The following is a 72,089-nucleotide window of genomic DNA, read 5'->3' as shown; positions in this document are numbered from 1 at the left end:
TGAACTTGGATGGAATTAGAGGATAGAGGACAGGTGGCTCAAAGGGACACAGTTGAGACATCAGGTAAAGGAAATATAGAATGTAAGCTTTGTATCGTTGTACTTCTTAGCTGCGCTTAATGGGATTGCATAAAAGAATGTTCTTGTTCATGGGAAGTGTACACATGAATTATAGTGTATGTTCAAGGATGCGTGCAGCTAGCTCTCATATGTTCAGAAGACAGAGCAATAGATGATGGATGATACATAGGGAGGGAGGGAGGGAGGGAAAGAAATAGCGATGTGACAGCATGTTAAGGTTGGTGGATTGAGCTATCGGGGGAGGGGGGACAGGGTATGATGGAATTCTTTGTATGGGGTTAGTATTGTTTTTGCAACTGTTCCTATAGCTTTGAATTTATTTCAAAATAAAAGATGATATACGTGGGCCCCAATTCCTGTATTCCTTGCTCCCACTCTTCCTTCCGGGAATATTATAACTGAACGTGTGTAGGAACCATAGGCTATAATGTAATTTTGTTTATCTGGAAGAAGCCTTTGAAAAAGAAAAGCCAGAATTTGGAGGTGAAGTTGCTAGCCCCTGCCAAGGTGCCAGTTATATCAGATCCTGAACAAAATCGCTTATTGCCCATATTTGTGTCTATGGTATATTATTACACTTGGAACTGGGGTTTGGGCTAACTGGAAGGAGAGTCTCAGAGTTAATACTTAAATGTGGGACTTGATGAGAGTGATAGAGCTGGCACGGAAGTGGTAGTGGTGGGTAGGGGAATGCAGAGTTAATACTTTTCTTGGAGTTCTACTTCACAATCGTCTAAATATCTGCTGTGTTGGCAATATTGTCACCTCTGAGAGAAGTGAGAACTTTCTGAGAAATTTCAGACCCATGTTTGGTGGACATAAAGGCAGTTTTTGTGTGTTTTTTTTTTTTGGTTTGTTTCTTTTTTAACATTAGATATAACTCAAAAGCTCTAAAGTTATGAGATTTATTTCCTTCTGTATTTTATACCTGGCTCAGTTCTCAAAGTAAATTTCCCAAATTCCTTTTATGAATTTTGATGATCAGATTACAGAATAGAGTACATACATGCATAAAGTGGGATCTCATTTGTGTGTGAAAGGATAAAGTTTTGAAAGAGAGATCCAAACTTTTAACACTGATTATTTCTGGCGGTGGGATGCTTGGGGAACTCAGGAAGAAAAACTGTAACAAGGAAAAGAATTTTTACTTTCTATCTTATGTATATTTATATATGTATAATAAAATAAAAGGTAATAATAATGGCAGCTAACATTTATTGAGCAGATACGTTCCTGAAATTTTGCTAAATACGTTGTTTATGATTTTTAATTATAAATAATTTATGAGTTTTAATCATAAATGTAACCAATTATTTATAATTTTGCTAAATCCACTGTGTTCCAGAAATTTTGCTAAATACACTATTTCATTGAGTCCTCATAATAACCTTGTAGAAATGTACTATTCCTCAATTTTACAATCAAGGAACCTGAGCTTTTGGATAGATGAATGTGTGTAGGAACCATATGCTATAATGTAATTTTGTTTATCCGAAAGAAGCCTTTGAAAAAGAAAAGCTGGAATTTGGTGGTGAAGTTGCTAAGTGCCAGAGCTGTAATGCAAACATTAAGTCCAGATTCTATGCTATTGGACACCATACTAAACTTCCTTAAATGAACAAATATGTAAAAGTAAAAATTTTTTTTTGGAAAACAGAGTCAGTCTCACTACCTCATAGTCATACCTCCTAAACATCTCAGTGCTTATACTGGAAGATAAACCTGTTCATTTAAACAGTCAGTCATGTGTATATAACTGTAATATGTAACCCCTCCGGCACCTGCACTGTCAGGATGAGAAAACTTCATCCACATTGGTGGGGGCAAGGGAGGAGAAGAAAGGAAGAGAGGCCGGAAAAGACATCAGAAGCGGGGAGCTGGTCTTCCTTAATGTGAAAAGCAAAAGGCAGGATATGCAAACTCTTGGTATTATTGTTTCAATCAATTTTTTTTTCTAAATAAAAATGGTATTTAAAATATAAATTAAAACAAAAATGGCAGAGCTGGAGATGGGCTGGAATGAAACAGATTTAGGAACCCGTGTCCTGTACATTTAGCCATGTTGTAAGCAGGAGTTACAATAACATTACTTTGATATATTTTAAAAGTCTACTATATTAGAAAATGAATAATTCTAAATTGCTTTTGGTTTGTATTTGTACAGTAGTATTCTTTTGAAAAGCCTTCTTTTGTTTGGGCTATTTTCCTTTGATTTGTCAAAGATCATTGAAATTTTCTATAGGCTCATGAACAAGAAAAAAAAAAACAATACACAAATAATGGGTCCCTCTCCTTCACAGCCCCCTATAGTCCTTTCTTGCATGTTTAAATGGGATATTAGCTAAGCCCTTGGATAAAATGCTCCAATATGAAAGTTTTGCTTGATTAAATCCATGAGACACTGATCCTCACACTCTTGAAAATTTGGGTTTATTTTCCCTGGAAAAACAGGAAAAAAGAAGAAAAATTTTGAAAACATACAGCACTCCAGGAACTGAATAGGCTACTTTTCCTACTTCCCCATTTAAGCCTCCCAACGATTCTGCAAAGTAACTCTCCTCTTTCCCAGTTTACAAATAAAGAGAAGAAGCCTGTTCAAGATGGTCAGTAATAGAACTGAGATTTGAACCCTTGTCTATCTTCCCTGAAGAGTGTATCTTTCCTCTAAGCACATGGCTTTGCAGCAGTAACAATATCATAGAGAATTCATGCTTTATTGACATTAACATTATTAATATTAACAACAGCCATCATTTATTGGATGCTTACCAAATGCCAGGCAGTATGCCAAGAGTTTCAGGCTCTGGCATATACTCACAACAATAACTTCACAAGGAGTTATTATCCTCTGCTTATGGATGAAGTAACCAAGGTTAGGTAATGTAATCAAGTTCATACATTTATTAAGTGTTGGAGCCAGGTCTCACACCTGCTGTTTTCTTAACAGCAGTTATATCACACTGCCTGGAATACTGCCATCCAGCATTAAACACTTCTCTGCTCACACCGTTACCAACACTTTCTTGATTGCAGAGGCTTGGACAAGTGTTGGCAATGGAAAATGAGACTGAAAAAAGTCCTTGCTTCCCACCCCCTGCCCTCCTGCAAAGGCAGGGGTGAGGGTATAGGGGGGTTGGGGGGAGGGTTGGTGGTGGTTCAGTACCCTGGGGATCCAAGTCTCCAATCCTCAGTCTCTGGGTTCTCTAAATCACTGGTTCCCAAACTTGAGCAAGCATCACGATCCCCTGAAAAACTTGCTTAAAACACAGATCACTGGGCCCCACTCTCAAAGTTTCTGATTCAGTAGGTGTGGTGGCTTGAAGCTATATGTAGCCCAGAAAAACACATTCTTAAATTTATTCTATTCCTGTGGGCGTGAACTTCTGATGAGGTTACTTCAGTTAAGGTGTGTCCCAGCTCAATCAAGATGAGTCTTAACCCCATCACTGGAGTCCTTTATAAGGGAATGAAATACAGTCAGGGAGAGAGAAAGTCACAGGAAGCAAGAAGCTGAAACAGAACCCTGAAAAGAAAGGAGAAGACCTGGAGATGCCACCCTGTGCACTGCCGCATGACACGCTAAAGGCCCCAGGATCACCAGCAGTCAGCCCCAGAACGCCACAGTCTTCTGAGAGAAACCATCTCTCTGATGATGCCTTGATTTGGACTTTCTTTTAGCATCAACATAATAAATAAATCCCCATTGTTTAAGTCGACCCATTTTATGGTATTTGCTTGAGCAGCCTAGGAAATTAAAACAGTAGGTCTGGGGAGGGACCAGAAATTTTGCCTTTGCAACAAATTCCCTAGAGATGCTGATGCTGCTGGTTGGGACCACATTTTGGGAGCCAGTGCTCTAGTCTCAGAGAAAGCAGGACATGAGTGAGTCACATTGTTTCAGATTTTAATATGTTTGAACTGTCAGCCTAAAGTCCATAGTGATCCCATAAGTGTGATTTCTTATTTACTCTTTTTTAAAATGTAGGGGGAGAGGAAATGATGTTTCTATAATCAGGTGAGATAGAGGACAGGTAGGGCTGGCTCCTCCCCACCCACTACCAGACACACTGCAGAAAGCCAAGTCACATTATCACCAGCACCAGGTGAATCTTTCATGTGGCAAAGAGTTTTTCTTGGCAGTGTCCCTCTGCCTGTTGTCGTGGAATTCACAGCTGCTCTGCTCATGCCTTGCTGAGGGTCATGGCTGAGAACGAATCAGGAAACCTTATCCACAAAACCAGTGTGTTCCTTGGCAGCACATCACACTGAGGCAGTCCTCTGCTCTGGTTTCAAGTGTCAGGTCAGAATTCCAAAAGGGTGTTGCCTCCCATTTGGTTGGCATAACTGTAGCTGTTGGCAGTGATTTATCTGTAATTTCTACCCAGTAAGATAATGTCTTGCCAAACCCATTTGGGCTGGTACCCTTTGGTGATAAATTTCTCTTCTCCCAGGGTGTTACCTATGAAGAGACACAGAATCATAGATTCCAGCTGGAAGGGGCTTTTTAGGTTATCTAATGAATGCAGTAGATCTGCCATTTTACAGATGGGGAAACAAACACAGAGAGATGACAGAGGCAAGCCGGAGCCCAGATCTTCCCAAGGACTCCCTGTTTCCGAGAGAAACTTCCATGTTACTCCTATGGAAACCAATCGAGGATATGTAAATAGGCACCATTGGTTAGAATCAATGTAGACAATGTAAAATGTAAACAGTCATGGGGGAGTTAGTGATAAGAAATAGGAGATTCTCCCCTTCTCTTCTCCTTTCTGTTCTTTTCTCTAGTTTTAGCCCCTTCCCCCCAGGCTTTCAGGGGGACCTGGAGTAAAGTATCTGACAAAATTAATTCACGGTATGCTGTTAGGAATGATACCATATATATATATATTTTTTTTTTAATTGAGATTGTTCGGATACCATATAACTATCCAAATATCCAAAGGGTACTATCAGTTGCTCATGGCACCACCATACAGCTGTGCATCCATCAGCACAATTAATTTTTTTTCAATTTTTAGAACATTTTCACTACTCCAGAAAAGAAATAAAGACAAAAAAAAGGAAACTCAGATCCTCCCATACCTCTAACCATGCCCCCTTCCATTATTGATTCATAGTTTTAGTATAGTACATTTGTTACTGCTGATAAAAGAATGTTAAAATACTACTAACTGTAGTATATAGTTTGCAATAAGTATATATTTTTTCCCTGTATGCCTCTCTATTATTAACTTCTAGTTATATTACATACATTTGTTCTAGTTCATGAGAGAGATTTCTAATATTTGTGTAGTTAATCATGGACATTGTCCACCACAAGATTCACTGTTTTATACATTCCCATCGTTTAACCTCCAACTTTCCTTCTGGTGACATGCGTGACTCTGAGCTTACCCTTTCCACCACCTTAACACACCTTTCAGCACTATTAGTTATTCTCACAACATGCTATCATCACCCCCTGTCCGTTTCCAAACATTTAAGTTCACCCTAATTGAACATTCTGCTCATAATAAGCAACCACGCTCCATTCTTTAGCCTCATTTCTATATCCTGGTAACTTATATTTCATGTCTATGAGTTTACATATTATAATTAGTTCATATCAGTGAGACCCTGAAATATTTGCCTTTATGTGTCTGTCTCATTTCACTCAATATAGTGCACTCAATATTTCTTCATCAACCCATTTCTTTTAAGATGGGTTTTTTCACACACCATACATTCCATCCTAAGTAAACAATCATTGGTTCCCCATACAGTCACGTATTTATGTATTCGCACCATTGCCACTCTCTAAAGGGCATCTCCATTTTTTCTGCAAAGATGGAGGGAGAGTCAAAGCAGCAGAGAAGCAAGGAAAAAAAAAGGAAAAGAAAAAAGAAAAAGAAAAGGGAAAGAGAGAAAAACAAACAAACAAACAAAAACCCAAAACTTGATAGCTAGAAAGCAACAAAAGGAAAGATAGCATTAACCTGAAGTAGAATAAAGAGTCAGACAACATCACCAATGCCAGGAGTCCCATACCCTTTCCCTATTCCCACCCACCCCCCATATGCATTTAGCTTTGGTATATTGCCTTTGTTATATTAAAGGAAGCATAATACAATGTTTCTGTCAATTACAGCCTCTAGTTTGCATTGATTGTATTTCCCCCCCAATCCCACCCTGTTTTTAACACCTTGCAATGTTGACATTCATTTGTTCTACCTCATATAAAAATATATTTGTACCTTTTATTACAATTGTTGAGCACCCTAGGTTTCCCTGAGTTACACAGGCCCAGTCTTTATCATTCGTCTTTTGTTCTGGTGTCCCACATGGTCCCAGCCTTTCTCTTTCAACCATATTCACAGTCATCTTTGTTCAGTGTACTTACATTTCTGTGCTACTATTTCCCAAAATTGTTTTCCAGACCTCTCACTCCTGTCTTTTCCTTTCTGTCTGCAGTGCTTCCTTTAGTGTTTCCTGTAGAGCAGGTATCTTGTTAACAAATTCTTTCATTGTCTGTCAGAGAATATTTTAAGCTCTCCCTTGTATCTGAAAGATAGTTTTGCCGGATATACGATTCTTGGTTGGTGTTTTTTCTTTTTCGGTATCTTAAATATATCACCCCACTTCCTTCTTGCCCCCATGGTTTCTATTGAGAAATCTGCACATAGTCTTATCAAGCTTCCTGCACATGTGATAGATCGTTTTTCTCTTGCTGCTTTCAGGATTCTCTCTTTATCTTTGATGTTTGATAATCTGATTATTAAGTGTCTTGGTGTAGGCCTATTTAGATCTATTCTGTTTGAGGTACGCTGTGTTTCTTGGATCATAATTTTATGTCTTTCATAGGAAATGGGAAATTTTCATTGATTATTTCCTCTATTATTGCTTCTGCCCCTTTTCCCTTCTCTTCTCCTTCTGGGACACCAATGACATGTAAATCCTTGCTTTTTGTTTTGTCCTTAAGTTCCCAGAGACATTGCTCATATTTTTCCATTTTTTTTTTCTCTATCTGTTCTTTTGTGCATAGGCTTTCAGTTGCCTTTTTCTCCTTTTTCTGCCTGAGTATTTTCTTCTGCCTCCTGAGATCTGCTGTAGTATGTTTCCATTGTGTCTTTCATCTCTTGTGTTGTGCCTTTCATGTCTATGGATTCTGCCAGTTTTCAAACTTTCAATTTCTACCTTATGTACATCCAGTGTTTTCATTATACGGTTCAGCTCTTTTGCCATATCTTCTCTAATTGACTTAGTATTAGTTGTTTCAACTCCTGTATCTCAGTTGAAGTGTAAGTTTGTTCCTTTGACTGGGCCATAACTTCATTTTTCTTAGTGTAGCTTATAGTTTTCTGTTGTCTGGGCATGGTTTCCTTGGTTACCCCAATTGGTTTTCCCAGTCCAGAATAGGCTCAGATCCCAGAAGGAAGAAAAATTCAGTATCCGGTTTCCCTGAGGGTGTGTCTCAGAAAATTGATACACCTTGTGATGCCTCAGGTCACTGTGCTTTTCTGCCCAGCAGGTGGCACCTGTCAGCCTGTTATTCTAGACTCATGTAAGGAGGTGTGGTCCGTGGCTGTTTCCCTCCAGGCTCTGGGGTCTGATTCTGAATGGAAGGAGGGTAGCAGAGCTGGGCCCCACCCCTTTCCTCTTAGAGAAGATAGAACCCCTAGAGGTAGGTCATTAGCATTTCAGTGGTCTCTCTCTGCCTGTGCTATCTCCACCCTTGTCTGGGTCAGACCACTGGGAACTGAAAATGGCTGAGGCTTTCTCCACTGAGCTGAAAAAGGAACAGAAAGTCCCCTACAGGGCTACTCCAAGGTGACCCTCCAGCTCTCCAAGGTCAGTTGTCACCCAAAGCCTCTGTCTGCTTGTTGAGGATTTGTAGCTCCTGGTGAGCAGTTCACACTTGCTAATTAAAACCCCAGTTGGAGCTCAGCTGAGCTACATTTGCTTGCTGGGAGAGAGCTTCTCTCTAGTACCACAAGGCTTTGCAACTCAGGCTGTGGGGAGAGGGCTCTCCTGGCTTGGATCTGCAGTTTTTACTTACAGATTTTATGCTGTGATCTTGGGTATTCCTCCCAATTCAGGTTGGTGTATGATGAGTGGACAGTCACGTTTGTGTCCCCGAAGTGATTCCAGATTATTTACTAGTTGCTTCTGGTTTTTTTTAGTTGTTCCAGGGGGACTACTTAGATTCCACTCCTTGCTATGCTGCCATCTTAGATCCTCAGGAATGATACCTTTCAAAACATAGCCTCAGGGTCCAATTTTCATCCCAAAGGAATAAATCTCTATTGGTAAAATATCACGAACTATTGCCGCCTACACAGGCAGGGTGGGGCAGAGGTTTTTTTTTTTTTAATTAGAGAAGTTGTGGGTTTACAGAAAAATCATGAATAAAACACACAGTTCCCATATACCACTCTATTATTAACACCTTGCATTAATGTGGTACATCTGTTATAATTCATGAAAAACATGTTTATAATTGTACCATTAACTATAGTCCATCATTCACAATAGGTTCACTGTTTGTGTTGTACAGTCCTGTGTTGATGTTTTTAAATTTTTATTCTAGTAACATATACATCACCTAAAATTTCCCTTTTTAACCACATTCAAATATATAATTCAGTGGTGTTAATTGTGTTGACAGTGTTGTCCTACCATCCCCACCCTCCATTACTGAAACTTTTCCATCACCCCAAATAGAAACTCTGTACAATTTAAGCTGCACATACATTTTTAAAAGAAAATATCCCAAGAAATATAGCCAAGTGAGTTCATCATTTACACTTGAATGTGAATGATTACTCAGGATCTTTCTGGGAAAGATGTTGGTGAAGAGGCAAAGCTGGGAGTTTAGAATAGCTGAAAGAAAAGAGAAAGTGCTGGATCCTCACCACCCGGCCTAAAGCCAAGTGTCTCCATTAGTGTCTCCGTGTTTGGTCTCCCGGGGCACAGAGCAGGGTTGACAAGTTTGGAGAATGGATCTGGAGTGGGGTGGGGAATGACGAATGGAGAATAAGCAGCTCTTGATTACTGTTCGGTAGAGAGCTTTAGAGTCCAGTAGACACCCAGCCAGAAGGTAGCTTCAACCTTTATTTGGAAAAGCTGCTTTTTTCCTCCATTGTATCCTACACTTTGGCTGGGGCTGCTCGGAGTGTACAAGACAGCATCTTCACTCCCAGAAGAAAAAGAATTGGCAACCACAAAATGCCATGGCCCTGATCCTACCCCGGGAGGGAATTCATTCTTTCAAACAGCATTGCAAACTCTGCAAGCAAGTCATTTGCAGAGGGCACACTCTTCCACCGTTTTACAGATACGCTCCAGTTCTCTGGGACAACCAGCCGAGCCCTAAGAATCAAGAGCTATGGGTGGTGGGGCTAATAATCTCCATTCCCTTTCCTACCCTTTCCTTCAAATCCCACCATCTACCAAGGCACACCCTGGCCACAGGGGTGAGGGCTGAGGTTGTTTTGTTGGAACCCAACAGTGGGTCACGAGGTTCTTACACAAGCTTCCGGGTTGCCCGGGGTGGAAGCTTTTTGAACAACGGAAGTGGAGTAGTAAGAATGGGCTTCAGAGCAGGTTCTCCCTCTGCACTCATTTCACCATAAGCAGGTCCCTGAACCACTGTGAGTCCCAGCTTCCTCATCTATAAAATAAGGATAATATGCAACTCACTCACGGTGTTGTTTTGAGGATCAAAGGAGATCATTTATGCTGTGTCTTGCACAAAATGCCTATTGAAATGCTCGATAATCTCCATTCCCTCTCCTACCCTTTCCTTCAAATCCCACCATCTACCAAGGCACACCCTGGCCACAGGGGTGAGGGCTGAGGGATAAACTGGAAAGCAATCCTGGCCTTCCAGACTAACCTGAGGACTTGCAATCACTGCTTCTTGTTTGTTTGCTTTATTTTGTTTTGGTACCTTTGCCCGTAAGACCTAAGGCACAAACATGGAAAATGTAAAGAGTTGCACACAAATGTGGCTCAAGCCCGAGGAAACTGTGTAAAGTTTCCCAAATTATTCCTTTCCAAAGTAACAGTGAATCCAAAAAGCAGAGGATATTCCCAATTTTGCATCACATACTTGAATTAACTCTATTTGCTCAAAGTGCTCTAGAAACTCCCACTAATGTAGCCCAGATTTAAATAAAGCTCTGGTTTTCTAGTAGGTGAAAATCCCATGCCAATTATGACTAATTCTGGCTTTGCTTAGAAGCAGCCTTCACTGTTTACCAGCACCCTTGGGCATAAACCCAGGAAACAGAGGTATTGTTTGTCATCAGGAAAGGGAGCTAGTAACACACTAATCTCTTTGATAATACAAAGCATGATAGCAACAATATAAATTGTTCCTAGTAAGAACAGTGGGATTTAAAAGATTTTCCTATCCCTCAAGTCCAGAGTGGATCACAGATGTATTTAAGCTTTGAGCAAGTTATCCAGGATTTATTTCCTGGTGAGAGTCTGCCCCCTGCAGTTTGATAAGGGAAAGTAAAGTACAGCCCTGTTGCCTTTTTACAAAAAAGCAACTGTCTTTCCTTGTAAGAATCACTTGGAAGGAAACAGATAAGAGGCTTTTGCCAAAATCTGCGTCAGTCTGCTAAACGTTCTGGGTGCTACAAAATGACCATCCCTTAGCCCTTTATTTACTCTGGAAATGTGAGAAAAATGGGGAGAAAATTAATCTTCCTAAAATAGCTGTTTACAGATCTGGAAGAGCTTATCAAATACATGCAAAGTCTAAACATGATTCCTTTCTATGTATATTCAGTGTGAAGCTTTCCAACAGTGGAATTTCTTACTTTGAGTACCTAGTAAAGTAATACATCAATGACCTTCACGTTTCAAAATTGAATGGTCAAGTTAGGGTGTTTATCTTCCCTGACTCTCAGCAGTAATTGACTGACATCCTGAATATCCTTGAAATTCTTGAAATGCCTCTCTTGGCTTCTGGGACACTACATTCTCCTGGTTTCCCTTCTCATTCCCCCATATTGGATCCTCCTCCTTTCCCTACATCTAGAGGTTGGGATGTCCCCAGGCTGAGTCTTTGCTGGCTGCACCCTTTAGATAATCTCATCTGGTCCTGTGGTTTTAAGCACCGTTTCTATGCTGATGACCCTTAAAGTGTGTCCCCAGCCCAGACCTTCCCTTGCAGATTAGTGTACTCAGTGGCCTACTTGAAGTTTCAAATTGTTTGTCTCATAGGCATTCCAAAGACCTGGAGCAGCTGATCCATGCCATCTAAGACAGCACTGTAGACTCTGAAGTTCAAAATAAAAGGAATTTTGACATGAGAAGACCCCCATAATCTCCCTTATACACACTCATACCAACGTGTATACCTTTAAATTGATTTATATTTATCTAAAGTTATGTGGACATGGTTTCCAAGGTCAAATAACTCTATAATTCCCTGATTCTCAGAAATAATAAGTTTTAACTGATATAGCTGATTTTTTTGATACGTATTCCTAAATCTATAAATAACATGACTATAATGCTGTTTGTTAGTTTTTTGGTTTTATTGATCTCCAAAACTGGACAATGAATTTAGATCTCTTTTGCCATCCCCTCCCCAAATACACTTTCTATTCTCCATATTCCCAATATAGTTGGACTACTATTATTTTGGTTAGAGCAATATAATTTCACAATATCAGAACTCTGTATAGTCTATTCATAGTGAAGCTGCATAGTATGTTTAATTAATTTTCCTTTTCTGCACAACTTTTTATTTCTGTTAGATGTAGTGTTGTTGTTGTTTTTTTTTTTTAATTCACTTGCTTGAGTTTCTATGTTCTCAACAAGAATTCATCCCCGATCATCCCCAGTTATGTAAATTTCTTCTAAATAACATCCAAACAAGTTAGATATCTCCCCTGAAGCATTTGACCAGCTCCAGTCTGGACTGGCTGCCCTCCAGAACCATCCCACAGTCATAGTCTGGGCAGCAATCTTTATCATGATCTTGTAGAAAAGCTCTTTCTGCTCTCTCTTCTGCTGGATTCCTTGTTTTGTGGGTTCCAGATCTTCCTCTGTCTCTGTTTACTTCCCCATTTGATGTGATACATTCTGCAACAGCTTTGGGGAAAGGAATCTTTGGAGGAAATGTTATTGAGAACCTCTATGTCTGAAAATATCTTTATCCTTCCCTCACATTTAATTTCTTCTAGGTTGGACTCATTTCTCCTCAACATTTTTCTTAACTTTATTTATCAAAAAATTAAAAAAACAAACAAAAAAACAAAATTTCAAACAAAACGAAACAAAACAAAGGAATAAGAAAAACAAATAACCTAAAATAATCACTAACCTAAAATAACTACTCCTCAACATTTTAAAGGCATTAGCCATGGTTTTCTAGTGTACAATGTTGCTCTGGAGGGTTCTGATAATATTCTGATTTTTAACCCTTTATTTAAAACCTGCTTTTTCTCTCTAAAATTTTTTGGATTTTCTTTTTGTCTTCTGTGATCCAAAATTTCACAATTATGTGTCTTAGGTTAAGGGCTTTTTTCATGTAGCATACTGGGCATTTGGTGGGTCCTTTCAATAGAGAAACTCATGTCCCTAGTGACCAAAATTTTTTCCCAATTTATTTCTTTAATAATGTCCTTCATTCTGCTTCTCTAGTTTTTCTTTCTGCAAATCTTACTATACAAATTTTGAAACTCTTAGTCTGGTCCTCTAATTTTCTTCTCTTTTCTCCTCTACTTTATATCTTCTTTTCTTTAAAATTTCTAGGTCATTTCCTCAACTTTATCTTTCAGTCCTTCCATTGAAGTACTTTATTTATGCTATTCTATTTTTAATTTCAAAGATGTCTTTTTGTTGTCTGAATATTCCTTTTTTTTTTTTTAATACACTCGTCTTCAAGAATCTACAATACTAGATTGCAGTTCAACAGTTTCAGATATTTCCTTCTAACTATTCTAATACATTAAAACTGAAGAGGGATATCTACATAATGCTTAAGAGTTACCTCCAGAATAATGACTTCTTAACTCCATTTGAAATCTCCCAGCCACTGAAACTTTATTTTGTTTCATTTCTCTTCCCCCCTTTTGGTCCAGAAGGCTTTCTCAATCACATGACGCAGGATCCTCTCTCATCCCCGCGAGTGACATCCCACATTGCCAGGGAGATTACACCCCTGGGAGTCATGTCCCACATAGCGGGGAGGGCAGTGAGTTTACCGGCTGAGTTGGTTTAGAAAAAGAGGCCACATCTGAGCAACAAAAAAGGTTCTCTGGGGGTGACTCTCAGGCACAATTATGAATAAGCTCAGCCTCTCCTTTGCAGAAACAAGCTTCATAAGGGCAAGCCCCAATATCAAGGTCTCGGCCTACTAAGCTGGTCGTCCCCAAAGCTTATGAGAATATCAAGAATTCCCCAGCTGGGGATGTTTAATATTTCCACATTTTTCCCCAGTCCCCCTTTTCATAGCATCCTTTTCATAAAGACAACATCCTGTTTAAGGATAAAACTGATTCCCCCCAACCATCCCACCTCCCAGTCTAGTTTTCTTCCCCAATTTGTCTTTCTCTTTTTGCTTCTTCATTCCCCTAGGTGAGCCTATAGGTCAGGACTCAAGGCCACAGCACAGCGGCTCTCTCTGACTGTGTTTTGTTTGTTTTGGCTTCTGCATTTCATACTGGAAGCTTTTCTAAAATGCCTAGTGATCCTTGGCTGTGTGCTTATATTTAAGAGTGGGACATTAAAAATCTGATTGGAATGTCTGTTTTCGAGGTGGGATATTTGACTCTTGGTTTCACCATAGCGTGATCTGGATGAGCATTTCATTGCCAAATAGTCAAAATCAGTATCTTTCAGTGTTTTCCTCTGATATGACCAGATTCTCCAGAGAGAACTGTTCCATTCAGTTGCCTGGAATACATAAGCCTTGCTGCCAGTGTTTTACATTGACTTTCACTGAATTCTTTGTTTTCAGGATGATAAATCCACCCTCAACTGCATCTGGTATCTCCCGGTTCAAATATCCCATTTTTCCCTCACATCTTCAGATAATATATTGCTATGGGGGAAGAAGGAACAGTTGCTTGGCTGCTTGGGGTTAGGGAGGGATCTGAAGGTGTGTCCACCTGTTCCCTAAATTGACTTTGAATCAACTCTATTGCTCAGCCCCATATTCACACTTCTTCTTAAGGAAACTGGTACTACAAAATCTTCAGTCTTTTAGGGGATTCTGCAGTGTAAAGCAGGTTTCTTCTTGACTTTCCTCACCGCTGACTTAATACTTGACTTCCTTAAATATTTTAAATCCGTTAGCTCTTACCCACCAGCTTTCCAAATTTTTTGTTTCTATTGTCTCTTCCCCTGTTGCCTATCCTTGGTAGTTCATGTCTGTGACCCCCAGTTATCCCCTCCTCCTGACTTTCACACTTTTATGTAATCCCCTCCCCTTGAGTGTGTCTAGAACCTATAACTTACTTCTAACCAATGGAACATAGCTGAAGTGATGGGACATCACCCCCTTGATTACCTTGGATTATATAAGGCAACGTTTTACATGCAGATGGCAACTGGGGACTCTCCTTGCAGGCTTAATGAATAAGTGGTTGTAGTTGGAAAAACCTATGTGGAAAGGAAGTGTGAGTAGCCTCTAGGATCTGAAGGCAGTTCCAGCCAACAGTTAACAAGAAGCCAGGGGTCTCAGTCCTACAACTGCAAGGAAATGAACCCTGCCAACCACCCGAATGAGCCTGGAAGCGGAGTCTTCCCCAGTCGAGTCTTCAGACAAAACTGCTGCCCAGCCAGCACCTTGATTTTGGTGTTTTAAGACCCTGAGCAGAGAATTCAGGTAAGCTGATCCTGGATTCCTGATCCGCAGAAACTAAAAATATAATAAACATATGTTGTTTTAAGCCACTAAGTTTGTAATTTTTATACTGCAATAGAAAGTATTACAATGTCTTTTTAAAAAATCCTCTTGTGGTTTTTTTTAGTGTCATTTTGGGAGGGACCCAAGGATATTGTGTGTGTCATCAGTAGCTTGGACAAACATGGCATATGATATTTGAGCAAACACACTTTCTTTTCATTCTTTTAAATTTATTCAGTTGGAGAAGCTTTTCTTCCCCAACATACATTTACTCCAACACAATCAGGAGTGGCAGCCTTTTGGTAACTTTAAATAGCTAAACATACTCTCAATTTGGTAACTAGGATATCCAGACTTATATCATAATATAAACTACAAAAGATTTAGCATTACATTTTTTCTTCCCCCCACCTGGGTCCTGCTTCATGATGGCTGCTTGCACTAGCACATCTTCTTCCACTGGCTGTCATTCTAGCTTAGCTGATTTCGCTCTCCATTCGTCCCATCTTAGGCACTGAATTTTCTGACTTTCCCGCCTCTCAGTTCCCAGAGAAGAGAGGTTATATGAGACAGGATCACCTTCATATGAGACAGGAACACCATCAGTGTTATCTGGGTAATAACTGCGTCATAAAGGAGGATGCATTCAAGGACCCTTTAGAGATTCCCATAGCCCTGACCTCTAACCTGCAGTTCCTTTAACCCGTGTAGATTCATCTGCAGTCCAGGAGGTCACTTATGACTCCTTCCTCATCATCTTCTTATCTGGCTTCTCCTCCAATTTCTTGCTGTTGAAATCCCCTCCATCTCTCTGGATGACCTATCATACTAGCTTTCTCTCTCTCTCTAGCATGTCCAACCATGGTCCACAAGCAACACCCAAATATCCATTGCCCTGACAAACTCTAGGCATGAAGCTCCAGTAGAGAAGTTCCACTACAAGACCTGTGAGCCAGACCCATTCTCTCCCTCCCCAATTCCATGTAAGAATCAGTCTTCGGTCAGCCATATACCCCTATTTTCATGGTCTTATAAATTTGAGAAATCCCCTTTCACTAGATTTGAGGTGAGGAGGCAGGCATCCCTCATACTCTCCCCATTGGGAGTAGGTAGAGTGCGGAGACTTATGGAGCAGCTTTCTGCAAGGAAATCCCTCTCATAAAATTCTTTTTTGCCTCTTGCATATCTTTATGAAGCCATCTAACAGGTTCTCAGTCATTTCCTTTGAACATCTCACACTCGTATTTTATATGTACTGTCTCTTAGTGCCCCCTGGAGCCTTAAATGTGAATGTGCTATATGCATGCCTACTTAATCCCACTTTCAATCAGAAGTTTCCCACGCTCTCTTTATTTGCATATCATGTGGCTTTTCATGTCAGGACGCTGATACTCTTAAGACTCTGTAACTCTTAAAACAGCCCCATTCAGAAATCTCTTTGAAGTCCTCCTTGAACTTGCCTACTGTACGGTTCCACGGGATTGGATCCCAAATGCACAGCCTCTTAAAGAGAGAGAATTCTGAGCATGATGAACCACATATCTGACCTTATAAAATTTCTTAGGATTGTAGATAATCTTCAAGTTTGTTATGGGGCTGCAGAAATGGAGTGGGAATCCAAAGTCCTAAAAAACACCAGATTTCCCTTTACTAGCTTTACAATCTTGGGCAAGTCACTTCAGATCTCCGAGCCTCCATTTCCTCATCTCTATTCGAGGTCTGCCTGGACACCTCATCTCACTGGGTTGGGACCAGATTAAAGTGATTTGCAAATTGAAAAATATCACACTGTATATGAAATCACCTTATTATACTTACTGCTGAATGGCTACAAACCTATCTGAAATGGAGTTTTTCATTTTATTTCTGATGAACTTTTAAAGTTAAATTACAGAAGCAAACAATAAAAACAAGCATAAAATCCAGCCAAAAAATTTGGGAGAGAAACACATTTTCTCCAGGAAACTTGCACCAGTGACTTTTTTTTATAAGAAAGTGAAAATGGCCCATCAGTTTATCTAAGGCTATTTCATGAAGTTTTCTCACTCCAATCCAGACAATTGGAAATGCTACATGAATAATACTTTTTTAAAGGAAACTATTTTGTGGCAGTGAGAGGCAGGTGCAATTAACATAAACTCCAAAAAAAAAAAAAAAAACCAACAAAACAAACATTATAAGCATTTATGGATCAATTCTCTGACTCAAACCACATGAATAATCCATCTTCTCTCCATTTAAATGTAGATAAAGAGGCACTGATAAGCCTCTGAGACCTCTCCATTTTATTCTCAGCCTCTGAAATCAGAAAAATCCCATCTAATACCAAGCATAATTCCTTCACCAACAGTTGGCTTTAAATATCAAGTTGCTCCAAAAATTTTTCCTTGATTTTATGGTTCCCAGCCTTATTCATTTGATAAAAACTGAGTTAATATGATGTTGTTTGAGGATTCTCCAGTATGAGAAAGCATCTAGGTGCCTGAAGGAGGAAAAAGAGGATAAAATTTATTGCTGCAATGCTGAAATCAAGCATCAGACAAAAAATAAATGAAAATAAATCTACCTTTATGGCTTGGGATAGCTTTAGGAAGATGTTACAGAAAGATAAAGAATGTGATTGGTCAATAGGCCCAGCATTTCATTGACCCCATTGAAGCTTAAGGCTGTCAGTCATCTCTCACTTGAGAAGAGAAGCCCCATATTTTTCAGATATTACTGGGGAATGAGAAAGTAGATTTACCATCACAAAATGTTATGCTGGAAGGAACCTTAGTGATCTCTTAGTTTCATTTTATTGATTGGAGGAACAAATGCCCAAAAAAGTAAAGAGACATAAAAAGCACACAGGCTGGTGGGAGGCAGTGGTAATGAGATCCAAGAGTTCTGGATGGGAACATTCTTTAGACACTTCAATTTTATCTGGGATCGAAATCATTTTGATGGGAATCTAAAGTCAGCTGCCCATTTTCCTACCTTCTTGAGTATATTAACAATATTTAATGTAAAATGAAATCCAGTTTCTTAAGTATGACTTCTACTTAACCTGTAATGCAGTGTCTCCTTTTCAACCCCCAAGCCCTACCCTTTTCCTCCAGGAGTGCTGTGACTATTTGCAATGTTTAAATATTGTTCTTTCAGTAGCCGAATACCATAGACTTTAGTAATCGCCAATATATGAAATAGGAACAATGCACGCTATAGGTGGAAGAGGCAGTGCCTTCTCACACGTAGGAAAATAAAGACCTTACGGTGATCCTCTAGTAGGGACACATATGTATTCATGTAACAGTACTTCTTTGTCTGCACTGCCACAGATTTACATAACGTCTAACTGAGGTAATTGGGGCAACTTGTGACAAAGATAGAGTGACAATTGCTGGTGTCCAGGAGCATCAAATCCCCAACATTGTTCTGTTAGCCCTGAGCATGATCCCAGTGAACCCAGACACGTGACTGGCTGACACACTCACATTTCTCAGATGAATTTAAAAAAACAAAAAAAAATTGGCAATGAATTTCCTTCATATGATGTGATCATAATCTCTTCCCACATTTTATAACTTTTGGTTTTATTGTAACTTACCTTTGTGTTGCAGTGGGTTGAAAGTCTTTGAGAATTTGGGTTTGGCAGATAACTCTGATGAGTTTTGCTGCACAAAAGATAAACAAGATAAATTAATATTCTTTTAGTGATAGTCTGCATTTCCTGAATTCTTGATGTCCTTTATTTTTTCTTCACAGTGTATTAATCTCTTTTCAAGAAATTAGAGTTGTCACTTCCTTACTCTTTCTTCTGCTTTAATCTATTTAAAATGCCTAAGAAGTTATGTCTAAGTGATTTTGTTTCCTGAATACTTTTGCAACTTCTACTAACAAACTAGAAAACAGGTTTAAAGGAAATGTTATCCTTTTTCATGTCCATGTTTACATTTCTTTGGTTCACACATTTATCTGCAGAAGATGAACCCCTGGAAGAAAAACAATACTCCTCATAAGAGTGATCTCCAGGTAAAGCTTTGCCTAACTGTTTCCCATCTTAACATTCAAATATTTTTGTGAATAATCCTTTCTTTATTCATTGGTGCTCTACAGAAGCTATACAGAATTCAAAAATTTAAAAACTGAATTACTAAGCTCAAATAAAATATTTAAAACAAAGAGCATGCGTTTGTTGGGAAAGAAAAGCATTAAGATACATTATATCTTTTTCCATTATTAATTCATCATTCATTTATTCATTAATTGAACATCATGTATTGAGTGCCCATTGTGTGCCAGGCACTGTTTAGACACTGGGGATATTAGAAGGAATAAGTTCCATTCTCTGCTGCAGTCCATGTCAAGGAGAAGCCAAATCAAGATGGGAGAAATAGATTCTTATTACATGTAATGGATAGCCCAGCAATGGGTTCCTGATTTTCACCATGATATAAGTAGCTACCCCATACTGATCCCTGAAATTAAAAAAAAAATAGTAAGTATTATCATAGAGACAGAAATGAGACCTATCTAAAACATTCAAATCAAAGGAATTACTTTTCTAGAACTCAGGCTCAACAAACATATAATACTATAACCTTAAAGAAAAATCATAAGTTCAGGATCATTGCATTTAAAACTGCATCCTGCCCCATTTGGAGAGAGCAATCTTTGGTTGCAACTCTCTCCAGGGACTCCGTGTGGTCCCAGGAGAAAATGCCTCTTCAGGCATATAAAATTACAGGTCTAAGCTATTGGTCATATAGCAGAACCTGAACCATTGAAACTAAGCAGACTCTCAATGTCTCCCTGAAAGACTAAAGTCTAAACTGACTTCCAAAATACAAAGCATGCATGCAAATACTTCTGTTTCTAATGATACTATTCTCATATGGATTGCACATTTGTGGCAAACAATGAAACAGGAATCATGTTTTCATATGAACTTAATTTGTAGACTTAAGTTCTAAAATTGCAAAAGGATGAAGTACCAGCATAAGAGAGAAAAGTCAGAGAGTTTGTTATATATTAGAAGTTAAACAAGACTTACCCTTTACCTTCCTATACAAGGGCTCTCTACAGAGGGTCCAGAAAGTCTGGCAAAGTAAAGGGCCCTACTGGTTCTAGTTTGAGAGGGACAAATCAGAGCAAAGCAAATGACACTGGTCAGAAGTATTTGCTCACAATGAAGCAGCCTGTAGCTTTCCATGCCGTTGCATCCATTCATTCACTCACTCACTCACTGGATAACTCTTTTTTGAGTATCCACCATGTGCCAGGCACTGTGCCAGATATCAGGAAAATAATGGTGAAGGAGACTCAAGGGGTTTATGCAAAAGTGGATTGCTGTTGGACGGCATAAAGAGGAAAATGCACAACTGGGGCTTCATGCATTGAATCGGGTCAGTAAGAGACAATTACCTTAGATGGTTGCATCCAAGAGCTTAATGGAGACAATTTGTTGGACAGAAATTGTTGCAGCTATAAGGGCAACAAAGAAATATTGAGAAGATACACATATACAATCATACACTAACAAATTAAGAACAAAACTGCAGGTTGAAATTGTTATTTAAGAGTAGCATTTATTAGAAGGACCTAATAGACCATGAACTAGGGTATCTGAGAGAAGGATTTCTATTCTTAAGACTCTTTTCCTATACACAAAATTAGAATTAAACAAAGAACTAATGTACCATAATAATTCAGATTCTAAATATTAGTCAATAGCAATAATTGCTAAATTGAAGTTTATCTTTGAAATGAAGATTTCCTGACCATATGATGGTGCCAATAAGGGAATTGTTTATACCAGTTAAGAACAACAAATTGTTTATTTGTAAATGGGAGTTTGTGCATGTACAACAATCGTGCTAATTATAAAATATTCTTATCTGCTTATTAACACACAGACTCCTTTACATCTGTTAGTTGATGGCCTTCACCCCCTTCAACAAAGTTGTTCAATGTTTGGGAAAAATAATGAAACAAATTTATTTTTAAGTTTTCTTTTTGCATTATCTTTCACCTACACTGGGTTTTTTTTATTATTAGAAAATTTATCTAATATTAGAGAATATTTAACATCTATGTAACTCTAGAAATATAGAAGTAGCTGTATCTTTCAGCATTTTCTAAATAGATGGGAAAATGGATTCAAGGAGCAGAAGGGAATTCACCATTTAAGGGAGGTAGTCGTCGCTCTTGAATTAGTGTTAATTTAGAATTTAAGGTAGGAAAATTAAGTTTGACAGTAATTTTCCATTTTTTTTTTTTTGGTCAGATTACATGTTGTGATTAGTTCTATATAGCTTTATTATAAGCAGTGACTGTTTAGTTCCTTTGTCTCCTGGCTGAGCCTTCCTTTTATAGAATTATAGAATTTTATTACAAAAGTACCTGTAATCCAATCCTCTTTTTATATGAAAGAAAGCCCTAGAACTAAAGGGGTGAGGTTTACGGATATCTGGGTTCGAGGGTAAAGAGCAATTAATATATACATACCTTACTATCCAAGAGGATTCCGAAACATAAGATAAAAAACCCCTTAAATTAAAAAAAAAGGAATAAATCACATATATTTATATATATCATTCAACATTAAAATTTTCACTCAGCATTATACTACTCAATATTAAAATTATTTTCATGTCGGTCTCCCTGCTAGACTGTGGGTTCCTTGAAGGCAAGGACACTGCGACTTCCAGGGTGCCCAGCACAACACAAAGTCTGAAAAATCATTTGTTGTTGTTGAATGTATAAATAAATGATTGCATGAATGACGTTTTAAATGCTTGTGGGGCTGCACTTCTTTCCAGTGTCATCCCTGACCCAAAATAAATAGCTTCCATAGTTTTCTTCAGACCAGGCATTTCATAAGTGTTTACTAAACGTCTGTGATGGCAGCAGACGCTGAGTTCCAGTCCCCTGGAAGAGTCGAGTGAGTCAACCTCCACCAGACCCTTCCCCACAAGCACCACCCTTTGGGAATACTTGGCAGAGGCTTTCTTGGACCTTGAAATCCTCCTGCCATTGAGTGCACCTTTGGTTGGTGCCTATTCAGAGGAGCATATCACCTTGAGCCTGACCCCCCACTCCGCACCGTGAGCCTCCTAAAACTTGTTACCTCTGGTGCATGCTCCCCATGATTGCAGACTGTACCTCACCTAAATGTTAACTGGTGGCTGAAGTAGGTGAACTAGCTATTTTTAAGAAACACCTAGTGAACATTCTCTGTGTGCCAGGCACTGTGCTAAGTGATAAGTTATCTCATCGAATCCTCACGTTTACTCTATAATATAGTATTATTATTATCCCCATTTAACAGATGAGGAAATTGAGGGACAGAGATTAAAGAATTTAAGGGACACATTGCTGTTAAAGTGATGTACTTGAGTCCAGATCTATTTAACTCCAGAACCCAAATGTTTACCCCCCATTTCCTTGAGTCAAGTCTTTGTCTGGAGGTCATCAAGCAAGGCCTTTATTGAACCAGGATTGAAGGTTCTCTTCCAGGGACGTCAAAATCTAAGGATTACTTTTTCCACCTACTCTCTGATCAGTCTCTGTTCAAGGCATGTAAAACCCATCCTCTACTATCCCTTTTTAGTTTTTAGTGTGTTAGAATGGCTAGAGAGAAATACCTGAAACTGCTGAACTGCAACCCAGTGGCCTTGATTCTTGAAGATGATTGCATAACCACATAGCTTACATGGTGTGACTGTGTAACTGTGAAAACCTTGTGGCTCACACTCCCTTTATACAGTGTATGGACAGATGAGTAGAAAAATGGGGACAAAAAGGTAAATGAAAAATAGGGTGGGATGGAGGGGTGGAATGTTTTAGCTGTTCTTTTTAACTTTTATTTATTTATTTATTTTTGGAATAAGGAAAATGTTCAAAAATTGATTCTGGTGATGAATGCACAACTATATGATGGTACTGTGAATAATTGTACACTGTGGATGATTATACAGTATGTGGATATATCTTAATAAAACTGTATTAAAAATAAATATTAAACAAAATTAAAAAAAAAAATAACATCCTCTGCCACAGAGGTTGGCAAACTATTTTTGTAAAGAACCAGAAAGTTAATATATTTGGCTTTGTAGACTATACAGTCTCTGCTGTAACTCTTCTGCCCTGCTGTTGCAGCACAAAATGCAAATGGTGGGCCACAGACAATATGTAGATGACAAGTATGGTTATGTACCAATAAAACTTTAATTTACAAAAGCAGGCTATTGGTCATAGTTTGCCCACTCCTGCAATATTGCACTCTAGGGACTTTTGTACCATTCAAGTCCACAAATAATCGAGATTTACTTCCTTTTTTGTGTGTGCTTTTTCACAGAGGTCTGCATGAAATAGGACTTCGCAGCAAGAGGGATTAATGCCAGCTATGTGAACTCTAACAAATTTAAAACTCCAGAATGGATTACTGAAGAAGTCAAATATTCTGTTTTGATATATGAGAAAAGCCATTGAGGAAAACAGATTTTAAAAAATATTTACTGTTTCCATGCGGTTTGGGTTAAAGAACTGCTGGAAATGGATGAGATGGCCTCCAGAGTTGTTTTACCCAGATGAGTTCTCTATAGGCAGCCTAGTTACCTGATGATATAATGGGTTACTCTTATTTTCCTTACCTGAAATGCATTAAATAAAGAAAAAATAACATGCCAAGCCAGACTCTGGTCGTCCACCATTGTTCCCATGCCAAAACCCCAGGTGAGCCCCAGCAGAGGGGTCAGAATGAGCAGGCTCTTCCCCGTGCGGATGACGGTCGCCTTGTTGTCCTGGTCCAGTCTTTCCCCAACAGCCGGCCTCCAGAGCTTTGTTAGGACTAACAGCACTACAACCAAATTTACAGCCACAATAGTGAGTGCAGGAACAGCGAATGCCAAGAGAGGTTTGCTTGTATTGGACCAGTTAAGCCAACAAGCATCTTTTCTTTTGTAGTCATTGCTAGGTTGTGTGACTGCAATGGTGATGACAGATATAATGAGAGGGCACCCATAGCCCAGGCAGAACCCGACAGCCATCATCAAAGGCATGGCCATGTGACAGAACACGAAGATGATCCGATAGGCCAGCAGGATTCCAAGTACAAGCATCCAAAAGAACAAAGAGAGGTAGAAAAAGTGTGTAAAGAACACTGCTGCTATGCACACTCCGGAAGGGTTTGTAGTGTTGTCCACAGTGGAAGCAACAATAAACCAAACATCAGCAATCAGGAGCGACAGAGCTATGTTCACCATGCAAATATGGCGTGAGTGAGAGGTTTGGTTTTTCGTGATGTGCTTCCAAAACAAAGCCTCAATAATCAAGCATAAGATGAGACTTGCAATGGAAACACCCAGTCCTACATAGGTGATCCATTTCACAATGGAGATGAACTCAGGGGGGACAAAGGGTGACATCAGCATGGAGAAGGAGGTTAGGTGAGTACATCGACACATCACTGTGTCAGGAGTTTCATTCACTAAGTGGCAGCCAGCATTGTTCCACTGGAATTGACTGAAATCCCAAAACACACATAGAGGTTGGCTCAGGTTTGACTCTACCTTGGAAAAAATCAGGAAAATTTCATTTATGGAATAGTTTTGGATAACCACGGATATCACAGGCCCATTGATCTGAGCATTTCCATTTTTGTTGATGGGTAGAATGTTCCCCAGGGTCAATGAGGCCATGCTAATAATAGTTTCTGGGAGAAACTTCTGGAATTGGTCTGATGCAATTAAAACATGGCCTCTGATGGGAGCGGAGGTATTTTTTGGGAACATTTCTGTTTGATAGCTGTAACCCTTCTCAAATTGGCTTTTGGTCACTGGAATCCCTTTCCAATTAATAAATTCCCGAGAAAAATTCAGAGGCAGAGCTGTCGGAGGTACCAGAGTGCTGATGTTTTCCAGTGTCTCCAGTAACTGTGAGCTGACGTGCTTTTCTTCCTGCAGTAATACTGTCCAATTGGCTACTGATGCTGTGTTAAGGGCATAGTCAGCTATATTGATGACATCCTGAAATACAAGGATGAAAGAGAGTTTCTATTTTGAATAAACAGATAAGAGGACTGAAGAGTAGATAGTCATCATATTAAGCACATGAAAATTGCCCAGAGAAGTGGCTCAGTCAAGAACCACATAAAACTTGTCAATTGAATTCAGCTTTGTTGCTCCATAGAGTAGGAGTGTTGGCTTAAGAACAGGTCAGCAGAATCAAATTTTTCCATTTGAGGGTGATCACCCCAGGGCATTTGTAAGCATGCTAAGATTTCAGCATAAATGAAAAAGAGTCCTACAATTTGAGTTGTGTAAGTGTGCATTTATTTTATCCTGAAATGGTCAAAATGACTGCATTGTTACTCAGGCTGAGGCTCAAAGATTGAAATATTTCATTTGGTTGCTGTCTCATATTATTTTGTTTTGCTGACTTCAGAAATTGTAAATTCATGTCATGGATGCTCAAGTTTTACTCATGTTTATTTATATTTCCTTGTTTACTATATGAGAATATAAAACCGAAATCTTTAAAAATTGAGCCTGACCTGAGCAACCAAAGTAATGAATTGTTGTGGGTTTTAAGCATCAGTTTGGGAGATTCCTTTTCTAAGCAACTCCTTGAAAGCCGCTCCTTTCTCCCACAGGACTCTACCTCCCGCTTAGGGCTTTGGTTCCCAAGCATTATGCTGCAGGCACCTTGTCTCTCTGGCCAAGCCTTACCCTAACCCAGCACTCCCTGTGACTTCGAGACCAGAACTCCCTAGTGTGCCCCCAGGAACCTCTGCTCTCCTTTGGTTTGTTCGCCTGCTCTGTTTCACTCTTCATTTTAGTTTTCGTCTTTTTGTGTCATTCTGTTTTAGTTGGTCTCTTGTAAATAACATGTGGTTAGGTGTTTTTGTTTGTTTGTTTTTAAACAAATCTAAGCATCTTTTCTTTCACCCAGGAAATTTAGCTTATTCATATATAATGTCATCTTTGACATGATGTTCACTATATACTATAAACCCCATATTGCAAAATATTGTATATTTTTTACCTATAACGTGCATATATCCAAAATGTTTGGGAGGATATTTATTATGTGTGACTTGTCATTCTTCTAGGCATTGAGGCTCTGCCTAAAATGTTAGCAATCAGCATTCTTGGAGGACCAGATTACAGATAATATATTTTCCTTTTTGCTTATTTTATTTCTTATAGTAACAAAGTATTATTTTGGAATTTTTAAACATGCAAACTCAATCATGAATTCCTGTCTGAAGAAGGAAGTTTTTAAAATATACACCACTAAAAGTCAGAGCTTACAGCTACAGGAAGGAAGGATTATAGATTGCAGACATACATAAAAAAAAAAGTGGGCACCTGTGTCATACAATGCAAAGGCTCACCCTTCTTGAAGCAGGGTGCTGCCTGGGTGGCTTCTTACATTGAACTCATAGGACTGATCCCATGAGTTCCTTGTATACTGCAGAGAAAGCAGTGAAGCTCCCACTAGCACTGCTAGTTTGGCTCTGGTCTGGTAAGTAAAACAAAATGGCTGCCTGCTTTGGGCACTGCTAGGGGGAACCCCTTTCTGAGAGGGGCTTTTCTAGAGGACAAAAACAATTAACCTGCAGGGGATTTCCGAGAAAATGGAACAATGGAATACATCCTACAGAACTGGAGATAAACAATACTTGCTGATAAACCAGTTTAGGTCCAGGAAATAGCTTATCAGATTGGACAAGCATATGATGCTAATCAATGTACATCTATCTACTCTCTACATTGTAAGACATCCCCAACTCCGTGTACAATGGAGATTTAACATCAGTCAATCAGAAGATTTCCTCACTTGCTTCTCTATTTGCCCTTTATAAGCTCCCACCACTGCCCCCCATGGATCTCCCTTCTACTTTCTGAATGGGATGCTGCCCAACACGTGAATCACTCAATAAAACTGTGAGATCCTAAACTGCATAAAAAGTTTTCTTTTGTCAGGTTTTTCCAAATAGTCCCCAATCATTCAGGTTTTTGTCATTCCTTTTAATGAGATGGAGCATTTAAAGGAACATTCTGAGCACAGGCAGACCATACCTCCATTGTTGAACGAGACACTCTGAAATGGCTTGCCAGAAATAAGGTTGAAATATTTTCCAGAATTGACACTACTGAAGCCAGATTCCCAGATGTGGTTGACGGGTTTTGCTGAACAATGACTGAAAGATTTCTCACCAAGGATGATACTGATGCTTTAGTGGCATTGCCTGTAATTGCACTGACATCCTAGAAATAAAAATGGTCTAAGTTCAAGAAAACAGTGAAATGCTTGCATTTCATCTAATTTAAATCAGATTTCTTGCCCACATATAACTAGCATTTGTATGGTGCATTATAATGTAAGATAATTATATAATAATGATAACTGTTATTCAGTCCCAGACACTGTGCTAAATGCTTTACAGAGAGGTTCTTTGATATAATCCTTTCAACAACCCTTTGAGATATGTTCCATTAATATTTTCATTTTATAGTTAGGGAACTGAAACCTGAAGCAATTCATTGAAAAGCACATTCATGTATATTATTATGCTAATTTTAAAGAAAATGATATTCAGTAACATATGGTGACCTTCCAAAAAGTACCCAGCTAGTCAATCTGAGTCAACCTGAGTCTAGATCCCACCTCTCCTCCTTGTTCTTCTCAGCTGACCATGCTATTCTCTGTCCAGGGAACCTGGGGTCTGCCCGCCTTCATGGTCCCCTGCCACACAGGGGTGTCACTGGGTGGCCTAGTCCCAGATATTGTCCATGCCCAGAATTGACTCAAAGAAGGCCAAAGCAAGAGTAGACCCCAGAGGTCATGTGGTCCAATATTTCTGCCAATATGCAGATAGGGAAACTGAGGTCCAGAAAGGGAAAAGCAAACATTCCACAGTCCCTTGATAAATACTAGTCCAGGGTTCTTTACTACAACAGCAGGGTCTCTGGCTGGGACAGAAATTCTGCGCAACAAGATCTACTTACAGGATGGTGCCTAGGAACTGGTCTCAGGTCTCCCTACCTTGTCACTTGAGGTCTTATTCCTGACCAATTGCACCCTTCTCTCTATCTATCTTGTCTTATGTGCTCAAAACATCTTGAGAGAGCATCATGCAGCAGTCAGAGCACTGGACTAGAATCAGGTGACCAACACTATTGTCACCAGAGTGACATTTAGCCCCTTGGTCTTCAGTTTCCTGATTGATAAAATGAAGTTGGTAAACCAGATAACCCTCAAGGTCCATTGCAGTTTTGTCACTCTATATAGTATGTTTCTGCCTGATTTATTTCTAGCCCATATTTCTGATACATGGTACATACTGACCTGTACTAACCTCACTAGTGTTCTGATTCACACCTTCCCTTTGACCTCTCATTTCCAAGCCTTTAGGACTTCATATGCCAGCTTAGTTGTTGTCCTGCCTTCTACTGTAGACCTCCTCAGCTCTGATATGCTCCTCTGCAGCATCCCTCTCCCAAAAAACCATCAACTCTGACATTTTCTGACTTTCTCAGTTCCCACCTAAGCTCTGCCACTCATGCCTATATTCCCTGAGTTTACCAGGGTCTGATGTCACCCTCACCTCCTGCAAAGTGACCAGTGATACAAAGTGATATCTAGCCATGCCAACTTCAGGATGCTCACTCTGAAACTCGAAACCATGGCAAGTCTGACAGGTGGAAATGCTTCACCTTCTTCAGTTCCTCCAGCTGAGAGAGCACACAGGTCTCCCTAACAACCTGCCACCCAGAGGCCTGGCACCTGGCCGTGATGTTTCCAGTGTAGCCACTGCTGCAGGGCAAGGTATACTCGTCATCCTTGGACCCAAATCCAAAGACAATGTTGTTACACTGGGCTGGAAAAGAGCAGAAACAGAGAGGAAAAATAACTCCAGAATGTGCTGGCAATACCAACAATCCCATTTTCAATGGACTATCAACTACTGAGTATTAGGTGACATAAGGCAGGATAAGATGACTCTCAGGAAATACTGTCACTCTTCAAAGGAGTTAGAAAACCAGAAAATTTTCGAGACCCCATGGAACAAAGCAGTAATAATGTGGTCAAAAGATGGGCAGTTGCCATTTTGGGTGGGGGGGGCACTTCCTGCCTTGTGCCCCTTTAAGAGCCTCTCACATTATGAACAATCACTAGTTACTCTTGCAGCTGGCCCTTAATTGTCTGTATTTATCATTGAATGGAAGATGGAAACATTCAATGGAAGTTCCAAAAGGGCTGTGGTTTTTGGTGATGTTCCCCATTGCTATGTCCTAAGTGCCTAGATCATGGTCTGACCCACTTAGGGCACTGGTAAATATTTGCTGAATAAATGTTGTTGAAAGAAAATGGCACAAATTTTGACTAGAGAGGTTTAAGACTGTATATAAAGGTGTAGAAAGAAAAGAAAAATATCTGAAGAAAAAATGTGTGTGTGTGTGTGATAGAGAGAAAGAGAGAGAGAGAGAGAGAGAGAGAGACCAGAATCCCAGAATACATGTATTTTTTCCTTGGTTCCCTGGATTATGATTTGGGCATATTATCAACTCCAGGGCTTTTTCAACATGCATACCAGTAAACTACTGCTGAATCATTTCAGTCACAGCCTGCAATGAAATCAGTCTTCCACAATATTTACACTAAGAGGTGGAGATCATATCACCCATTAGCAAGGATCTGAAGCAGTCAGCCGAAGTTGAGTTTCATCATGGTTGGGGTGGGGGAGTGGACACCTGCCAGTTTCTACCGAAAGTCAGTTTTAGGACATTTTGGTATCAGAAACCTCTCCAATCCACTTCCTGAGGACACAACTGAGTTACTTATTAAAGGACTCCCTTAACCAAATCAGAGGATGGCAGTCCAGTATTACCTTTTGCAAACACTCTGAAAGAGCCTTCTTCTAGTGGAAATAACTTTTGAATGGCTGCCTGAGCCTTCTCAGCCACCTTTTCAATGGCTGACAGCAGCTCAGATGTGCTACTGGAACCAACAACTTCATACCCAGCAACGATGCTTCCATCCCTACAGTGATCATGTGGAAAGAAAAATGAGATTCATTCATTTGTTCATTCAGTTGTTCAGTGCCTGCTCTGCGGGTGCGTGGCATTGGGTTCATAGGAATGAAGTGGACAGATTTTGGGGTTACACTCTAGTGGAGAAGGCAAGTAAGAAACAAGTAGCCATCAAATAATACATAATTACAAATTTTGTCAAGTGTTATAAGACAGTGATAAGGATGTAGTGATAAGAAGAGTAGGTAGAGGTAAGGCCCCACTTTAAAAAGTTCTGGTCAGCGAAGGCTTCTCTGCAAGGAGGTCTTTGAAGCTGAGGCCTGAAGGATGCGAAGGAATGGCCACCAGTGATGCAAAGAGCACTGGCATATCCCACCAGGATGGGGGAGCAGCATGTGTGCAGGTCCTGATGCAGGTAAATGCCTGTGGGTTTGACAAAGTGAACAAGGGAAAGGGGTAGAAGATAGTATTGAATAGGTAACCAGGAGCCACATCAGAGAGGATTCTTTGAGTTTGAATTTTTTCTTTATTAAAAGTCAGTGGTGTGATCAGATTTATTTTTTAAGATCATCATTCTGGCTGCCAGGTAGAAAACAGACTGAAGGGAGGCAAGCCAAGAAGAAAGAAGACTAGTTAGGAAAGAATGGTGGTGGCTTGAACTAGAGGTGTAGCAGTGCAGGACATGTGAGAAGTTTCAGGTTGTATTAGAAGATAGATAGGACTTGCTAATAGAACTGGTTCCAGGTATGAGAGAAACGAAATAGTCAGGAATAACTCCAAGGAACGAAAAAAAACAAATTGTGGTGTATTCGTTCTATGGACTACAACTCAGCAATAACAAGGAATGAACCACTGCTACTCAGAATAACAAGGATGAATCTCAAAGACATTATGCTGAGTGAAAGCAGCCAGACACATAAAAAAGTACAGATTACATAATTCCATCTGTGTGAAGTTCTGGAACAGGCAAAACTAACTCATGATGGAAATTAGATCAGTGGTGGTTTCTAGTGAGGGAGGATATGAAGATTGTTGGGACGTGGCAGAAGGGAAACTTTGGGGTGGCAGAAAGGTATGTCTTGATAGGAGGTAGCTTACATGAGTATTGGTCAAAATTGAACTGTACACTTAAGATCTGAGCATATCACTGTCTGTATTTATACCTCAATAAAATAAATTAAAAAAAGGATGGCTCCAAGGTTTTGGTCTGTGTAACTGGAAGAATAGTTAATGTCACCATAACTGAGGTTAGTAAAGACTGCTGGAGGAATGGGTTATAGTTTAGGAGGGGGAGATGTGGATGAATTCTGTTTTGGATATGTTCTGTTTGACATGCCTTCCAAAAATTCAAGTGGAGAAGTCAAGTAAGAAGTTGAATATTTGCCTTTGGAGTTCAGAGGAGAAGCCAGACTCGAGTAATAAATTGAGAAACAATTAGCATATAGATGGTGTGTGAAGCTGTGAAAGCAAAGGAGATCATGTGTATTAACTAATTCAGTCCTGCAACAGCTCCACGAGGTAAGCACTGTTGTTATTCCCATTTTATAAAAAAAGAAACTAAGGCCAAAAGGGAAGTTGAGGAACTCACCCTATGTCATACCAATATTATTTGGTGGATTTGAACTACCAAAGCTCTGAAGCTCAAATTCTTAATCACAGTGACATTGGACTACTGCTCACAGTGTATAAATAAATCAAATTTCCTTTCATGTAGTGATGGTCACAATTCCTTTGCATTGATATGGCCCTTCTAGAAAATTTAGCAAGTATTTTCCCGCTTATAATAGGATTTGGTTCAGTGAACTTAAATCAGGTCCAGCAGGTCTTAACAGACTTGTTTGATGGAAATGTAAACGGAGACAGTGAGAGATTAGAATTGCTTTAACTCATGTATAGAGTAAAACCAAAATAGTTGCATTTTATATAGGCATGCCTGCTTTTAACTGTGACTTTATCTACAAACTATTGAAGAGAGCTTATAAACATATAAATAGAATATAAGTTAGAAATATAAATAGAAAACCAGGACAAGAAAGAGAAAAATATACAGATCAAATACAATTTTTTTTTGTGATTGAGCTTCAGTTTTGTCTATGATTTCTCTGGCAAAAAGTCAAAAAGGAAAATATGGTTAATTATATGGACCTTAATATAAGAAATAAAGAAGCAGTGTTTTCTGAGCATTATATTTTTAAAAAATTATTTATGTGGGACTTTAAATAAGGACATAGTATAATGTAAAGAACAATGCTCAGGGCAATATACTTATAGCAAATGCTGTGAAGATTTCCTATGGCTGTTCTTAAGTTGACTGTGAGAAATATATAAGAAGTCAAGTTACCTGACCTCTAAGCCGCTTCCGCTATCAAGCAGACTATTAATAGTGGCAATCAATGCACACATGGCTAGCTAACCAAATAGCTTTTGGAATTAAAACATAAACAAAAGGATAATTTACTAAATAACTCTTTATTTGCTGTAGACAATGACTATTGGATTTTGAACTGTGGTGTATACATGATATGTACACAAAAATATAATATTTTACCTAAGGGTCACTTTCTGGCTCTCAATTACACAACATCATGATCCCTGTGGTGGTGGAAGGAGAAAATCCACCCTTCCACAGCCACAGCCTTTTTCCCCGCTTCACTCCTTCCCGTACATACACACCATGATCCCCTGCTTCCTTCTAAGCTCTGTTCTTTTACTGTGGCTTCACGTGTCTGATCCACCAGCTTAGAGAAAATTTCTCAATATTGAAATTCCTAAACTCATTTAAATAGGAATCTGGGCTTTATTCTCTTCAGACTTTTTAAAGCACCACAGACTTTAAAATTTTTACTGGAAAGACCAGTTCTGCCCTGTTTTTTCTCAAGGTTCACTTCGGAAGAGCAATGAGCATTCTGGGGATGCCTTTCTAGGACCATTATGTTACTTACCGAAATTGGGTGACTTGAACTGACTCAAAACCTTGAATTCTTTTGTATGTTTCTTTAAGCTTGAAAAGAGAACAAACAGCAATTTGTTGATCTTTGTCCCTGGACTTCAGAAAGGCATTTGAACAAAAAATGAGCATGTACAATAAATAAACCAATGGAACCACTGAGCAAAGGAAAGAGATATGGGGCGGGGGCGGGGGGGAGGTGAGGTGGGTAGTTGTACATCATACAAATGCAATTAAAATGCATTTGAGAGTATAAACACACGTATTATTTATATTTGTGATTGCTGATAAAAAGTGAGTAACCAACTGCTTAGAATAGGGGATGGATTTGGTGCCAGAAAATATAATAAATTCACCCAAAATTTATTCTCTCTTTCTCAAAAATAAGCCATTAGTTTTCGCAGGCACTTAAATTGAATCTATCTGCAAAGTGTTTACACTGGTCTAGTTTTTTGTGTCTTCATTACGAAGTCCAGAGTTTTTCTTAGTAAGTCACTTCAGCCTCTGACAAGAGAGGCTTCCTTATGGAACAAATCCCAAATGCTGATGATTGAGCATAGTTCGTACAAAATTTTCTTTTGACAAGTAAATCTCTCTTCGTAGGAGATAACGCAAATAAATGATCAAACCCAAATCCAAGAGAAGTGGAGAGAAGTCAACTGCTTGTCGAAAGATACTCAAGAACTTCAGTTGTGGGCAAAACAAATAACTGCTCTGTAATAACTTGTTGAAAATTAACAACTAATAATATGATTAAATATATATGTTGAACTGAAAACATATTGATTTATGTTTATCAAGCAATTCCTTATGTGATAAGTAGAAAGTGCTTACTTGAATTTCAATTCTGGTTTTATATTTGGAGTAAATAGCAGAAGATGAATTCAAAAGGTCTCTTGTAAATTTTTCATTAATTTTGAAAGTGCCCCAAACTTCTGTGGGAAATAGAAAATTTACAGATATAAAAATTACTAGATGGATTTTATTAGTAGCATAAAATTACAGAAGTACAATTTGGAGCCCATCTATTCAACAAATTGTATTTCAATCTTTTTTCATAATGAATGGTCTTCTAAAATAATGTAGGAAGCATACTTAAAACAGAGTTTGCAATTGTGCATTTGGAACAGTAGTGGGAAAATTCTGGTAATCAAAACAATATGCACATCTACTCTTGTGTGTCCTAAAAAGGCACTTTACACTGAAATGTATCCCCATTGAGGCATTGAGCTTAAACAACGTCCCTTATTATAATTTGGAAAACAGAAACAAAAACACTACTTGCCAACTCACAACATTCCCCTTTGTATCCCTTAAAGATTGATCAGCCATAGACCTATCTTTCAAAAGGTAGGCTTTAAATCAATATTTGCTGAAGGAACTATATTGTCTTCCTTCATATATTGCAACCTGGCTTCTCCATCTAGATTGCTACTCATAGAGGACAAATGAAACACTTTTATGTGTCCTCCCACAAGTTGTCCCAGACCTGGATGGAAAAGTGGCACCCAATAACTGTGTGTTGCCTTAACTTGAATTGTTGTGGCCCTGGGAAGCAAAGTCAGGGATGCCCAGGGAAGCTGGGTTGTTTCAAGCTCCTGCCTCACTCTTTGCTCAGTTCTGTCAAAATCTGGAGCTTCATGATGACCTAGTGTGGTCCTTGGGGAAGCTTCTTCAAGTCTTTCAAGCGCTGGAGCCTAGATCATTTGGCTCACCATATCATCTTGCAGTTACAAACCTAGTCAACAGTAGCTCCATCAGCTTCCACTGGTTTCCTAAACTAGACTTTTACCTTTTGTTTTGGCAATGTGTCCCAACACATATTTATTGACAATTTGGAGCATTCCTTTCAATATAATAACTATTTTCCTATTCCTATCTCTAGACTACCCTTTTCAAGGCAAAAGAAGTGGGAAGAAGGAACGAAGAAAATTTTTATTTACTCAAGCAGGTATTCTATTTGGGATTTTAGTGAATATCCCCAAATCTCCATAGAATTATAGAATTGCAGAGAGGAAGTTTCCTCAAGGTTGACATTATGCCCAAAAATCAACTTGAATTTCTGGATCTTCTGAATTTATGAAGCTCTCACTACGTCTGGCCAAGACTAATGGGAAATAACACCACTGCCCTACAACCTGCCTGTAAACACTAGCCCTCTTCTGGAGGCAAAGAGCCAGAATCCCTTGTCTGCTACACGTTGGGGTAGGAGTGGACCCCAGCCCAGAGCCACCTTCATGATATTCCTTCTGTGCTTACTTGTTCTTTCACAGAAATTGACACTCTGGCTGAGGTTGCTGAGATGACAGTCACAGTGCTGGGGTGATCCTGCTGTGTGAAGGTGGCATTTCTGGGGATCAAGGCATGTGGGAGGAAACCAGGTGTAGCCATCTTCACAAGCACACTGCAGGACACCATTCAGGCTGCCACAGTCTGCATGAAAAATTGAATTTGGTTTCATGGGGTCTAGTAATAAATTGCGTATTGCTGAGTTCTGATCCTTGGCTCTGACTTGGAATCTGAACCAAGTATTTCCCACCAAAAGCTAGAGGGGTGAAACAAGAATAACAGTATGTTTAAGAAAAGCCAATGTCCAACTCAACAGATTTAGATTCTGAAGTTGATGTCAGAAACCTAGAAGATATAACAATAAAATGGTTGGGTTTAGCATTCAAAATAAAAATATATTCCCAGTGGATTTTCCTTACAGTGGAAGAGAGAAGCAGAAGAGAACATTTGCAATCTGGGAGTTATTTGAAGGGTTCCAGGGGATATTTAACCACTATCCAACTGGAATCTTCCTCATCCACCCACCACCATCCCAAGGCAGGCTTTGAAAGCAAGATGGCAGAGGCAGAAAGACTGGTTTTTGAGAGGCATGTCAAAAAGTTCCGTCAGCCAATCCTGGTATTCCCTTCTATCTGGCCTGAAATTCCCACCAAAAGCCATTCCCTTTTAAAAGACAAAAAAAGATGTGTTACAGTCACCAGACACCTTGTGAAAATATGCACGGGGTTGTGCACTGAATGGGAAAGATTTTAGAAATAGAAACATGAAGAGGGCTTGAATATCTGTTCTGCTGCATGATTTTGGTTACGTTGTTTAATACCTCTGAACCTCAGTTTCTTTATGTATAAAATTGAAATAATGAGCCCTATTTCTCAGAGTTGTTATGACAATTAATAGATGTCTTTGTATATTGTTAACCCTAGGATGCTCATGATAAAAGTATTAACCACCAAAAAAGAGATATAAGTAATATGCCAGTAGTGGAGATGAAATGGAATCTTACAAAATAATTCAGTCCAAAAGAAGGCAGAATAAGAGGGGAAAAGAAACAAAGAGCCAATGCAACAAATAGAAGAGGCTCATTCTTGCTCCTTGGATCACTTATGTACTACCCCTTTCATGGGAATGAGGCTAGGACACAATCCATCGGCAAATCTAATTTGATTCTGAATCTGTGTCTGGGATCTGACCCCTCTGCACCACCACCACCTGCTCCAAGTCACCATCAGGCCTTGCCTGGATTAACAGAAGCCTCCCATCCAGTCTGCCTGTTCCCACGAAACCACTTCCCCTTTGACAGTTATTCTCCACATAGCAACCAGAGTACTCTTTTTAAACAGTAACTCAGATCATGTCACTTATTTGCTCAAAACTCTTCTTCAGCTTCCGTTCTCATTCAATATGAATGACCAAGTCTTTATTATGCCTTACAAATCCTGTATGATCTAATTCCCCTCTTCTTTTCTGGTCTCCTCTCCTACCAGTCTCTCCCTTAATCACACTTCTCCAACTACACTGGCCTCCCTGCTGCTCCTTAAATACAGCAAGTATGCTTCTGACTCATGACTTTTGCATTCACTGTTTTCTTTGATTGAAATGCTTTCCCTTCAAAAAATTGCATCTCGTGTTCCTTCTCTTCTTTCAGGTCTCTGTTTTAAAGTCAGACAGTCTTCCTTGACCTCTCCATTTAAAATAGTAAATTACCCTACCACCACTGTACTGTCTTTATATTTCATTGCATTTATTACTTTGCAGTGCACAATATTAAACATACATGCACAGATACATGCATATACAGACACATACAATGTAACATACTATGTATCTGCTTATTTTTTTATTGCTTGCCTCCTTCCACTTGATTATAAGCTCATGAGGAAAGAGATTTTGTTTTGATCACTGCTCTATCTCCAGTTCTTGGCATAAAATAGGCCCAATAAATACATGTTGAATGGATAAATGAATGAATGGTATGGGCTTGATGTTGGCCCTGAAATGCTGATTAAGAGAGAGATTACATACTTGTAGGGTCTTTCCAACTCTCCTGCAGAAGCACATTAGTAAGGTTTTGCTCATTGGAGGTCAAAGAAGAAAACACAAGTGAGAAGCAGCATGATATAGCACAGTAGTCCCAAAGTATAGCGCCCAGACCATAAATATCAGCTTTATGTGGGAACTAGTTAGAAATGAAAATTGCTGGCTCTATACCGGAACTACGGAATTGTAATTCCGGGAGTGTAGCCCAACAACGTGTGTTTTAACAAGCCCTCCAGATAATTTGAATGCATGATTGCATACCAAAGTTTGAAGGCTACAGATACAGCAGAATGAAAACGAACTACAGATCCAGGAGAAAACTGGATTCTAATCCTGATTTTACAATTTACCATCTATAAAACCTTTAGAATAGTATTTCTCAAACTTTAGCATGCACCACAATAATCTGGAGGTTTCCACTCCCGGAGTTTCTGATTCAGGAAGTCTGGGGTGGGGACAAGAATTTGCATTTCTGTTAAGTTGCTAAATGTTAATGATGCTGCTGGTTTGGGCACATACTTGGAGAACCACTGCTTTCAAATAATTTGACTTCTCTGAATCCCACTGTTGTGTTCATCAGTGCTATTTGCTAAATATTTCCTGCTGTCTTCCAGGTACATGGTAGGATCGTACATCCTGGCCACTTGGGGTTGGGTGGGGCCATGGAACCCATTCTGGCCTACAAGTTTCAAGTGGAATCAGTGTGATGCTTCTGAGTTAGAGAATTCAATTGCATCTGTGAACCCTCCAGTGTTCCATTTCCCTTTAGCTCAGTGTGCTGGTTTGAAGCTGTTATGTACCCCAGAAAAGGCCACATTCTTTTAATCCATTCCTGTGGGTGCAGACCTGTTGTGGGTGGGACCTTTAGGTTAGGTTATTTCTATTGAAATGTGACCCACTACATTCAAGGTGGGTCTTAATCCTTTTGCTGGAGTCCTGTATGAGAGGAAAAAGACAGAAAAAGCAGGGAGCGCTTAAGGGGAAAAGCCTTGGAGAACCTAAGAGAGGACCCACAGGACACAGTGAGGAAGCCACTGGAATCAGAAGCTGAAAGCAATGAAACCTGGCAGCAAAGGACCAGCAGACACAAACTATGTGCTTTTCCATGTGACAGAGATGTCCTGGATGCCAGGAGCCTGTCTTTGGAGTCCAAGGTATCATCCTGTTGATGTCTTAATTTGGACATTTTCATGGCCTTAGAACTGTAAATTGTAAGTTAATAAATACCCATTGTAAAAGCCAATCAATTTCTGGTATATTGCATTCCAGCAGCTTTAGCAAACCACAACACTCAGCAATGTGTACTTTAGAGCTAGTGACAGAATAATCCGCTTGTGTCCCCAATGACTATCATGAACAACCAACCTACAATGAACAAGGAACATGAAGAAGAGATAAACTTATATTCTTTTAAGCTTAGAGAGTGTGCGGATGTTTGTTTCCACAGCACAACCTAACCTATCCTGCCTGATGCACTCACCTTCCCCATTTACACTCCCAGTCATCAGAGTTGACTTACATGTGGTAGCCTTTGTTCTGAGAATCTTCATTGGCCCATGTAGCCATAATGATGGAGGCTTCAAGAGATTTAGAAAATTCTTCAAATTCTTTTTCTCACTGGAATCTCTATAGGACACCCGAAGAAGCAGCTCATATTCCTGGAACGGGCCTAAAGAGATAGATAGTCAACAGCCCCTTTTTTAGATTTTAGAGGGAAATCTTGCTGATGAAGTGACTGTGAAGCAATCAGCCGATCAAGCCAGGAGGTTATGGAGTCTAAGCTGCTTGTTATTGAGCTCTAGTCATGCAGACAGTGACTAAAACTAAATACCCATAGCAAGGACTTGCAGACGATTCCCACATGTGCCTCCTATAGGTCTGTCCTCTCATTCCTGCCAAGCCGGCTGTGCCCTGTGCTCTCTGTCCACCCTCAGCATTGCTCTCTTGATTTTACACACCTCCTCGGGGCATGTTCAGGGTCAAGTTTCAGGTATCAAAACTGAAAAGAGAAGAGGTAAGAAAATCCTGGTCACTCTTCCTTCCCCTTACCCCAGGCTCTGTTCTCCTTGAATTATCTCCAATATGAAATCCCCAAACTCACACTCCCCTCTCTAAAGAGCCCTTCCTTCTCCCATAAAAAAGTTTGATAATCTTAGCTGAGATTGAGTATTCCTATGAAATGTAAAACAAAACAAAACAAAACCATACTCAGCCCTTTATGTGCCCTCACCTCCACTATTATCATTTCTGAGCACCTTTCTTTTTCCTAGGGAGAAGTCATAGTAAAAGAGGCACCTGTTTGCCATAGCACCCACCATCTCATACCACAAGAGCTTCAGCCCCATCCCTTAGTCTTCTATCTCCTTATAGGTTAGAACCTTGGGCCCAGGCCTTGGGAGTCACCCCAAGTGGTGGGCAATTGTGGGGATTCCCACTCCTACTGCCCAAACAGGTGAGAGGTGGAGAATGGGGGGAAAGAGTGACCCCTGGTTAAAGGCACTGGAGCCAGACTCACTAGGTTTCAATCCTGGCCTCTGCCCCTAGCTCCGCATCTAAGTTTCACCATCTATAAAGATGATCAGGGTACCTAAATCAAAGTGTCAGAGTGAGGACTTAACTCATCTAATGCACTTAAAGTAGTGCCTGGCACATAGTAACAGTTCAATAAATACTTGCTGTATTTTTATTGTTGTTTTTTTCTGTCAGGAAAGATGTGTTCATGGCCTTCTATGTCAAAGTTTTGATTTCATTTTCCCAAAGAACTGTAGTCATGCATAGTGGTAGGTTCTAGGATACTATTAGCACATGTTGAATGGCAGATTCATTGAATGGTAAAAAGACATTTGTGGACTGATCCAGAAAACTAATGACCAACCATTTACACCACTATTTCCATAAGGAAATGCATTTGATGCTTGAAATTAAATTATATCTGCAAATTAAATTTCAGAATATAACTCATTCCTAGACTGAGGGCCATTCCCATTAATTTTATTGTTAAGATCAAGGGAAGGAAGTGTATTGAGCAGCTACTTGTGAGTTATTGTGCAAGATACTATGCCTAGACTATGTTATTTTATCCTCACAAATGCTTCATTAGTAGAAATTACTATTATTATAACTTTACAGATATTTGGATTTTAATAATGTGCCAAAGATCATAAAACCAGTCAGAAGCACCGCTGCATTTGAACCCAGTTCTCTTGGCATCAGCATCTATTGCCCCATGCTATCCATTGGAGTCTCACCTGTTTGCTTTTTCCTATTCACGATGAGTCCTCCTTTTGTTTTGATGCCATCATTTCTCTGTTAAAAAGAAAAAAAAGTTATGGTGAGGCTTTGGAGTGTTGTACTTCATACGGCATGCTGGATTTCCAAACTAATTGAAATCATGGATCTAAAATCCAAGCCAGGGATTGGCAATTCACTGAGGCAACTTTGAGCCAAAACCTGAAGGAAATGGGGAAGTGAGGATCCCTGGAGGAATAGCTTTCCAGGCAGAGGGAATAGCATGTGCAAAGGCCCAGGGGTATGAATATGCCTGACATGTGGAGACAGAGCAAGGAGATCAGTGTAGCTGAGAGGAGTGGGTGCAGGAAGAGGAGCAGGAGGTGAGGGCAGAGAGTGTCTCTGAGGAGACAGATTGTATGGGTCTTTATAGACCACAGTAAGGGCTTAACGTTTACTTGAGTCAGGTGGGAACCCACTGAACACTTTTGAATGGAGGAAAGACAGACTATATTTTAATTTTCATAAGGTAAACCTGCAGCCAGTTGAGAACAGACAAGCCTGGAAGTAATGGGAACATTTCAGAGATTACTGAATAAATACAGGTGAGAGATGATGATGTGGACCAAGATAGTAGCCATGGAGGTAGTGGGAAGTGGTTGAATGCTGGATATATAATGAAGATTTAAAAAAAAAAAAAAAAAGCTGGAGTGACGTTATCAACATGGTGATGTAAGACATCTCTTGAAAAAAACCTTCACAGAGATGCAGTGAATATAAGGACAAATTCCACTTGCTTAGAACTCTGGAGGAGAGAAGAGACTGGAGAAGGAGTCCACAAATGCTGAATCAAAGAGAAAGAAAAATATCAGATAGGAAATTTCTGTCCCTGACCTACCAGTCCATTTCCCTCTCCCTTACTTGGTCCCACACAGCTTGGGAGTTGCTCAGAAACAGTGACCCAGGTTGCTCCCACCACAGACAAAGGCCATAGACCCACTCACAGCAGTGAGTTAGAGCCCTATGCATATCTGGGCACAGGGACCCAAGTCCCCAGAGACCCAGGGCAGAACACAGACCACTGAGGAGTGCTGCATTTAAAAGGGACCCCAGCAGGGAGAACATGGCTACAAGTGGTACACTCACTCGACCCAGTTTCTGTTGGCTGTACACCTAAATGCAAAACAGATTTTTCTGGAGTGATCCACCTCTCTGGATTGACCCCATCTGGCTCCCTGGGGCGGGATAACCTAATAGAGAAGAAACCAGAGGCAGAAAAGCCTCATAGAGAGAAAAAGAGAGAGAGAGAGAGAGAGAGAGAGAGAGAGAGAGAGAGAGAGAGAGAGGAAGTTAAACTGAACTACTATTAAGAGGAGGGTCCCAGAAATGAAAAATGTAAGGAAAATGGGGTATTGAATAGAGAGGATATAAACAAATCATAGGAGCTGGGGAGAAAATTCTGCACACAAACAGAACAGATAAAGATTCTCAGAGAAGGAACAGAGGAAAGGAAGCTTTCTCCTGAAGGTGAAACAATTGCACAAAAACCACAACCTTAAAAATTGTACCACATATCCAGGGCAAGAATCAGATGAAGAGAAACTGAAAAAATCTGTTCAGTTACACACAGGCTATTCTAAGGTCTAGAATAAATTGGACGAAGCTTCAAAGAAGAATCTTAACACAAAGGTAATCAACAATAAAACCCTAGAAAAGAGGGAGAAACTGACTTTCAGAGTTAATTCACCAAGGTAATTAGATACCTAGACTTCAATAAAAATTTACAAGTCATACAAAGAAACAGGACTATATAGTTCACTCAAGGGAACAAATTAAAGAATATATAGTCCACTCAAGGGAACAAATTAAACTTCAGAGGAGACACAAAATTTGGAACAAGTAATCAAAGAGGTTCAAACAAATCTCCTGAATCAATTCAAGGAGAGGAAGGAAAATATGGATAAAGAGCTAAAGGATAATAAGTAGACAATATATAAACATAAAGAAGAATTTGAAAATACAAAAAAATTAACAGAAATTATGGGAATGAAAGGCACAATAGTAGAGATTAAAAATGCACTAGAGGCAAACAACAGCAGAATCAAACAGGCAGAAGAAAGAATCAGCAAACTAGACGGTAGGAAAATTGAAATCAGTCAGAAGAACAGATAGAGGAAAGAGCAGAAAAAAATTGAGCAGTGTTCAGGGATTTCAATGACAGCACAAAGCACACAAACATAAGCATCATAGGTGTCCCACAAAGAAAAGAGAAGGTAAAAGGGGCAGAAAGAATATTTGAATAAATAATGGCTGCAAATTCCCCAACACTTATAAAAAGACATAAATATACATGCCCAAGAAGTGCACCACACTCCAAACAGAATAAATCATAATAGGCCTTTTCTGAGACACATGGGGATCAGTATGTGAAACACCAAAGAGAATTCTGAAAGCAGCAAGAGAAAAGTGATGTCACATACAAGGGATCCTGAAAAAATGCCCTTAAAAATGAGGAAGAGTCCTTCAGAGGCTCCTTAGTCGAGCACAGAGTCTTCGATCGCTGAGTTGAGTGCCGAGTCATGGAGCGCCTTTGCTGCCGCAGCGTGTGCTCCGTTTGTGAGTGGCTCCACCCACCATTGTAGGCCAGTATTCCAATATGGAGCATGTCTTTACCCTCTTGGAACCCCTGCTTTCCACTGGAATTTTAAGTATTGCTTTCTGATTCTGAACCAGCCTTGGGACGACTGTTTTGGTCATCTTTGGAACACAGCTCTTTTAAAAGCCTGTGCTGATAGAGGTGCCAACTGCTTATATGATATCACCTAAGGAGAGTGGGAAAGCTCTTTGCCTGAATTCATCAATGGAGATTTTGATTCTATTAGGTCTGAAGTTAGACAGTACTACAGTATTAAGGGTCATGAGCTGATTTCAATTCTCAATCAAGACCATAATGACTTTACCAAGTACCTCCAAGTGCTCCAAAGGAAGACAGAAGAAAAAGCCCTACAGGTTGATACAGTTCTGACACTGGGAGGACTTGGTGGATTTTTTGACCAGATTATGGCTTCTGTGAGCTCCCTCTTTCAAATGACTGATGTCATTCCTTTGCCAATTATAATAATTTAAGAGAAGTCTCTCATCTACCTGCTGCAATCAGGAAAGCACAAGTTGCATGTAAACACTGGAATGGAAAATGACTGGTGTGGCCTCATACCTGTTAGACAGCCTCACAATCAGGTTACCATGTGGAACCTCACCAACTATATGCTTGATTTTGGAGTGCTGGTCAGTACTTCCAATACCTACAAAGGATCTGGAGTAGTGACTGTGGAAACTGAGCAGCTGCTCCTCTGCACCATGGCCATCAAAGACTAACCTATCAACTGGCATCCATATGTGTGCTTCTATCCTACCTCATTGCCAATGATTTGTTGCTCAGTAAGAACAGTTCATGTGGGTTTACCAGAATCTACACTTCAGAGGAAGCCCACTAGTTCAGATAATTCAGGCAACATTCTAAATGACAGATTTGAATTTTACAGTGGAAGGCAAAATCATTATTTGTTAGGAAAGTAAATATGCTCTGTTGTTTTGGGTTGGAAAGCCACATGAATCATTCCATTATAAAATTCAGTACTGATTATTCTTTATTGTATTATTAATCATTCCTTCTATCTTAGAAAATTGTTTTTAATTTTGAAGCTCATAAAACTCCTTGGAGTCTAGCACATCACTTGCCCCTGCTGGCTGTCCTTAAAAACTTTTAACAACAAGGGCTACTTCTGAATGTTTTTTAATATTATATTTCTCCATATAATTCATATCACCTTTACTGTAAAAAAAAAAAAAATCCTTCCTGATTGGGATGCTAAAACTACCCTATTTCACTCTGGCCTATTATGGTATCTGGTGTTGTCTTTTAAAAAATAAATCAAGTCATTGACCTAAGTATTACATTTGAGAACAGGTAATTATGTAAGTTATAGGTGAAGAGAGAAAAATGGCATGAAAGATAAATAATTCTTGAAGCCCATCCCATTCACATATTGATCACCAAATTCAACTTGCAGTAAATGCCATTTAGTGGAATGACAGATCAAAGTTGTCCCCATTTAATTAATACCTAGACTGAAAAAGTTGTGCAGAAGAAACTTAAGCATAAAAATTCCTTTTTTTCTGGTACTTCGGACTGAAAAAAAATTTGGCTCATAGAGTACAATTTTTTTCAAATACAGTTTGATGGTCTATGGGGTAAAAGAACATAGTATGATAAAGAGCCTAGTGCCGAGAGCCTGTGTTTTTATCTAAGTCCTGCCATTCACCAATGTTCCCTGAACCCCTCATCTGCAAAATAAAAGGGAAGGGGTTGGACTGATGTATCTGTGGTGCCTCCCACACTCAAATTGTAAATTATGGCACTTTTCAGTTGTAAGGTAGATAGTGCACCTGGTTACTGACACAGCCAGGTTAAACAACCTGGCCCACTGATATATTCAAGTTTCTTTTATAAAGGGACACTTTTCATTATATATATTTAATAAACCAAATGCTGCCAAAGAAATAATGATCTAAACATGAACCTGCCTAACATGTTTTATGTACACACAATCCCGATGTTGCTGTAAGGAAAGGGACCACTAGCTGTTTTCTTCTTGGTGCTAACAACTTTGGTTTTGAAAGGACAGTGTGAAGCTTAGATTGTCAATAGAAAATGAAAAGAGAATCAACTGAACTAACATGTAATTCTGAACAGTTACTCAGTAGAAAAAAAATAATTTTATGCAAATACATGTGAGATTGAAATCTGTATGTCAAACAAAAATAATTATCCAAAAAAAAAAAAAAAATGAGGGAGAGTTAAAATATTCACAGGTAAACAGAAACTGAGAGAGTTTGTCAATAAGAGATCTGCCCTACAAGAATTACAAAAGGAAGTTCTACAGGTTGAAAAGAAAAGATAGGAGACAGTGGCTTGGAGCAGTGTGAAGAAATGAAGATTATCAGTAAGTGTAACTAAAGGAGTAAATGCAAGACCCAATAGTACTGTATCCTCAAAGTACAACTCTAATTTTTAATTCCTATAAGAGTCAGAATACAACTGAACAAGCAAAAGGCATATTTCCTGATAATGGACATGAAAAATATGAAGTGGTAAAGTTGGACAAAAACAACATGAGAGGAGAAACAGAAGGATATGGGAGCAGAGAACATGTATGCTATTAAAGCTAAGTTGGTATCTTTTCAACTTAGTGAGTTATAGAAGTAGGTTGTATAATAAAAACTCCAGGATAACCACAAAGGAAGTATTTTAAAAATATACAGAAAAGGATATGAGAAAGGGATCAATCAGATACAACACAAAAGATCAACTATATGGAAAAGGAGATTGCAATAAAGGAAAAGAGAGTCAAAAAAAAAAAAAAAAAGAAAGAAAAGACAACATGACATATAAAAACCAAAGGACAAAATGGCTGGGGTACTGCCTTTACAGTAATCACACTGTATGTTGATGGATTGAACTCCCCAATCAGAAGACACATATTGGCAGAATGGATAAAAAAGCATTGACCAAGGAGCTGCAATGGTGGCATAGAGAGGTGTAGAATTTATTTAGTCCTCTGAAACAACTAATAAACAACTAGCGACAACTAGTAAATAATCTAGAACAACTGCTGGGCCACAACCGTGACTGTTCACACATCATACACCAACCTGAATTGAGTGGAAAAGCTGAGACTGCAGCATAAAATTTGTAAGTAAAAACTGTGGAAACTCACCGGGACCCCTCTCCCCCCATGGCAGGCTAAGCTGCAGGACCTTGCTGTGGGAGAAACCAGCATTCCCAGAGGAAACAAATATAGCTCAGTTTAGCTCCAACTGGGGTTTTAATTAACAAATGTGGACTGCTGAACACAAGTTATGAACAGCAAACTACTTTGAGGTTGCTCCCAGTGGAGAGGAGGTGGAGCTGACAAAGACGAAAAAATTAATTAAAAAAGAAAAAAAAATTCAGAGACTCTTAGAGACTGACCTTAGAGAGCCAGGAAACACATGTGCCCTGGGAGGAGGAGCCCAGAAGACCAGGTGCTCTACCTGACCAACAGGCGAAATTGGGAGGCTGTGAACTGGCTGGGGAGGGGGCTTTCTTTCCCTTTTTCTCTCTCTCAACTTGAATGACTCAGTGGATCCTCAGCCATTTTCAGTTCACAGAGCTCTGACCCAGACAGGGGTGGAGCTGACAGAGTCAGAGAGACAAAGAAACTATTGAAATGCAGAAGATAGCTTCCTAGAGGGTGTATCTTCCCTAAGAGGAAGGAGGTGGGGCCCAGCTCAAGGGCCTGCCTTCCCCTCAGAACTCAGACCACAGGGCCTGGGAGAAAACATCAAACAGAAATAAACTAAGTTAAGAATTAAAGGGGCCACACTTCCTTACACCAGTTGGGAGCAACAGGCTGACAGGCGCCACCTGTTGTGCAGGTTAGGAAAAGCACAGCAGCTAGAGACCTCACAGGAAAGTCAACTTCTAAGACACACCCTCAGGGAGATTTGAAACTGAATATAACCCCATTCTGAGACCTGAACCAGTTCTGGTCTGGGAAAATCTGATTGGGGTAACTGGGGAAGCCAGATGCCTAGACAACAGAGGACTACAAATTACACCAGGAAAAACAAAGATATGACCCAGTCAAAGGAACAAATTTACACCTCAATCAAGATACAGTTGAGATATTGTTTCATTTTAATGAAACAGTCAATTAAAGATTTTCAAGGAAATATGCTAAATCAAATCAAAAACCAAATCAATGAGTTCAGGGAGGATATAGCAAAAGACATGAAGGATATAAAGAAAACACTAGGTAAACATAAGGTAGAAATCAAAAGTTTGAAAAAACTACCAGCAGAATCTGTGGAAATGAAAGGCAAAACACAAGAGATGAAAAACACAATGGAGACATACAACAGCAGAGTTCAAGAGTCAGAAGAAAACACTCAGGAACTGGAGAACAAGACACCTGATATCCTACACACAAAAGAAAAGATAGGAAAAGAATGGAAAAATGTGAGCAACTTCTCAGGGAATTGAATGACAATATGAAGCGCATGAATGTATGTGTCATGGTTATCTCAGGAGGAGAAGGAAAAAGGGGCAGAAGCAATAATAAAGGAAATAATCAATGAAAATTTCCCATCCCTTATGAAAGACATAAAATTACAGATCCAAGAAGCACAGTGTACCCCAAACAGAATAAATCTGAACAGACCTATGCCAAGACACTTAATAATCAGCTTATCAATTGTCAAAGACAAAAAGAGAATCTTGAAAGCAGCAAGAGAAAAGCGATCCATCACATACAAAGGAAGCTTGATAAGACTATGTGCACATTTCTCAGTGGAAACCATGGAGACAAGAAGGAAGTGGTGTTACATATTTAAGATACTGAAAGAGAAAAACTGGCAACCAAGAATCCTATATTCAGTGAAACTGTTTAAAATATTCTCTGACAAACAGACAATGAGAGATTTTGTGAACAAGATACCTGCTCTACAGGTAATACTAAAGGGAGCACTACAGCCAGATAGGAAAAAACAAGAGTGAGAGGTTTGGAACACAATTTTGGGTGATGGTAGCACAACAATGTAAGTACACTGAACAAAGATGACTGTGAGTATGGGTGAAAGAGGAAGGTTAGGAGCATGTGGGACACCAGAAGGAAAGAGAAAAGATAAACACTGGGACTGTATAACTCAGTGAAACCTAGGTGCTCAATGATTGTGATAAAATGTACAAATGTGCTTTTACATGAGGGAGAACAAATGAATGTCAACCTTGCAAGGTGCTAAAAATGGGGTGGGACTGAGGAAAAAATACATTCAATGCAAACTAGAGACTGTAGTTAACAGAAACATTGTATAATGCTTTCTTTAATGTAACAAAGGGAATATACCAAAGCTAAATGCCTATAAGAGAGGGACATAAGGGAGGGGTATGGGACCTTTGGCTTTGGTGATGTTGTCTGCCTCTTTTATTGTACTTTAGATTAATTCTGTATTTCCTTTTGTTACTTTTTAACTGCCACTTTTTTTATCTTTCTGTTTTCTTTTTCTTTTGTCTCTCTACCTTCTTTGACTCTTCCTCTTCCTTTGTGGAAGAAATGGAGATGTCCTTATATAAAAAAAATAAAAAGCATTGACCAACTATATACTGTTTACAATAGACTCACCATGAACCCAAAAACAGAAATAGGTTGAAAGTGAACAGTTTAAAAAAGATATTCCATGCAAATAGTAACCAAAAAAGAGCTGGGATAGCTATACTAATATAGTATATTTGTCTCTTATAACAGCTTTAGACTTTAAGTCAAAAGCTGTTATGAGAGACAAAGAAGGACACTATATATGAATAACAGGGGCAATCCATGAAGAAGAAATAACAATCATAAATATTTATGCACCTAACCACAGTGCCCCAAAATACATGAGACAAACAGTAGCAAAATTGAAGGGAGAAACAGACACCTCTACAATAGTAGTTGGAGACGTCAATACACCATTCCATCAATAAATAGAATATCTGGATAGAAGATCAATAAGGAAATAGAGAACTTGAATAATACAATCAATGAACTAGGCCTAAAAGACATACACAGAACATTTCATCCTAAACAGCAGGATATACATTCTTCTCAAGTGCACGTGGATCATTCTCCAGGATAGACCAGATGTTGAGTCACAAAAGTCTCAATAAATTTTAAAAGATTGAAAACATACAATGTATCTTCTCTGACCATAACGGAATGAAGCTGGAAATCAATAATAGGCAGAGAATTGGAAAATCCATAAACACATGGAATTAAATAACAAACTATTAAACAATCAGTGGGGCAAAGAATAAATTACAAGGGAAATCACTAAATATCTTTAGATGAATGAAAATGAAAAGACAACATATCAAAACTTATGAGATGCAGTGAAGGCAGTGCTGAGAGGGAAATCTATACCCCTAAACACTTATATTAAAAAAGAAGAAAGAGTTAAAATCAAAGACCTAACTGCACAACTGGAGGAACTAGAAAAAGAACATCAAACTAATCCTAAAGCAAGCAGAAGGAAAGAAATAACAAAGATTAGAGCAGAAATAAATGAAATTGAGAATAAAAAATATAGGGAGAATTAAAAACACAAAATTGGTACTTTGAAAACATCAATAAAATTGGAAAAACCTTTAGCTAGACTGTCAAAGAAAAAAGAAACAAGACACAGATAAAATCAGAAAGGAGAGGGACTTTACTACTGAATAGAAAGGATCATAAGAGGATACTAGGAACAACTGTATGCCAATAAATTAGAAAACTTACATGAAATGGACAAATTCCTAGAAACACACAAACAACCTATACCGATATTAGAAGAAATAGAACCTCAACAGACCAATTACAAGTAAAGAGATTGAACCAGTCATGAAAAACCTCCCAACAGGATTATCAGTTTAGTAGGCCAAGCCCTCGATCTTGAGGCTTGCCCTTATGAAGCTTGTTACTGCAAAGGAGAAGCTAAGCCTACTTATAATTGTGCCTAAGAGTCACCCCCAGAGAACCTCTTTGTTGCTCAGATGTGGCTGTCTCTCTAAGCCCACATGACAGGTGAACTCATTGCCTTCCCCCATACATTGGAATGACTCCCAGGGTTGTATATCTCCCTGGCAATGTGGGACATGACTTTCAAGGATGAGCCTGGACCAAGCATCATGGGATTGAGAAAGCCTTCTGGACCAAGAGGGGAAAGAGAAATGAAACAAAATAAAGTTTCAGTGGCTGAGAGATTTCAAATGGAGTTTAGAGGTCATTCTGGAAGTTATTCTTATGCATTATATAGATATCCCTCTGTAGTTTTTAGTGTATTAGACTAGCTAGAAAGAAATATCTGAAACTGTTGAACTGCAATCCAGTATCCTTGATTCTTGAAGATGATCATATAACTATGTAGCTTATATGGTGTGACCATGTGATTGTGAAAACCTTGTGGCTCACACTCCCTTTATCCAGTATATGGACAGATGAGTATAAAAATGGGGACAAAAATAAAATGAATAATGGGGCAGGGGGAGAGGGAAGAAGGGACTGAGATGTTGTGGGTGTTTTTTTACTATTCTTATTTTTTTTTTATTTTTATTTTTTGGAGTAATGAAAATGTTCAAAAATTGATTGTGGTAGTGAATGCACAACTGTATGGTGACACTATGAGCAATGATTGTATGGTATGTGACTGTATCTCAATAAGATTGCATAAAAAATTTTAAAAAACCAACAAACTTCCCAAAAAAGAAAAGCCCAGGACCACATGGCTTTGCAGGTGAATTAAACCAATCATTCCATGAAGAATTAATACCAATCCTGCTCAAATTCTTCCAAAAAAATTTGAGGAGGAGGGAACACTATCTAATTCATTCTATGAGGCAATCATCACCCTAAAACCAAGGCCAGATAAAGATTATACCAGAAAAGAAAATTGCTCTTATGAATATATATGCAAAAATCTTCAACAAAATACTTGCAAACTGAACCCAACAGCACATTAAAAGAATTATATGCCATGATCAAGTGGGTTTTATCCTAAGTATGCAAGGAAGCTTCAACATAAGAAAATCAATTTATGTAATACACCACATTTTAACTGACACAGAAAAGGCATTTAACAAAATCCAGCATCCTTTCTTGATAAAAACAATTCGAAAAATAGGAATAGAAAGGACCTTCCTCAATATAATAAAGGGCATGTATGAAAAACCCACAGCTAACATCATACTCAATGGTGAAAGACTGAAAGCTTTTCCTATAAGAACTGGAACAAGACAAGGATGCCCACTGTCACCACTGTTATTCAACATTGTTCTGGAAGTTCAAGCCAGAGCAGTTCAGTAAGAAAAAGAAATAAAAGGCATCCAAATGGGAAAGGTAGAAGTAAAACTTCCACTATTTGCAGATGCCATGATCCTATATATAGAAAGTCCCAAAATATCAACCACAAAGCTACTAGAGCTAATAAATTTAGCAAAGTGGTGGGGTACAAGATCAACATGCAAAAATCAGTTGTTTTTTCATTCACTAGTAATGAGCAATCTGAAGAAGAAATCAAGAAAACAAATTCCATATTTGATAGCAACTGAAAGAATCAAGTATCTCGGAAAAAATTTAACCAAGGATGTAAAGGACCTGTACACAGAAAACCACAAAACATTTCTAAAAGAAATCAAAGAAGACCTAAATAAATGGAAGGACATTCCATGTACATGAATTGGAAGACTAAAAATATTATCAAATATTATTAAGAAGTCAATTCTACCCAAAATGATTTACAGATTCAGTGCAACCGCAATCAATATTCCAATGACATACTGTGCCAATTTGGATGTATTATGTCCCCCAAAATGCTATGTTCTGTGATGCAATTTTGTGGGGGCAGATGTATTTAGTCTTGATTAGGTTGGAACCTTTGGATTGGGTCGTTTCCATGGAGATGTGACCCACCCAACTGTAAGTAATAACTCTGACTGGATTATTTCCATGGAGGCATGGCTCTGCCCATTCAGCGTGGGTCTTAATTAAATCACTGGAGCCCTATAAGAGCTCACACAGAAGGATCTCAGTGCTGTAGCCAAGAAAGACATTTTGGAGATGGCCATTGAAAGCAGACTTTTGCTGACACTTTGCTCCACAAAAGCTAAGAGAGGATGAAACACCCCAAGAGCAACATTTTGAAGAATGGAGATGAGAGAGGAGCTAGTACACAACCCAGGACCAGCAGATACCAGCCACATGAATTCCCAGCTAATAGAGATTTTCCAATGCCACTGGCCTTCCTTTGGTGAAGGTATACTCATGTTGATGCCTTAATTTGGACATTTTTATTGCCTTCACACTGTAAATGTGTAGCCAAATAAACTTCCTTTATAAAAGCCAATCCATTTCTGGTATTTTGCAAAATGGCAGCATTAGCAAACCAGAACATATACTTTGCAGAAATGGAAAAGTCATTTGTCAAATATATTTGGAGGGGTAAGGAGCCCTGAATAACCAAAAACATCTTGAAAAAGGAAAAGGAAGCCAAGGACTCCTGCTTTCTGACATTAAAGCATTTTACAAAGCTACAGTGGTCAAAACAGTTTTGTACTGGCACAATGATAGATCTATTTACCAATGGAATAGAATTCAGAGTTCAGAAATAGACCCTCACATCTATGGTCAGTTGATGTTTGGCAAGGCTGCCAAGTCCACTCAATTGAGAAAGAATGATCTCTTCAGCAAATGGTACTAGGAGAATTGGATACATATATGCAAAAGAATGAAGGAGGACCCCATCTCATACCATATAAAAAATTAACTGAAAATGGATCAAAGAACTAAATATAAGAACAAGGACTATAAAACCCCTAGAAGAAAATGTAGGGAAGCATCTTCAGAATCTTTTGTAGAGCAAAGGTTCTTAGTCTTTCCACCCAAAGCACAAGCAATGAAAGAAAAAATAGATAAATGGGGCCTCCTCAAAATTAAAAACTTTTATGCATCAAAGGACTTTGTCAAGAAAGTGAACTGAAAACCTATTCAATGGGAGAAAATATTTGGGAACCACATATCTGATAAGGGTTTAATATCCAGATTATATAAAGAACCCTTCAACTCAACAATAAAAAGAAAAACAACTCAATTAAAAAATGGGCAAAAGATGTGAAAAGACATTTCTCTAAAGAAGCTATACAAATGGCTAAAAAGCACATGAGAAGATGCTCAAAAGATAGCTGTTAGGGAAATGCAAATCAAAACCACAATGATATCATTTCATACCCACTTGAATGGCTACTATTTAAAAAACAGAAAACTACAGGTATTGGAGAGAATGTAGAGAAATAGGAACACTCAGATATTGCCGGTAGGAATGTAAAATTATGCAACTGCTCTGGAAGACACTTTGGCAGTTCCTTGGGAAGCTAAGCATAGAATTACCACATAGCCCAGCAATCCTGCTACTAGGTATATACCAGAAGAACTGAAAGCAGATACTTGAATAGATAATTTGCATACCAATGTTCATAGTGACGTTGTTCACAACTGCCAAAGGATGGAAGCAACCCAAGTGCCCATCAACCAATGAATGGATAAACAAGATGTGGTATATGCATACAATGGAATATTATTAGACCATAAAAAAGAATGAAATCCTGATGCATGCAACAGCATGGATGAACCTGGAAGACATTATGCTGAGTGAAATAAGCCAGATACAAAAGGACAAATATTGTATGATCTCACTGATACAAACTATTATAATAAGCAGACTCACAGAGTCAGAATATAGCATATAGGTTACCAGGGGATAGACAGGGGTAGAGAATGGGAAGTTGATGCTTTATTTGTACACAATTTCCATTTAGTTTGACTGTAAAGGTGTGGAAATAGATGGTGGTGATCGTAGCACACTACTGAGTGTGCATTTAGCAGCGCTGAATTATATATGTGAATGTGGTTAAAAGGGGAAACTTTAGGTCATATGTACCAATAGAATAAAAATTAAAAGCTAAAACATAGGACTGTATAACACAGTGAACCCTATAGTTAATAGTACAACACTAATATAAGGTGTAGTATAAGGGGAAAAAATAAAACTAATGTAAACTAGGGATGATAGTTAATAATATTATTTTAATAATCTTTCTTCAATTGTAATAAAGGTGCCACACTAACGCAAAGTGTCAATGACAGGGGAGTATATGGGAATGCTATATTTTTTGCATGCTTTTTCTGTAAACCTACAACTTCTCTTAATTAAAAAAATTAATATTAAAAAAACAACAAAATGGGGGGGAGCTGATGGTTTGGATATGGGATGTGAGAAAAATAGAAGAATTAAGTACAACACCCAGTTTTTTGCCTAAGCAGCTGGCAAGATGATGATGCCACTTTCTGAGATAAGGAAGGAGTAGTAAGTTTGCTGAGAAAAAAGTCAAGAGCTTGATTCTGGACATATTAAATTGAGGGATCTATTGAGCTTTTGAGTGGAGATACCAAATAGGTAGTGGATATGCAAGTGTGAATTTCAGGGGATAGGTCTGAGATAGAGAGACAAATTTAGGAGGTATCAGCATGTAGAGGACATTAAAACCACAAGCTTGGATGAGAGCATCAAGGGAATGAGTATAGATAGGGAAGAGAGGGCCCAAGCACTGCTACTGCCAATGCCTTCAAAAAGCCAGATTAGAGAACGTGTTTCACTGGAAATGATCTCTAAGATGGTTTAGTCTGAGGTCCTCATTTGCAATTAAGTCATCTGTGTTCCAAAGAGATGAAATGACTTGACCAAGGCCACACAGCTAATGTTTCTCATGTTAACACAAGAACCCCAGGCTTCTTATTCCGAGTCCATTAAATCATGCAGCTTCAATTGCCTAGAGAGTGAAGGATTCAAAACGTGCCAGAAGAAAGAGGAAAATTGGGGCATATTCCAACTTACTCCCTGGAAGCCATCACTTCCCTCGGTGATAGTGAAGAAAGAAATGAGCCAGAACACGCCAACCTTCATCTTCAGCATTCCATCTCTTGGTCCCTGGACTGGGCACAAAGAGCTGGGTTCATAGCCTGTGACTAGACAAGCAGTTTAACATGTAAGGCTGAGGCACAGAAGCAAGTAATTGAAGCCAAAATCTAAGAATATATGCAGTGGTAAGGCCTAACCGAGCTGGCAGAAGTCTTGAGTGTTTGGTCATCTTTCCACTTCACATAGCCTGAGACACCACTACTCCGCATTACTTGCAGAAGGTAGTAATTTTTTGTGTCTTTGCAAGCTTCCTAGAAAATTGTTCTGTTGCCATCTTCTAGGTGATCAAATTTGACTAAAAACAGGCTATTTTTAAATCATGACTTGCTTAACTTTGCAATTACTTGCAATTAACTTTGTGCCTTTTAAACTTTACTGAGGTTTCTTATATCTCAGTAAAGACAAAATAAAGCATTAAAATCACAAAGGACCCATAGAATCATTACTATGAAAATAGAATTTCAATGTTTAAGCATAGAAATAATAATGAAACAATCCAGTAAATTTTCTTCTTAATAGTTGATGTAATTAGAAATAAATTGCCCTCCAGTTTACAGTTATGTCAGAATAATTTGTGCAAAATTCAGCATATAGTCATGATCACAAAATTAATCATTTATATACACAGGTTACTTAATGTCAAATAAAAACCAGGATGAGATAGACCCGTTCTAATACAGTAGCCACTAGCCACATGTGGCCCTTTAGATTTAAATTTTAATTAAAATAAACTAAAATTTAAAATTCTGTTTTTGCATCACATTAAGTCACATTTCAAGTGCTCCCAAACCACATGGGACTAGTGGCTGCTATATTAGTGCAGGTACAGAATGCTTCGCATTGATAGAACAGGAAGGAATATTTCCTTCTGGCCTCTCAAAGTTTCTTTTACATCTACATGTAAAACTATGATTCCCAAACACAATAACCCACCGTCAGAACAAGCAGCTTTAATCAGCGGTACAGAGAATGCAGAGTTGGGGTCTCTCTTCCTGGGTGGACTTTAAAAACTTCATGAAAACATGGCCATCACTGCCAAAGCTGCCCCATACTGTACTCTCTGACCTAAAAGAGAAAAGGCATTCGAGATGGGGTAGTGGAAACCACAGTCATGTCCTACATTTAAACAGAAACCCTTTCTAAGGCTTTCTAGGGAAACACTGGGAAACAGGCAATGTGACAAACACAACTTTTGCATTTACCTTCTCCCCTTAGCTGAACAGTCTTGTCCCTCTACTGGCTGAGGAGTCCTCTGAAATCTATTGCTTTAAGCTTCTCTAGGCAGCAGCCTGCGCTCTGGGTCATTCTAGATCTCACTTCCCTTCAACCAAAATTTATGAGTCCCGTTCCCTCTGGACTGTGCTTTCTGCTTTACAAAAGTGAATAGATATTTGACTCTAGAGTGGTATTTTTCAAACTTTTCTGACCTGGTTCTATAGGGAGAAACTTATAACAAGAATATATATATATTTGTAACCAACTGAACTGTTTCATGAAACAGGACTTAATTCTTTCTCTGAGAGATGCCCTTGGATATTTTCTATTCATTTTATTTTGTTTTGTTTTTATTTGCCAATAGTTATGACCCACTAAATTGATTTCACAACAACTTCATGGAGCACAGTTCATACTGCAGAGGGAGCTTGTGCTCTTTCCATCCCCTTTTCCACTTTTTTCCCACTTCCAGGGAAGATTTTTTTCATTTGAATTGGGACATGGTTTGTAGTGGTGGAGTTTCCAAAGCGATTAACTGTCTTGGTACATGTGGGTGTGGTCTGTCCTTTCTCTTTGTCCCAGGGCCTGCTCCAAAAGGGAGGAAGCCAGGTGTGTTCTCCCTCCCCCTCCCCCTCCCCTTCCTCTCCCCTTCAACCCCCCACATCCTCTCCCCCTCCCCCTCCCCCTCTCTCCAGAAGGCCTGGGTGGCCTTCTACAAAACTAGCTCTGGGCATGTAAGGAAAGAAGAGACCCTCTCTCATACCCTTGGTCTCTTTAATTCCCTCTTCCGCCTCACTGGAGGGTGTATTCTGGGCTGTCTTCTTGTACTTATTGGAAATGGTAAATTCTAACTTTCAGCCATGGATTCAGATCAGTGATTCCCAATCATTGATCTGTAGGCCAATCAAGAATAACTGGACTTTAGAGAAAGAAGGAGAACGAGAAGGAGGGGAGGGAGGAAAGAAAACATTTAGGTGCTCATTAGAAAATATAGGTGCCGCCACCTCATCCTAAACCTACTGAGTCTTGGACAGGTCGGGCCCAGCCTTGGGTATTGAAGCTACCCAGGGTGATACTGGTGTGCAGTCGGCTTGGAGAGCTGTTGTTCTAGGCTGTCTCAAGGATGGAAAAAAGTCTGCAGCTAGCCTAGTCCTGTGATTGGAATCCTGCTCTGGAGTTTGGGACCAAAGTTCAAACTAAGTATATTTTTTTCTTTGCTTCCTTGGTGCATACAGCTCCCTCTGGGATGAAGTTGGAAGATTTAAAAATGAAAATCCAGGACACTCAGTTGAATTTGAATTTCAGATAAACAGAGAATAATTTTTTAGCATAAGACCATCCCAAGCAATAATTCAGACCTTGTTCATTATCCCAGAGTCATTCACTGTTCATCTGAAGTTCAAATTTAACAGGGAGTCTTGTATTTGACAACTAGTCAAAGGTGGGAAAATGGTATCCTGAAGTGCACAGGTCAAAATAGCCTCTATGGTTTTACTACCTAAGGTTCAGGTCCTGGCTTTGACATTTACCATCTAGTTGCCCTTTGCTATTTTCTTAGGCCTTCGATGCCTCAATCTATTCATCTATAAAATAAGGGATAATAATGCTTAGTTCATAGGCTCTTATGAAGATTACATGAGTATTGCATATAAAGTGCCCAGAACAGTACCTGACAGGTAGTAAGCCTCAGTTATTGTTAGATACTAGCATTTCAATCTCAACGCCAGTTTTTATAGTTTCTTATTGGGTTGTGTCAGGATTGAATGCTAAGTCTGATTCAAATCGACGAGTCAAATAAAGGATGCTCCTGTGTTGCTGGCCACCACTGTGTCAATGAAGGGATCCCTCCCTCAAGGTAATGAAAATACATTTTCATGATGACTGAATTATCTGACTCAAGATGGATGTCAGGGAAATAGTAAATCTCACTTAATTTTGCCTTCAGTAGAGGCAAGCCATGTAGTATTTTTAGCACTTCCCTTCCAAGCCACAAGAGTTCTAATTATTAAAAAATTTTCAGAACTCACGGGTCCTTGCCACAGATGAGGAGCTGCTGTTGTCATCAGGGTACGGCATGTTTACATCACACTTCCCTCTGCAGCAGCTGGGGGCTGGCCATGCCTGAACCGCAGCTGCCTTGGCACCAGCTCACCTGAGGACACTTGGTAGGGGTGGAGCCTCCCTCACTTCTTGAATTCATTCAAGAGAATTCATTCCCGGTAATCCCCATCCTTTGGTTTACAGGGAATAATCAGAATTTGCTATTATGCCTGTAGAGACGGCTGTCCATTGTCTTCCTGTTCTTCCAGTTATGTATTTATGGCCTCCAAATATCATTTATTTATGTCAACAGCTGTCTCCTTATCAATCTCACACCTACACTTTCCAATATTTTTAGCAACAGTCTAATGGTAGGCACAACTGAACTCTCAGGCTGCTTTCCTGGCATCAATATTTATGGGATTATGTTGCTTCCTGTATAAATAGAAGAATATCCAGTAGAGTTGTCTCCCTCTTCTCTGTCTCAGACTCACAAGCATGTACAAACACACACACACACACACACACACACACACACACACACACATACGCACAAACACACATGTTTATGGAAAGGGCATGTCTCCACATAGGATCTAAAAGAAACAATGATTCAAAGAGAATTAGGCAGAGGCCTGGAAAACATTGCTTTTATTTTGCCTCTCATTTTTATACGTTTTGAAACTTTTATAAGTTTATAAGTTTTTTGTAACCGTTTTCATCAGGATCTACCTTTGTATATGAATCCTGGGGCCACTTACCATTAAGAAATGTTTCCTTGAATTTCTATTTATGGGCAGATAAAGTAGAGAAGGCAAATGGAAAGGTAGATGGGAAGGCAGAAAAGATAAGCAATTCCACATCCATAAAAATGTTTGGAGGTTTTGGTAGGATGATAATTTAAAGCTATTAAATGTGTGTGTTCACAGTAAAATTTTAAGCATACATTTTATATTTTATCATGCTTAACATGTTTTAATGATTTATAAATATAGTGGGAAGAGACCTGTATGAATTAAACCCTGACTCCAGATTTGTCCTTAGGTTGTGCAAGTTAAAGCACTCTTTAGACTTCTCTTTCTCCTCTAAAATGAGGTAAAATAAGGTGATTGCATATCCATTCACATGCAAATCCAATGATTACATGCTCATTTCCCACTTTCTATTTATAAATATTTAATTTGTTTATCTTTTCGCTAGCATCTACCAGTCATCAAAACTCAGATCAGAGAGATTCAGAAATTTTACTGCTGTTTATTCTTGTTTTCTCCTCAAACTGGTTATCATAATTCTCAAATATCTTTTGAGATGGACTGATAGCCTTGGGTGGAAAATAGAGGTCAAATTTTTAAGAATTCTAGAATTCTAAAACTGGAAGAGACAAGAAAAATAAGCCCATCTTCCATCAGGGCCACTTTACCTATCTGCTAAACTTTAATTTTTCCAACCACTGTATAGTGAGAGCCTACAATTTCCCAGGCATTGTGCCAGGAGCTGGCTGTTAACACAGTGGTGCAGGGCTTTCATGCATCATAGCTCTAAACATTAAGAGAAACTCTAAACAGTGGTACAGACACACTTTTGAAAACAACTGCAGGATTGCTAGTAGTCTTTGTTCCAGAGTCCTTATTTAAACTCTCCTACATTTGTTCAATGGATCTCCCTTTGGAGTTCAGTTTGATATCTTACCTCTTAGTCTGGTCTTTTTTGATCCAAAAATTGGAATAAGCTTTTTGCAAGTCTGTGTGTCCTTTGCACACAGAGGAGGGGTGAGATCAAGTCTCACCTCAAGAGCATTTCTACTGCTGCTTGTACTTTCAGCCTAACTCAACTGTCTGCTCCTCCCTGACAAGGATTCTACTTTTCCATCTGTTTAGTCAGTGTGTTTGATATCTTAGAAGAGCTTCATCTAGGATGAATTTCCGTTCTCAGCTCATGGCCCAATGCTTGTTCTGGTGTCCCAGTAGAGTTCATTCCCCCATAGAAGACATGTCCAGCTCAACTCGGCTGTAAAAAGCCTGACTGCAAGACTCATGGATTGGCTCCATTCCAAACCATTGAAACTGAAGATTCTCTGTTGTCACTTGTGTTTCTGTAGAGCTGAGTTACCACCAAGCCCTTAAAGGATGATTCATGGCATTCCAGAGAAGGTGCCAAGCCCTTTCTTCTAGGCAAGACTTCAGCTTGGAAACAGGGACCCAGCCTTCCTGGAATCCCCAAGTCTGGCTTATTTCCCACTTGACTTTGTTTAATCAGAATGGGTAAAGCCCAGAAAAACTGAGCTTCCTCTTAGATTGTTTGCTTGAAAAACGTACAGGAATGGCAGTTAGAGAGATGATCATTATATAATAAGATGAAATAAGAATAATTCTTTCTAATTTACAAAGTGTTTTCATATATCTCAATTTGATTATTTTGGCAATCTTATAAATTAAGTGGGAATTCTTTCCATTTCACAGTTGCAGAAATGAAAAGGGTAGACTTGAATTCTAAATAAAAATAATGTATCAATTATTTCTCTAAATTTCTCTCCCCAAAGAATCTAATATTTTCTTCAGTCTATGGGCCAGTGAGTTTTATTGCTTGGGGCATGATTTTAATACAGTCATGATTGTTAATATGATCTCCATCTTAGATCCTTACAAATAAGCTTCTTTGGTTCAGGAGAAAGAATATGTTTCAAAACTATCTACCTTGCAAATGTGTCTTGGAGTCTAGGAATACTCAGATGTTTAAGGATGAAAAACACAAATCACTAGGCCTGCTGCGAAGAACCTACAGAATAGCCTTTGTCCATGGATTCTTCATTGGTGAATGGTCAGATTAAAGATGTTAGAAATCCTCTGGGGTGATCTATTTTTAAGTAAGGATAAAACAAATATACAACTTCTTGGTCAGTGCTTATATGGATAAGACTTGTTTCCAAAATCACCAACACGTTAAATTTCCCTACATACATTAACAGCATTTTCATCATAATTTCCTAAAGGGTAAAAGCAAATTTCAATCATGTCCCCCAAATAATTCATTTATAAATAGAACCAGTGGCCTGGCTTTCCATCTATCCTGAAAATGTCACACCAGTCAAAAATCTTCAATGATTCCTTTCTGTGTATAGAATGGAGAACAAGCTCTTTATCATGGCATTTTGGACTCCCCAAATCTGCCCACAGACTTTCCTACTGTTAAGCTTCCACTCTTGCATCCCTAACTCCAAGCAAAACAGAATTTTTCTAGGGTTGAGCAGAAGTGCTGCTTCACATGGTTTATACAATTTGAAATTGCCCTCAAATTTGTTCTAGTTCCACCCTCGACAGGCTGTGAAATGCCTGTTTCATTGCACTCTCCCCAACATCTTTTTAATGTTTGCCAAACTGATAAGCAAATTTTTTTATCTTACCGTTTTAATTTTCATGTAAAATTAAGCATTTTTTCAGATGTTTATTGGCCTTTTTTTTTTTTTTTTCTGGCTTGACTATTTAAGTCATTGCTCCTTGTCTTTCTGTTGGGATGTTCATCTTTTTGAGAACTCCTTCCTAAGAGCTCTTTACATAGCATGGATATTAGCTCTTTGTAACATTTGTTAAAATATTTGTTCATGGTTTGTCTTTGGTCTTTTAATATTTTATTGACATCTGTCAGTTTTTTCCATGGTAGGTTTTAACCTTGGGATCATGCTAAGAATTTTTTTTCCATAAAAAGTTTGTGAAAATAGTCTCCTATATTTTCTTCTAATACATTTCTGGGTTTTTATTTTTAGTACACTTAAAACTTGAATACTTCTGGAATTATTTTAGGTTTTTGTGTGAAATTGGGGTTTGCTTCCATTTTTCTCCAAATGAATAACCAGTTGTCCCAAATACATTAATAACTAAATCATTTTTTATCAAGGCCAAATTGATTTTAAAGGCCACTTTTCCATACAATAAAATTCTGGCAAATATTTTTTCAAATTCTACCACTATATGTGTTTTTTTTTTTTTTTTACCAATTACTTACTTAATTAGTATCTTGGTTAACAACATAGAATTAATCATTAAGTGTCATCTCAGACTCAATTACCCTGATTCTCTAAGAGATTAAACAGAGAAGTCTCCATCCAGAGTCAGCCTAAATTATAAATACAAGTATAAAAGGCTGTCCTGGAAAATATAATCTGCTTTATACAAACTCTCTTTGCCCAAAACTTGGCAGGTGTGAATCTGTTCCATTGTGACAAGCTGTACTGACACCACAAATTTATAGTAAATGCCTGCTTGTCCCCAAACAATAAAGGAACTCTTATGATCAGATTTTATTTCATTTTATTTGAAAGAGTCAAATGATAAGGAAATTCTCTTAAAGACATTAAAGTCTTAAAGAATTTACTTTAAGCAAATTTACATCTATTTAAAAACAATAACAAAACACAAAAACTAGAGTTGCCAAGGTTTGTGTACCTTGGCATTAAAAACTGACGTTTGCACTGAGGATCCAGAGATACTATGAGGACTTGATAACCTCATCAATGAAACTTAACCATATTTTGCAGTTTTAGAGCTGCCCACCTCATTGCAGATCACCTCTGCATTTTATATATTCAACTACCTGCAGCCCTGGGAATTTAGTACATCTATAACCTCTGTGAAATGCCAGGGCATTTTCATTCTTCTATTATTAAATTCTTATGGATTTTCATTCTGGAACAAAGACGCAAAATGCCAGAGCCAAGGTCCCCTTCAGCCTTTGAACAGGGACCTCTTTGAGATTTTCTTTGGCTAGAGGGGGAGCATAAAAGGACCTCTCTTCTCCTCCGGTTTTGTGTGCTGCAGTTGTGGAATTCAAGGAGGCCAAAACCAGCTATGCATGTAAAGGAATATCTTCAGGCCATGATGCTATAGACCTTTTACACTTTCCTTCCAGATTTCTAAATGATTTTCACAGGTAAAACCATGTATCTATCTGGCCAAGAACTACGAAGATGTTGGCATTGCATGAGCATTTCTCAGTTCAACAAACACAATCTGGGAGAAACCCCATGATAAATTTGGGAACAGGATTTCCCCTTCTCTGTAGCTATGGATTTTTCCTGCCAAAGAACATTAAAAGGAGAACTAGGCGGAATTGAAGGCAGGAACTCAAACAGATACTTACACACCAGTGTTCACAGAAGCGTTATTCACAATTGCCAAAAGGTAGAAGCAACCCAAGTGTCCATCAACAGATGAACAGGTAAACAAAATGTGGTATATCTACACAATGGAATATTATTCAGCTTTATGTAAAAAAAAATGAAAACCTTGAGGACATCATGTTCAGCAAAATAAGCCAGACACAAAAAGACAAATATTGTATGATTGCACTTATATGAAATATTTAGAATAAGCAAATCCACTAAGACAAAGAGAAAATTACAGGTAGCTGGAGATAGAGACTGACGAGAAGAGGGAATTATTGCTTAATAGGTACAGAGTTTCTGCCTGAGGTGATGAAAAAGTTTGGGTAAAATATGCTGGTGATGATAGTGCAACATTGTGAATGTAGTTAATATCACTGAATTATACACATGAAAGTGATTAAAGTGAGAAAATTTGAGTTGTAGATATGTTACCACAATAAAATATTGAGAGAGAGAGAGAGAGAGAGAGAAACCAGGCAGATTATTTTGAAAGTTGCAAATACATACATTTAGATTTAGTGGATTATATGGAACAAGGTTTCATAAAAGGTGTCCTTAAGCAAAACTGAACTCAGTGAAAATTGTCCTAAGGATGCCAATCCTCCAATTTAATGACACATGTCCCTATTGCTGCCACTGCCCTTAGATACCCAGCACCTCTTGCTTCTTCCGGTTTCCACTTGCTCCCCACAAAGGCATGAAAATCAGTCACTTAGACCTCAGTGTGAATGAATGTGCTCATTTATTTTTTTCTAGAAAGGTATTCACATTCCTCTAATTGTGGGGTGAAGGACATCAGAGGGCAGATGGACGGAAAAGTAAGGTGCCACCCTTGTCCCCGGTGCAGTAAGGGATAGACACTGCAATGATGATAGCAGTGCAGAAAACTCTCTCCTTTTTAAGAAATTAAAGAAGTTTCCTGTCTTTTTGGAAAAGCAAGGCATGCGTGCCTACGAGGCCTGTCAGCAGCAATTCATGTTAGCTTGCAGTTGTGCCCAAAGTGGGAATGTTTGCAAGTTGAGCATCTAAGACTTGCCATGCATACATTCCCATCTTATTGCTTTTTGCTACCATTTACAAATTAAGTAACTGGGGTGAGAAAAACTAAATAATTTTCTTAAGCTCATACTATTTGTCAATGGTTGAATAAAGTCTTATGTGGCCATTATTATAAGATTAATTTTTTCTAATTTTGATTATGGCCAGATAATTAGTAGTATTTTTTGTGGATAAAAAAAGAACATAAAAAAGGCTTGTGCTAATAATCTGATAAATTATATTTTGTCATTCTCTCCTCTATCTGTAATCTCCAGCCTATTATGAAGATTATCGGGTTAGGCCAGTGGTTAACATCATGGAAAAGACAATGTCATAGGCTTCTCCATGCCCCTCCCACTTCAGTTTTCTTTCTATACCTCCTTCAGTATCTTTCCATCCATCAGTCTGCCCCATGTTTGGATTAGGCAGGATGTCAGGTTTGCATAAATGATTCACATGAAAAAGAAGAAAAGAGGAAAGAAAAATAACTAATTTTCAAGGCCTGTCAGTCAGAAAATAGAGTGTGTCACCTTATATTTATTTGGGAAGGGGTCAAGGAAAGAAGGTGCTAGGGTTACTTTTTTGGGATTTTTTTGGAGTCCAAGGAGGGAGTCAAATTGGGAAATAAACTAATTAATTAAAATTAATTAATTAAAATCAATTAGTGAAACTAATTAATTCTAAAGTGAAAATAAACTTAATCCTCTCAATTTTTAGTTTAAGAGATTGCTAAGGCTAGCATATTACTGATTGGGGGAAGCATGAGATCAATATTTTTAGCTTGTCTTTGTTCCAGTCAGTCTATCCTACAGACACACCAAAAGAACAGGAGACGCTGTGTCATGACAGGTAGAGAGGAGAAAGGTGTACTTTGAGTCAGAAAACCTGGAGTGTGAGACTCAGTAAATCACCTCTAGTCACACAGGTCCCAAGGGGCTGAGCCATGTTGTTTCTGCTCATTACTTTTTCCAATCACTGTCCCTTTCTTTATCTTACTTCAGGAAATTAGATATCAAAATCAAAATTTCCCCATGGAGAGAAGAATAATCTCAGATTAACACGTAGTGCTGGTCATAGTAACAGGTTCTTAGGAATCAAACCACAGCAATTGGGCTTACCTGACAATCCCTCTCTTCACACCACAGTGCAAGGGCAACCTTCCTCCAGTGTAATTCTGGCTCAATCACTTCTATGCTGTTTGGAAAACCATAATTTCTGAACCTCAGCAGCTCGCTGGCACACACACAGGTCCACTGATTCACCAGCACTCCTGGTGCACTGTGCTGCCCTTGCAAGCCGACGAGACCAGGACACACCCCCTTCAAGAAGGAAAAGAGAAATACTTTTCTGCTAACTCTCTCCCTTCCCCTTTGAGTCCATATCAGGTCTGGTAAAAGGAAGAATTCAGAGTCTAAATCTTACTGATTCTCCCGGCAGACATAGATGGGGTTCTAAAATCACAGAAGGAAAGTGCTCTAGGGGAACACAAAACACTTCTATCCTAGATCAGTTTAGTAGAAAATATCACTCCTTAAAATCTCCTTCTGTCCAGCCTCTGGACATTGGGCCATACTCCATTAAGCTGAAGGAATGCAGCCCTCTGTGTGTAATTCCAATAGGGGGTGGTGGGTAATTCCAGTCGGGTGGGAGTACGGGTGGATATTATTTTTCCTCTACCAACTTCCTCACTCAAAGATGAATCGTTAACTTGCAACTTGCCCAGACAAAGGAACCTCTGACTTCTGGGTGGGGTGGGGTGTGATGGGGGCCAGCAAAAGAGAGCAATAGTACATGTATGCTGAGGGTGAATGGAATCAGTACATGCTTTGTCCTTAGAAAACCCAGAGTTAAACCTGATTAACTTCTTTAATACAGCTTTTTCTCCCCTTTCTAAGAAGTCACCCAATTCAAAAACTGTGAATGGTCAAGTTTCATCATGTCTTTATGTACATTGACTCATAAATTACTTTTGGTGAAGGAACTTTACAGTGTCTAACAAGTAGATCTCAATTAGCTGGATGTCATCTGTAATGGGATGTTGAGGGGACAATAACATGCTAATTCTCAAAAATGTCACCGAAAGGAAAGGAAGTGTGGAGTCTCTAAATTCAATTAATTTTCTTTTACTTTCTTTGTTTTGTTAAATACTCCTTATACCACAGATGTCTTGAGATGGCATATGATGCAAATAAAACAAAATAATATTAGAATAGAAATAAAGAATTGTGAACAGGGAAACTATAAATTTAGAGAATCAATTAAGAAAAAGAATATAAGTGATAAGCTATAAGGTATCTACACTGCTTTACAAATTTGAAAATTAATTTTTGGGACAAGGCTTTCTAGAAGTCAAGGAAAGGGGAAACTAGTCAGGTACATTGTTCTCATTGTCAGAAAAGAGGAAGCATTCATCTTCTCAGGAAGGGAAAAAATGGCCTTTAGAGCATGAAATTCTAAGAGAAATATCTTTTTTAGAGTGAACAATACTTCCAATAACATCTGAGCCAAGAATTTCAAGATATCATTAGTGCCAAGCTGACCCTCTTGTTTCCCACACTAGCTGAGGCCTTCGGTCCATATCAAAACTCTTCATTATCAGGTCTGAATCTGGCCAAGAGAATGGAGCCTACCTGACAATCTCCAAGGATTCAAGGGCACCAACTCCTGCCCCTTTGCCCTTTGCCCCCACTGGCCTGACCGGAATAGAGTTGATCTCATAATCAAGTTGATTCCATTTTCCTCATGTGCCTTTTCCGCAGGGGCTTGCCTATTTCAGAATCCTGCAATTGTAACTGGAGACCAAATGTCACTTAAGTACAAAGGGTCAAGGACTTCTCAAAATATATTGTTCCCACTTAGCCGATTCAACATCTAAAGTCCTAGGATTAGAGATGCCATCTTTTCAGGTCAGTATTGCCCTTTTCCTATTATCTGGTTTAAAATTCAAGTGCCAGTAGGAGCACTTAAGTCACTGACATCTTAGTGGGAATATGTTTATAAAATGGGGCTAATAATTTAGTAATTACTTGGGAAGGAAAGTGGCTGTGGAGTTGGGTAGGGGTAGGGTTGGGAGGCAGTGGAAGATCAGACAAAAATTACCAATTAATGTGGAGCGCACTATGGTGAGGGCTAGATGCTCAGATGGAAGCTCTGTTTCTCATCTTTGGCTCATCGTGTTTTTGAAGCGCAGCAACCTCCTAGGGACTGGCGTATGGCCCTCAGAACCAAAGGGAGCCATGCAGTTTCTTGATTAGACCAGAAATACTTTAACATATGCCAGAGAGTTAGACAACCAGTTGGCATCATTGTTGTCCTGAGTGCATTAGTTTGGGGGAAAATCTGAATCCAAACAAATGAATAAACTTAATAATTTGTTAATACCATATTTAAGAAAAGGAGGGCATAATATGTCCAATATTTAGGCTGTTTCATAAATAGGGTGTGCTTCTGGATAACTGGTGACTCACTAACAAGGCATTTAAACATCCCTTTTAGTTTCCTCCTAATAATCTGTTAATGCAACACTGAATTCTTCAGTACTTCCTGGTGAGGCTATGGGGCTCTCTGGTTTCGGCAGAGGTCAGGGAGCAAAACGCAACATGGGTTTGAGCACTGTGGCAGCATTGCAACAGATCATTGCATTTCAGGCCCAAGACAGAGCTAAAAACAGAGCTAAGGAAGCTTTACCCCTCAGGTGTGATTGTAATGTTCCTTCTGCTGCAAGATCTCCCACATGAGCCCATGAAGTAGGAACAAAGGGGATTCCCTGGAGCATATAAAGGCCAGTGAACAATACGGTTTCGTCCCCCTGGTCTACTGTACACTTTTTTTCTCTGGTGACTTTGACCTTGGCATTTCCTTGGGTAGGCCAGGTGCAACATTCCACAAATGCCGAAGAACAAGACCCGGGGCTGAGGAAGGGCTCCAAAGCCTTCTAATTTCATCTGTTTGTTTGTCTTGGTTTTGTGAAGTCTGATGGCTCAGTTTCCCAGCAAAAGGGCAGAATCACAGGAATAAATAGCAACAGACCTGAGCCTCAAGACAAAGGAAACGGTGAACAGAATTATGTTATTGAAACTATTTATCTACATTATGTCATGTCAACAAACCCCCCCTAAGTGACTACTGGGTGGTAGGCAATATCTAAATTAGACAGACCGGTAGGTGGACCAGGCAAGGACATAAACCCAAACAGAAGAGAAGGACACCAGACAGCAGTGTGTCCTTCCATCAGAAGTTCAGAACATTCTCTGAGCTTGAAAGGGTCTTAAGAGAAGCTTCATTCCAAAGGCAAACACCAACGGCCACCTTGAATAACCAATAAAGTGATTCAAGTATATGAAAGACCCTGAATCATTGCATGTGGCTTTAGTTCATAATTGTGAAATGCCTAAATGCAATAAAAATGATTTCAGGCATAAGCACACACACACACACACACACAAAAGTGAAAAGAGGAGTAAAGAGGGGAAGAATTGAGGGTAAAATTTAAATTACAGTGAACAGATTTACCTGGTTAATATGGCAATGTAACTGAGAAATTAAGAATTAACAAACAATTAGGTTGGCCAAATCATTATATAGATGACCTTTTCTTACTTTCTAGTGTATTGTAGAATAGCCAAAAGGAAATACATGAAATTACTGAAACCAACTAAATTGCAAATTGCAAAAATCCCATTACTGGTGCCACTTGTACCCCCCCCCCCATCCTGTTTTACAACTTTAGAGTCTTATGATGACAAAGACAACCCCCAAATATGTATTAATGAAGGAACTCGAGTCTGCCCAGAACTAACCTCTGACTACAGTGTTTACACTTACTATTGTAATGGTGATTTTCATTTAGTTCTAGCTTAGTTCCACCCCTTTACATGGCACTATAGTTGTTTATACTTGTTACTGTAATGGTAACAACTCTACTACCTCTTATTTGAATCCATAAAAACCCTAAACTCCTTAGACTCCAGGAGACGGATTTTGGGTCTCAGAGAGACAGACCCAAATTGTACCCATACCATACTGGAAACATGATTACAGATGAGGGAGCTGGTTTGTCAGCAAATTAAAAGAAGAGGTGTACTGCCAATGAATGAATGAATTAGTGGTGAATGAACAGATTTAACTAACATTTTCTGAGCACTCACTATGTGCCAGGCACTGTGCTGAGCAGTTTCCTTGTGCCTTTATACTATCACCCCCAGGGTATGGTAAGGAAATCCAGGCACAGAACAGTTAAGTGAATGGTGAGCCAGGACATCAACACAGCTTGACTTCAAAGTCTGTTCTCTGAACCAATGCTCTACTGCTTCTCAAAGACAGAAGAGAAATACAAATAGAAGTGTCCAACCTTTGCTAAATAACCAAAAAGGCACAGACAAATGAAGTACTAACAGGAGACAGAGCATTCTTATTATCTGTACCTTCCAAAACAATTGGAGAGCCACTAGAGTCCTATAGAATCCACATTTCCATTTCATTCAACAAGTAAGCTCTAAGTGTCAGGAACTCAAGGCCCTGTGTCAATTCTGCAGAGCCAGGTACGGACATCACCCATTGCTCTCAAACAGCTCAGAATATACAGTATTTGAATGTCAGAGATAACACTGAGAAAATTATAGACTATAAAATTAGTATGCTTTTATTTCTGTTTTAACTTTTATATTTTTTGCTTACTCTGACTTTAAAATGAGAATTATACCATGCCAAGCAGCCCACCTCTCCAAGTTCAGAGGACCCCAATGGGGTCATATGGAAGGCACAGTCAAAGGCATGGAACATAAACTCTGTTTTCACGTGATGTGCAGGAAATGGAGTGAGGGCCACTTAAGGGGAGAAAAAGTTCAACCTAATCCAGTTTACAAGAGCCCTGCTTTTACCATGCAGATTCTAGAGTCTCAGAGTCTTACAGTAAGATGCATTTCTCCACCAGCCTCAAGCAGCAGGGAAGAGTTACACAGATAGGTTTCTGGAGAATAGTTGTGAGTCTGTCGGATTAGAAGCTAAAACTCTACAGGCCTGGAGGTTGTATTCCTGTGGAAGAGAAGCTCTCCCAGAACAAAATAAATCGGATTCTGGCCCTGGGCACTTTTTCTTTGGCATTGTGGTTATACTCAATATCTCATGAGGACAAACATCTGAAGAAGATGTGTCTGAGATTAGGACTTTTTTTTTTTTTTACTTATTGTTTCTTTTTAGCAAACTGCACATTGACTTCAGTGCTTCAGGATGTCCTTTAGGCAAAGGGAGACCCCTAGTGGTCAACATCCACAACGTGGCAAGGCAGCCTATTGACCAAATCACTATGGGGTACTATCATTTAGTTGACCTGAGTGTGAAGTGAGGGACTTAGAGGGTGGTCCAGACCAGGTAACCTCTGAGAACCTGGGCTACTTTGTCCAGCTCTTCAGGGCAGGAGCTCAGCTTGCAGCGGAGTTCATTCATTCAACAAGCATTCATATTAAATGTCTACTAGGTGCAAGGCACTGTGGCAGGCCCTGAGGATCTCAAAATCCATAAATCTTGTCCTCCAAGAACTTACAGTCTAATGGAAAGGCTGGGCCAGCGATGAGCAGTTAAAATGCATTGGGGTTAGGGTTGACCATCCTGTGCTGTGGAAGCCCATAGATGACACGCTTGAAATCTTTGAGGGTGAGAGGAAGAAAATGTCCAAACTGCAGGTCTCAGACTGATACCCTGCAGGCCCCATCTGGCCTACAGATGTGTTTCATTTGACCCATGCAGCCAACATTGTAAAATCAGGGGAATTCACAGGAAAACCCGGATTTCAGTCTCTTTTGAAAAAATGGGCAGCTATGATGACACTGAACCCATATTCTTGCTGAGCAATATTATGCTGGAGTTGAATAAAGGCTGCCTGCCACTCTGTTACTTTTTTCATAACAGAGTGTGAATAATTTACTCTTTTCAATGAATTTTTGGTAGAATTCACATAAACAGGGCTTAAAATTAAAAATTTTGAAGTATATTTGTTGAAAGATTAGTCTCCACTACACTTGTCCCCCCATCTAGCCAGTCTGCATCCACAAAGACATCCACTGTTAACACAGATTGTATGTATCTATAAACCTCCTTCATACTTAGCACCAAAATAAATTGAATCTGCATTAAAACTTTAAACACAAAATGTGAAACCAGAAAGTTACTCAAAGAAAGCAAGGGAATTGGGCTTTTGCATTGTTTAAATAATTTGTTGTTTTAATGCAGAGGCCTTTCTAAAGTAAGGTCAAAATCCAGAAACCATAAGAAATTGATAAATTTGAGCGATAAAATGGGAAAATATTTTGCATGGCAGAAAATACAATGAACAAGATCCAAATATAAATAATTACTTGGAAAAAGCTTCTTTCAATTTATATCATAAATGACATCTATCAACAGAAGAACACAAAAGAAGGTTTCTCAATTACATCCTCAGGTTTCTAAGACATGACTCTGTGCCCACATGTATCACTAAAAAGTAAAATAAAATTGATCCAGATATTGGGAAATATTTCCACTTAAAATGATGTTCCCTTACAAGTTGACCATGAAATGGCAAAGGGTGGCCTCCTGGTGTAAATGGGCCAGAGGTATATA

The 72,089-nt window shown here is 39.0% G+C and overlaps 1 protein-coding gene and 1 pseudogene across 3 annotated transcripts; one reads left to right on the top strand and one right to left on the bottom strand.

The window, feature by feature from the left end:
• Positions 1-17,096: 17,096 nt before the first annotated feature.
• Positions 17,097-66,043, bottom strand: ADGRF1 (adhesion G protein-coupled receptor F1). 3 transcript variants are annotated; one of them, XM_037844486.1, is made up of 17 exons: positions 65,913-66,043; positions 65,609-65,809; positions 55,973-56,104; positions 54,956-55,086; positions 40,474-40,531; positions 38,745-38,894; positions 35,159-35,332; positions 33,734-33,834; positions 32,895-32,953; positions 29,811-29,962; positions 28,636-28,799; positions 26,998-27,186; positions 23,566-24,939; positions 21,419-21,460; positions 20,336-20,395; positions 18,519-18,585; positions 17,097-17,414 (listed from the first exon to the last, which is right to left on the bottom strand). In XM_037844486.1, exons 4-17 carry the CDS (start codon positions 55,031-55,033, stop codon positions 17,407-17,409), a joined length of 2,676 nt encoding a protein of 891 aa, XP_037700414.1. In that variant the 5' UTR covers positions 55,034-55,086; positions 55,973-56,104; positions 65,609-65,809; positions 65,913-66,043; the 3' UTR covers positions 17,097-17,406. The 3 variants fall into 3 exon arrangements, 2 of the variants coding, with proteins under 2 accessions (XP_037700414.1, XP_037700415.1); XM_037844487.1 differs by lacking the exons at positions 17,097-17,414; positions 18,519-18,585; positions 20,336-20,395; positions 21,419-21,460; positions 23,566-24,939 and having other exon boundaries at positions 26,999-27,186; positions 28,589-28,799; XR_005218074.1 differs by lacking the exons at positions 17,097-17,414; positions 18,519-18,585; positions 20,336-20,395; positions 21,419-21,460; positions 23,566-24,939 and having other exon boundaries at positions 27,078-27,186; positions 28,527-28,799.
• LOC119540350 lies at positions 43,110-43,828 on the top strand (annotated as a pseudogene).
• Positions 66,044-72,089: the final 6,046 nt, after the last annotated feature.

The sequence above is a fragment of the Choloepus didactylus genome, chromosome 7 (assembly GCF_015220235.1).
Source record: "Choloepus didactylus isolate mChoDid1 chromosome 7, mChoDid1.pri, whole genome shotgun sequence".
NCBI lineage: Eukaryota > Metazoa > Chordata > Mammalia > Pilosa > Megalonychidae > Choloepus > Choloepus didactylus.
This window is presented reverse-complemented; position numbering and strand designations above follow the sequence as displayed.

What these genes read in the sequence shown, in the direction of transcription:
- ADGRF1 (XM_037844486.1), bottom strand. Translation starts at nt 55,033, where the DNA reads ATGCTGAAGATGAAGGTTGGCGTGTTCTGGCTCATTTCTTTCTTCACT. An exon ending in TGTCTCGTTCAACAATGGAG is followed by an intron (nt 24,940 to 26,997) that starts GTATGGTCTGCC and finishes CTTGTATTTCAG; the next exon opens with GATGTCATCAATATAGCTGA. An exon ending in CTTGGATGCAACCATCTAAG is followed by an intron (nt 18,586 to 20,335) that starts GTAATTGTCTCT and finishes TCTTTTGTGCAG; the next exon opens with CAAAACTCATCAGAGTTATC.